The sequence below is a fragment of the Vicia villosa genome, linkage group LG3, assembly GCF_029867415.1.
Source record: "Vicia villosa cultivar HV-30 ecotype Madison, WI linkage group LG3, Vvil1.0, whole genome shotgun sequence".
NCBI lineage: Eukaryota > Viridiplantae > Streptophyta > Magnoliopsida > Fabales > Fabaceae > Vicia > Vicia villosa.
In genome coordinates, this window is record NC_081182.1 from 87,826,300 (window position 1) to 87,898,388 (window position 72,089).

A 72,089-nucleotide genomic window follows, 5' to 3' on the forward strand; every position below is an offset into this window, starting at 1 on the left:
TTATATGATCTATCATTGGATTCTATATGTTTTTTTATCTTTTCCTTTTCCTTTTATGTTTCTCTCCTTTTTTGATAATGCTAAACAGGGGAGAAGTATACTCTCAAGAGGGTAGAGTGTACTCTCTTCATTAATAAGGGGGAGTCAACCAGTCCAACTATTTTATCTATATCTTCAGTTATACCACCTATTTGAGAGATACATTTTCATCATTAAAAACGGGGAGAATATGGTTCTTTGTGATGTGTAGGTACTATCGTCAAATAACTTTTAGGATGACAATTGTTAAATATTGGTGACAATTATCAAATGACTTTGATCACGACAACTCTTTCAAAGTTTTTTAACGATGGCATCTGAACCAGAAATAGGTAACACAAACCACATTAGCCAAATGGTTCCTGTGCAAAAGCTCAAGTTGTTGTATAAGGTTGTTTGGATTGATCCTATGAAAAGCTCAAGATTGTTTTAGTGGAAATCTCAGGGGAAAACTCTTAGGGATTGAAGTAAGACAGGTGGTTTAGGTTGAACCAAAACAAATCTCTAGTGTGATATTTATATCCATTATCTCTTTCATTTTTATGTTATTTAATTTAGTTTGTCGCTCCTTCTCGACTTTCTTCTATCTTCTAAAAAAAACATTTTTAAAATCAAAGTCTTCATAAATCATTTTTTTAATTCAAATATCAAAACAACCCCAACTCTTATGTTTGAACTCACTTGGTCAACAAGATTCAGGGTATATTTCTTAAATGATTTCAACATGGTAGATCGATCGACCCTTCTGCGTAAGATAAAGTTGAATTTCTCATTCATTTCTTTATGGATTGAGTTTCTTTATGGTAAGGCAGTAGGGTTGTACCTCTACGGATGTATACAATATGTTAATAACTATAGTGAAAAAAAGGTGACCCATTAGGCAGCTCCTTTTTGCTTTTATGTTACACCCTCTTATTCATAAGATTTGATATAATTGCAAGATTCTTCGTCATGTATAATATATTTATGATGAGGCTATTGTAGGAGATTTGAAGGTGGTGAATAAACTCTTTGACGTCATTCAGGAGACAATTGCAGGATTCTGCCTTGAATTAAATACTTGTAAGATTGAGATTTTTTTGGCCTTTATGTGATGGAAGTATGTGGAACCTTGTTTTAAAGGTAATAGACCTTTAACCAAGACATATTCTTTTGATGATGACAACTGTAAGGATAACTATACGGATAACTATGAGAACAACTGATGACACTGAGGGCAAGTCAAACATAGTTCTTAAGCAGTTAAAAATGCAACCTCAAGTGATACAGTTTAATGAATTTGACTATTCAAGAAAGGAAAACCAAGTGTATTTATCTAAAGCCTCAAGTGATCTCAAGCAATGTCAACAAAGAAGGTAAAATCTGAAAAAATGGCTTGTAGAAAAGGAGTCAATCTCCTAGCTTAATAACTGAGTGAACTTATGTAAAAGCGAAAGGGTTTTTCCATAAAAGCATATGGCTATAAGCACACACAAACACTAAAATCTTTCTCAAACATATTTTATAAAGATAAAACATTTTCAAAAATGCCTTGGAGTCGTGCTAGATGACTTAGGAGTTATGGAAATGGCTAGATGGAAAATTTTTGCTTATCTAATCGAATTGGACTTTGGTCTAATCGATTAGATCAATTCAAGTTTATGTCCCAAGTCATTCAGACAATGCCTTAATGATGTGAAACGACCATATATCTTAAAATTCCATTTTGGGAACTTATAATCAATTGTTTTTTGAAATCTAATTGATTAGCACTTTTTTCTAATCGATTAGCTAACAATAAAAATCATTTAATGCAAATTCTGTTTTGGGCACACCTCTTGCCTATAAATAAAGGCTCATTTTCTCATTTCAAACCATCTAAAATTGTATTTTAACACTACATTCTCTCACTCACTCTCTCTCCCTCTCTAAGTTTTTATTTTAACTTTCTCTCAATAGATGTTATAGCCAAATGCTTTTGTGAGGAAAGTCTCTTTGTGAGTGAGGTTATTTGTGTAGTTCTGAAAATGGTATAATTGTAAAAGTTCACCAAGGATATCGTTTATGCGTACTTTGGTTGAATACTCTCCAATTATGGATTATTTGTGGTTAGAGTTAAACTAGATACAAGCTTTGGTTGGGGATTGTGTGATTAGTCCTAGGTTGAAGATTAGCCATTATTAAATTCTTCCTAGGTTCTTGGTTATCCTGGTTAAAACCAAGATAGGTTGAATATTAAGAATGTTATCAAAATCTTCCTAGGTTCAGAGATCAGCCCGGTTAAAATTTCAAAGGTTGTTTGGTTATCATGTTAAACCAGAGGAATTGAGCTTAGATATTTTGGAACTTGAAGACTCACCGCTCTAAGGTCCGTGTTCAAGGAAAGGAGACTAAACGATTCCGTCCATAGTTGGGAAGGAAGATTGGCCACTTCACTCTCCATATTATATTGAAGAAAAGAGACAAATGCCCATATCTATCATCTTCTAACTTTTTGTTGAAGTTCAACCATCATTTCCTTGTATAAGGGGGTTCGTGAGATTTTCCTACTAAAAGCTCTCAAGTATTATTGGAAACTCTTAAGACCAAGTCTTGGGGAGATGTATAGGTCCTTTGATTTGACCGAACCCCATTAATTCTTTGTGTTCTTCTTCTTCCCTTAACTATTTATTTTCTGCTATTTATTTTCCGCAGCTTATTCTTTTAAAATGTTTTAAAACTCTGATTCAACTTGCAGAAAGTTTTCAAAATCAAGTTTTTCCAAACTACACAACTCACCCCCTCTTGTGTGTGAAGTCTTAAGTCCAATAAATCAAACTTTGTGGGGGGGGGGGAAGGGGTTATCCCCTTCAAACTTTGAAAGACTCGCATTAAGGATGGAATTTCTTGGAGGGTTGAAAGTGGAGTAATAGGTTTTATCGAGGAATTTTCTAAGAAGAGAGTTGATAGGTATGTTGAGTTGATGTATCGTGTCCCACAATTAAAAGAGCCATATAGTGAGCTTCTTTTACTTCGATGTTGCATGGGTGTTACCCATTTTTTTTACCTAAGAATGAGCAAATCGATTCACATGATGGAGGAAACTATTTACTTTTATAAGGGGTTGCGAATGGTGGTTAATGACCTTGTGGTTGGTGGAGGTCCTTTCTTTAGGGACCTTCAATCTATGGCGGCTTCTTTACCTACAAGATCATATATTGAGAGACAATAAGATATATAATATTATTTAATTTTGATAGAGCTTTATGTGGTCTTAGTGGTACGATTTCATATTTTTACTTTAGAAGTTTTACTAGAAAAGTCATCATCTCCCCTAAAACCCAACATGTTTTGCCGAGTTCCCTATTTAGTAAAAGTGTTCAAGACATGGAAGTAAAGTTTGACATGACCACAAGACATAAACAAGTTTTTAGTTGTTTGCAAGCAGCACATGCTTATGACTTTCTCCTTGTTATTTTCATTGATCGGCTAGGTTAACATATGTCATCCATTAAGTATCGTACTACTATTAGATATAGCCTTAGGGTTCACTTATTTTCCATGGATGAAGTTTGCCCCATTTGTCGTATGGCGTGCTTAGATACTTTTGGAAAACACACAACTTACAGTATGAAGCTTTCAGGCTTCAAATACTGACATGAATTTGATTTATTATCGGTGGGCGAGAGTATCTGTGAAGAAAGAGGTGTCTGTGAATTTTTTGACCGACCCACAAGAGAAAAAATTTATACTCAGACTCGCAAATGTTCTAGTGTACAGATGATTAAGAGAAAAAAATGCATCTATTAACTTGACTAGAGTTTCCCCACTTGTGAGGCATATGAGTAAATGTTTTACTATGCGACAAACATCTTTCAAAGTTTCTTCAAGTAAAGTAGTCTAACATGAAAAATTGTATTTTGACAATCAACATTCTTTTATACTATATTTGACACTTTTGACTTCCTAACATTAAAGAGTGAATATTTTTTTAAAAAATTCAGAAACTCATGTATATGGACATTATACTTAAAAGAAGTTTGGTTTTATAATCGAAAAAGGAAAAGTTACACTTCTTATTGCCTAGTAGCCGTCAATTCCTATATAATTCTTATTAATTCCTATATTATTCTAGTGATAAAAGTAAATAAATTTTAGGGCTAAATACCTTTTACCCTGCAATATGAGCGTGTTTTGATTTGCCTCCCTTTAAATTTTTTTCGCAACCCTCACCAAATAAAAATTTCATCAAATTTGACCTTGGATCAAGATTTCAACAGAATATGTATAAGTGGCAAGCGAGGTGACATTTTTTTTTTAATTTCCACGTGGAAATTCGCTTTTTTTTTTTAATTTTTTTTCAAGCGAGGTGACACTTTAGGTTTCAAAAATAATTAATTTTTTTTATATATACTTTTTAAGTTGTTTTTTTAAATTTTTCCATGAATTAAGATCCACATGCAGGAACATGTAAACATTAGATTTTATAAAAATGTAATAAGAAAAGAAAAAACGTTTAATGTAATTATTTAATTATATATACATAGTTACAGTAATATAATTATACAGTATATGTTATACATAATTATAATTAGTTACATAGTTACAATATAATTAGTTATAATATAATTATACATTATATATTATACATAATTATAATTAGTTATATAATTACATATTTTTTATATGATTAAAAAAATAACGTTAATATATAATTTAATAAAAATAATTTAATAACATTAATATATTAATTATGTTTTAAATAAATTTGTTAAATAAAATTAATGTTAAATAGAAAAATTTATGAACTATAAATATTATTTCATATTCAAATAAATTTATAAAATAAATAATTTAGAAAATAACAGTAAATAAATAAATATTTTAAATAATAGCAGTAAACAAATAAATAATTTATGAAATTATGCATATATAAAAATAGCAGTAAACAAATAAAATATTATAAAATAGTTTATGAAATATAGAATGCAATATATAATTTAATATATAATTTATACTCTTTGTTCAAAAACTAAAGAAACAAAATTTGTTTAGTCTAATGGTAGCGCCTCTTCTCTTTAATGTAAAGGACATGAGTTTAAGTCTCATTATGTGCAAAATTTTAGAATAATTAAATTATTAATTTTTCAAATATTAAAATAATACTCACTCTGTTCCTTTTTAAGTGTCATTTTAGCATAAAGCTCATCAACCAAGATAGTAGATTGTTAGAGTTATTTTTTCTATTATACCCTTATTTATTTTTCTCTTTCCAAATAAATTCAATCATACACTCTCTTTTTTCCATAATTAATTAAAAAAAATGAGGTAGAGTTATTGAGAAAATAAGGGTATAATTGACAAATTATAACATTAAATCATAAAACGACACTTAAATAGGAACAACAAAAATTCTTCTAAAATCACACTTAAAAAGGAACGGAGGAAGTAATTAATAGCATGTTAATGTGACATTTAAAATCACCCATAAATAAATTAAAAAATTTTAAAAAAATCAATCGGACTAAAAAAAAATTAAAATCTAAAATATCATTTTAAAGGTCAAATTTGGGTCCAATGTTTTTTTTTAATAATAGGCAAAGGGCCGATACACAAAACAACAAAATAACGGGAAAAACGCCTTAAAAAGGCGATGATAAAGGCACATTATACCAATCGTAATAACTACTGCAATAATACATACTTTGTTTCAAAAAGGTTAAATTTGGGTCCAATGCCTCTTTTAAAACACCACGATAATACATGACACTCTTCACTTGTTCTAGAGAGAAGGAGGTCTCTCTCTCTCTCTCTCTCTCTCTCTCTCTCTCTAAGAACTCAAAGTGTGTGTTTCCACTCTTTCCCCTAGGGTTTGTGGTGGCTGCTTTCTCCAGATCCTTCTGGCTATCTTCTTCACTTCGTATGACTATTCACAGTTTTCTATCCTCGGTGTTTGAAGGCTACGGCGGTGAGTTTCGGTTGCTGACACCATGACGACTCTCTCCCAACTCTTTCTTCCTCCAACCTCCACCAAGTTTGTCCTCTTCTACACCATCAACCACCAAAAGTTTGCAATTTCAGAATCAGCCCCGTCACGCCGTGGTCCAAGGTGTTTCGTTCATGGAAAGCGGCCTCCACCAAAGCCTCCACCACCGGTAGTATTGGATCTCCTGATTTCATGTGTGTTTTTTCCTGTTTTGTGTTCTATTATTATGTTTTTGTTGTTGTGGTTGTTATTGTCCCTTGTTTGGTTTGTACCAGTGTGGTTTTTGTTCTTAGATTTAGGTTGCAGTAAGTTAGTGTTCAAGGTGTTTGTGGTTTTGCCTCAAAGAAGCTTGGATGTAGGAGTTTTGCTTTTGGGGAAGATTTTGTTTAGGAATGGTGCAAACCAACCTCATCCTTTCGGTCAACATTTGATTCCACCACAAATCATGAGTTTTTTCAAGATTGGAAGCCCGTATAATCGATTTGCACGTGATAAAGCTAAAGATATGATCCTTAATTGGATAGATTCAAAGATTGTGGCTCCACAACTCATTTGGCGGAAGAACTTTGCTTGGTTGCTTGGATCTGGATTTTGGATTGGTACCTCTCCCTTAATTTCTAATCTCTTAAAGGTGTTTGAAAGTCCATAGCTTATTTGGTTTAATTATTAGTATTAGTGTTATCTTGTGGTTGGGGAATGTCCTAACACAATTTCTTTATCTATGGTTGTATTATCCTTTCTTTATCTATTGAATGAGATCTTTCCTATAAAAAAAGAAACACCACGATAATACATACTTTGTTTCCAAAAAGACTAAGTTCAAACTCTCTCCAAATATAATTGTAAATTAAATAATTATTAGTGTTAATTATTTATTAATATATAATTTTTCCTTCATACTTTTAAGGGTTAATAATTCTTGTGGTCCCTGTAATATTGAAAGAGTCTGGTTTTAGTCCCTGTAATATTATAAGTTTAGATTACATCCTTGTAATATAATATTATTTACTTTTAATCCCTCATTAAACATTTTCTCATTTAAATTAGCTGATTTGGCATGATGATGTGGCATTACCTATTGTTTTAATAACAAGTGGAAAATTATATTTAATTTTTTTTATTTGTGACCAATCTTTCTTTAACGATATACAATATATCTTTTTTTTTTATTTGTTGAGAATATCAAAATCCCTAAATTGAAGAGCTAGTTCCGCGACGGCTGAGTACCATTTGCTGGTAAAATCGTGGTTTTTTCATCACTATTTCTTCTTTCACTTCGTTTTCTACTCCCTTCAATCTCATTTTCGTTATTGTTTATACCAGATTTCGTCTTTATTAGGTTTCTCCTTTGGATATGGATTTGTTTCTCTTTCAATTTATCAAACTCCTTTTGATCTTAAATTTTGCTAAATTTCATGTATGATTTGTTTTGTATATGCAGAAAAATGAGGCTTGTGGTTTGTTTATTTGGGAAGAGAAATTACTCATTGTTAATGAAAGAAAATCAACTCACGATGATTGCAACATGTGAAGTGAAGAAGCCTATTTTGAAGAAATTTGGGACTATATTTGGAAAAGAATATATGGGTCAAAGAAGATTAACAAAATAAAGAAGTTGACAAGTGAAAATAATTTGGGAATGATTTTGGAAAAAAAGAAATGGGTCAGAGATTGAAGAAATTTGGGATTATTTTTAGTGTAGTTTACAAGCCAATGTAACTTGTTTCAATCCAATGTAACTTGTTACTTATTCAATGAATATTATGAATTCTTTTCAATCCAATTTAAGTTGTTGACACTGCTTATGCTTATTCCTTCATTCCTAAATCACATTGTATATGCAGTGATACAATGATTAATACTGTAACTGATGTATAAAAATGAAGGCAACAATGTGTAAAAATTCTGCAATGTGAGTGTAAAAATTCTGCAACTAATGTGTAAAAATTCTGCATTGTATGCATAAAAATTATGCAATGTGAGTGTAAAAATTCTGCATTGTATGCATAAAAATTATGCAATGTGAGTGTAAAAATTCTGCAATAGTGTAAAAATTCTGCATTGTATGCATAAAAATTCTGCAATGTGAGTGTAAAAATTCTGCAATAGTGTAAAAATTCTGCAATGTGAGTGTAAAAATTCTGCAATAGTGTAAAAATTCTGCAATGTGAGTGTAAAAATTCTGCAACTAATGCATAAAAATTCTGCATTGTATGCATAAAAATTCTGCAATGTGAGTGTAAAAATTCTGCAATAATGTAAAAATTCTGCAACTAATGTGTAAAAATTCAGCAACTAATGTATGTGAAAATGATTTATATTGGATTTGTTATGCACTGTTACTAGAAAATACTTGTTTTCATTACAATTCTAATTTTTAAGACTTGTTGTCATAGACTAATAAGACTTATACCAAAACATTTATATATTGATACTAATTTATAACATAACTTTTCAAGAAGTATATGTTGGTCTTATTATTTTTCCATTACAATTCCAAATATAATTACTACAGTTCCAAAAAAATGTGTCCTTTCCATAATATATTCAATTCTAAAATATAGAGCAAATATCCATGTCTAAAATACATAACAACAATTCTAGTTCTTATTCCAATTCTAAAACAATTTCAAAACAAATGAGCATTAATTCCAACAATTCCAAAACATAAAGTAATCTCTAATCTCTAAATTTCAGCAACTATATGAGCAGCAGTCGATTCTGTTTCTGTTATAATTTCTCCTCTACTTTCAGCAGCTAAGTGGGCAGCCATAAATTCATTTTCAGCTGCAATTTCTTCTTAAATATCAGTAACAACTTCTTCTTCAATTACAGCAGTAACGTGAGCAACTACAGGTTCAGTTTCAGCAACAGTTTCACCTTCCATGTCAGATTTTTGTTGTTTATTTGTTAGCTTTCTCTGTATAAACAAAATGTATAATATTTATTAGTTTTCAATAAATCCATATATTGAACATTGAAATACATAGCAAACAATTTTACCTTTCGTATCAAAGCATCTTGGTTATTTTTGGCACTTTTACACTTTCTTGAATTGTGACCAAATTTATCACAGTTGGTGCACCTATAAGCAACACCGGGCCTCCTCATCCTTGCACCACCCTCATCATGTTCTCTAAATCTTAGTTTCTTAGGCCTACCGGGACCTTTCTTATAGGATGGTGGTAGCATTTCGTCAGCCTCAACATTAGGCCACATATCCATACCATTTATAGGGCTTACACTAAAGCTATAACAAAGCTTATAAGCCTCCCTCTTATAGTAGTTATCTACATAAGATTCTGGTGATTTTTTCTCGTAACTCATTGCAGCCACAACATGCCTACAAGGAATTCCAACTAGGTCCCAAAAACAACAAGTACATGTCTTTTTGGCAAGATCAACAATGAATTGATGTCCATTGTAAGCGTGGTTGATTTGCCAACATTGCTCTCCACTCCAAGTTGGAACCCATTGACCACTTAAAAGAACTTCATGGTCCAACCTCTTCCTAGGGATAGGCATCACATTGTGTTGCCACTTATCAAGCTTAGAGACACTAATTGCCATCCTGTTCATTAAATAGTTTCTAATCCACTCACACATTGTTAGAATTGGCTTATCCCTAGCAACTAGTATTGTGCTATTAAATGACTCACTTATATTATTCATCAAGACATCACATTTTGGATAAAAGCTAAATGCATGCTTACACCATCCTCTAGTAGGCACACCCATCAACCACTCCCAAGCTTTTTGGTCCAGCTGCTTCAATTCACTCATTTTCTTTTCCCAAGCTTTATAATATGTTGCCTTTGCTGCCCCCATCATAAGGTCTCTAATTAAGGTTCCTCCACCAAACTTCTTCTTAAAGTTTGCATATAGGTGTCTAAGACATACCCTATGCTCAATTCTGTCAAACATCTCCTCAACCACGGGAATTAGTCCCTGTATACATTAAATAATTGGCTTAGAATATCATTACATTTATACAAACAATAAACAAAAAATGATATGAGTTTTTACCTTTTGTTGATCTGAAATGAAAACATATCTTCTATCTTGGCCAATGTCTTCAAGTAGTAATTGGAGAAATCATCTCCACGAATCTTTTGTTTCTGTTTCAACAACTCCAAAAGCTAATGGAAAGTATTGATCATTAGGGTCCCTTCCTACTGCAACTAAAAGTTGTCCCCCATACTTTGTCTTAAGGTGACAACCATCCACCCCTATAAAAGGCCTACATGCCATTGAGAACCCTTTTTTACATCCATCAAAACAAAAGTAAAATTTTCCAAACCGAGGTTGGAGGGTAGGGCTTGGTCTCTCCACATTTATCTTACAGGTATTCCCAACACTAACTCTCCTGAGCTCAGCAGCATAGCTCCATAACATAGCATATTGTCTAGCTGCATCTCCTTCAATTATCTGCTCTGCAATTTCTTTTGCCTTCCAAGCTTTTCCTTTAGTAATGCCAACAGAGTGGTTCCTTCTCATGTCAGTACTCATGATTTCAGACACTCTCACCTTTTCAACTGAATGAAGTTTCTCAACCACAGCCTTAGCCACCCACTGCGAATTTGCAGATTTGTTATTTAACACCCTAGCACATGTATGCGTACCCACCCAAGTCTTCAATTGATAAGTGTGCCTGTCACCAACTTTACTCACATGGGCTAAAAAACCACATTTGCTCCTACACTCCACCCTAACCCTAACTTTATCATTTTTCACAAACTTGATTTCTCTACCATTCAAAACTGACCACTCTCTAATTGCATTTTTAAATTCAACTAATGCATTAAATTCCATGCCTAATTTAAATTCATAATCTTTAGTCAACTGCTCTTTCCTAAACTTCTCATATTTAGGCCCTGTCTCCTTATCAGAGTCATCTGGGTCTGAACTTCCCAACTCATCACTAACATAATCGTCATCATTAACTTTTTCAAAATCAGCTTTTCTTTTATAACCACCAACAACTTTTGTAGGAGCTAACGCACTTGATTTAGTTCCAAATTTTTTCCGATTAATTATGGTTCTTGAAGAACCTTCCAAAGCTTTTTCCACTTCCACAAACCCCTCATCAAGTGCCTTTGTTCTCTCTTCTTCACTATCTTCAAAAATAATTCCATTAACCTCTTCATCACTATTGTAACAACTTTCTTCATCACCAACTTCTTTTTGTACATTAATACATTGAGGTATTGTCCATCAACTTTATTATCAAGAGAATGAATACCAATTTCCATGGCATGTGAATCCTCCAACATTAGCTTAAAATATTCATCAACTCTGTCAATTTTTCTCCATAACCTAAAATTTACTTCATTATAGCCCCAATCCTTCACCAAACTAACAGCTTCACAAAAACTCCATTTATCATAGTCTTGATCAGATATAATTGTTTCAACTCCTCCTCTGTAAAACAAATGGCCGTCTCTTACAAACTCCCCGCCATGGTGAAATATCACATTGAAGAAGCTCATTTTCTAAAATAAAATAGGTTTGGTAAAGGTTTTTCGGTACAAAGATGAAAAAATACGAGATAAAGAGAGAAAAATAAGACTAACCTGATGATATAGATTCCAAACTGAAGAAAGATGAACTTGATGAAGAAAATCCCGAAACAAACTTGGCGACGTAACGATCACGGTGTACGTAATGGATGACAGTGAAAAACAAATTTAGTGCTTCCTCATTTGAATATCTAAATTGGTCGATGGTTCGATTTTGATGATGAAAGAAATTGGAGATGGTTAGATTAGGGCAAACACTAAGTTGCAAGTTTTTTATAATTGATGAATATGAAGAAACGTTAAGAAATAAGAAGAAATATGTGATTAATATATAAGTGGAGTCTGAAGGTTAATTTATCAAAATAAATAAAATAGTAATAATTAAATATAATGAAAATTTCTTTACCCACCTCCCTATGGGGGTCACCCCCAGCGAAAAACCCATTTTACCCCGCTTCGGAAATGCATTTCCGAAATATTTTTTTTTTCAAAATTTTTCCAGACTTCGGAAGTGCATTTCCGAAAAAATCCCAAAAATTGGAATTTTGACTAATTCGGAGATGCATCTCCGAAACAAAAAAAAAAAATCTTAAAAAATCCCAAAAATTAATTTTAAGATATTAATTAATTCACATATCACAAATTTGATATAATTTATGAGTAATAAATAATAATAATTATATATTTTGATATAATTTATGAGTTATGAATAATAGTTATTATATATTTCTATCCTAATTCAAATTTTAAAATTTAAAATAATTTTAATTATCAAAATTAAAATAATTTCACTTACAAAATAAGTTATAATTTTTTATTTATATATTTATAATAATTGTTAATCTTTATAAAAACTAACATATTTTTATTTTAAAACAAAACTCACGTTTTTATTTTCTTTAAAAAAAATCATATTCAATTAATTAAAGTAAATAATAAAATTGTTTCAATTTTAAATAGAATAAAAAATAATGCTCAAAATGTGCATAAATAATGAATAATAAGCACACAAATATGTAAAAATAAAAAATATATATAATATTTTTTAAAATGTTTAAAAATAATTACAAAATATTATCAATTTTATTGTTCACTTTATATAATATTTTTGGATTAATCATTAATCCTTGTTTGTTTTTATATTTACTATTTATATAGTTTTTATATTTTAACGCACTATTTAAAAATATAACAATTTTTATAGTGTATATAAAGTATATATAATATAAGTTTATTTAAATAAAAATAACAAAATTTGATTGAAGGTCAGATTTTTTTTTATTTCAATATAACGTTTATTATTTATTAATATTAAAAAATTTATAATTTAAAAATTAAAAATTAAAATAAGTTTGTAGAATATAATTTTTCTTAATTATCAAAATTGTCATTTGTTTAAAATTGAGATAAATCATTATTTAATAAAAAATAACATTTCCTACAAATAAATATTAAAAATCACGTATTTTTAAGAAAAATTAATATAAATTACGTGATTATTATTATTATTAATTATAATACATTATTTTTATTATTTATTTAGAAAAAAATGTGATTTTTTAATTAAAAAAACGTGTATTCATTATTTGAAACAAATTTCACAATTATTTAAATTACAATTATATTTTTTTTTCACAATAAAATTATTATGCTAATTATTATTTAGTTTTTGTATATTTTTTATAGACACTTTGTGAATTTGTATATATTATATTTAAAAATGAAACAACTTTATTATTTATATTAAGTGAATTCAATATGATTAAATTTAAATAAAATTAAAAAAAAATTCAAAAATATTTAGCATTATGATTTTTTTTATATGAAGTATAATTAGATAGTTATACAAAAATGTGAAAAATCTATTTTATGTATGAGAATAGGGAATTATGATTTATTAGAGAGGAAATTATTTATTACTAAAAATAGGAGAAAATTATTTTAAGTAAGAATCTTGAGAAAATTATTGATTCACTTTCATTTTATACCTATTAATTGTATTGATTCACCATGATTTTAATTTTTTAATAATTATTCAATTATTTCGGAAGTGTATATCCGAAACATTCCAAGACCAATTTGGTCTTGGCATATTTCGGATATGGATCGCCGAAAACACCTCCCTCTCCCAAGGGGGTGAGTTCGGAGATGAACTTCCGAAACACCACATTTTCTGAAAATGTAACTTTATTTCGGAGATGCATCTCCGAAATCAATATTTTATATTAAAAAAAATACGTTTTCGGACGTTTATTTCCGAAAACACATTTTTTTCAAAAAAAGTACCTTTTCGAAAATAAACTTCCGAAACAAGGGGTAGTGTTGTAAATTCACCAGGGGTGAGCAAGAAGGTTAGGAGGTGGGTGAAGAAATTCTCAATATAATTTTCCACTTGTTATTAAAACAATAAGTAATACCACATCATCATGCCAAATCAGCAAATTTAAATGAGAAAATGTTTAATGAGGGATTAAAAGTAAATAATATTATATTACAAGGATGTAATCTAAACTTATAATATTACAGGGACTAAAACCAGACTCTTTCAATATTACAGGGACCACAAGAATTATTAACCCTACTTTTAAAAAAAATAATTTACACTTAAAATTATTCTACAGAAGTTAGAGATTAATCTAACGGTTTAATCTTACTTTGTTAGTTAAGGTGTGTTATTTTTATGCATTTTATCCTCATTAAGTAAAAGTATATCCAGTGAACGAAGAACTTTCCACTCATTTATCTTTAAGGTATCAAATCCAACAACAAAATTCAAAAGGAATAATAGAAATTCTCAACCAAAAAAAAAAGAAAAAGAAATGAAGAACTTCCCACTATCTATCGTTTTCACAGTTTCCCAGTCCTATAAATACCAGGAACTCCAATACATTTCAATACCACATCTTGAATCATTTTCAAATACATAATTCAGGTAATATAAGCCATGTCAAAGACAGTTTGTGTGACGGGAGCCAGCGGAGCTATCGGATCATGGGTGGTCCGCCTCCTCCTCGAACGCGGCCACACCGTCCACGCCACCATCCAAGATCTCGGTTAGCCACTATATATATATATATATATATATATATATATATATATATATATATATATATATATATATATATATATATATATATATATATATATATATATATATATATATATATATATATATATACTGCACAATTAACGTATAAACATTACAAAAATAAACAAAAATAATTAAAATTCACAATCACAATTTTTGTACTAATTAGCTTAAATTGTTGCTGGAAAACAATATTGTTATTTAAATTTACAGAGGATGAGAACGAGACGAAACATTTGGAAGCCATGGAAGGAGCAGAGAGTCGTCTCCGATTCTTCGAAATGGATCTTCTAAACAGCGACTCTATCGCCGCTGCCGTGAAAGGTTGTGCCGGAGTTATTCATCTTGCATGTCCAAACATTATTGGTGAAGTCAAAGATCCGGAGGTTCAAAATAAATTCAAGATTTTAATTAATATAGTTCAATTTAATTTATATGCTCTATATTAATTAATGTTAGTATTTGTATTGTTGCTAAAAATGCAGAAGCAGATATTGGAACCGGCAATTCAGGGAACGGTGAACGTGTTGAAGGTGGCAAAGGAAGCAGGGGTGGAGCGTGTGGTGGCGACGTCGTCGATCTCCGCCATCATACCGAGTCCTAATTGGCCGGCAGATAAGGTTAAGGATGAGAACTGTTGGACTGATCTTGACTATTGTAAGGAAAAGAAGGTGAGTTTTGCTATTTAAAATTTTTTCACTAATTATTTATTATAAACAACTAATTTTAGTAATCTAATTATAATTAGGGTCTTTCTAACAAGTGCCCTCAGAATAATGATTAAGTATTTAAAAAAATAATTATAAAAATTTAACACTTTAATTTTCGAAACATTAAATACGTATATTATCGAAATAAATTTATTATTTTTAAAGTTTTAATTATTATTCCGAAGACACTGATTAATATTTCTCATATAATTATTTATTATGTATATAAATATTTATGCGTGCCTATGATTTGGATGAGTGACCTCCACAAAATACCTACCGAACCACATAAACTTTTTTTTAGTGAGGTTAGAATTTTCATACTGGATAATATATAGTCTCAAAAATATATATTAGTTAGACTAATTCTCACTCTATAAACTAAATTTATTTATAGGTTTAGTTAAGTCTAAACTACATTTTACATTTTCATAATGTACTAAAAGTCTCATTTAAGAAGTGATGAAATATAATTTATCATCAAATTTTTGCTACCAGACTCTCTATAATTACCCATTTATAAATGTGAGTGAGTGTTTTAAAAATCTAAGATCAAACAATATAGAAAGGTGATTATCACCTACAAAACGATTTTGCAGATTAAGTTAGGGCTTAAAATTCATTTTCTTCGCAATATTAAGAGTAACCCAAAACCGCTAAGGATATAATGGATAAAGCAGGTTACTTATGTTTAAGGTTGGACATTCGATTGATTTGGATCAGTTTCAAACTCAAAATTTAAATCCGATGCAAATCGTTGTTGTTGTTATATTTATAAGGTCGAATTTTAACCAATTAAATCTTGATTTATCGATATAATTAGTTAAATCGATTTGACAAATAAATTGATTTATCAAAATTTTAGAATAATTTAAAAGAAAATTATTTTCTCTTAATGAAAAAAATTATTATTGCTCGATAATATTTCAAATATATCATTATCTTACTTTAAAAAAATAATATTCAAAATATCATATACATCTTGTCATATAATAATAAAAATAAATATTAATTAATTTCTATCGATTTCGATTTTCAACGGTTTAAAAATAATTATCTAAATATAATTGAAATAATCATATACTATTCAAATTAAACAACCGAATCAACCCGACAAACAATCGAATCCAAATCTATTTATATAAAAAAGACAATAAATCAATCGATTTGAATGGCAGGGTTTAAATCTGGTATCCCTACGTGTGTGAATAATGCTACAATGGAGAATCTTTGAGCTAAAACAAAAACAATAAAGTAATGGACAAATTTGGAAATATGATTTTTTATTTTATGATTTCTACGAACAGTTTAAAAGTAGTATCATTAGCTCTACAAACCACGTGTCTTCTATTTGGACGTATAAACGAAAAAATGAAAGGGACTTTAACTCTACGTGGTGCGGTGCGTGACTAATAAATTATCCAAAAATATTTGCATGAACACAAACTTAACGAGTGATTTTACAAACTACCAATTACAAATTTTTATTAATTAAAAAACAAAAATATTTTGTTTCTCTCTCTTACTCAATCACAATCACCCCATAAATCTAATTAAAAAAGAAATTAAATTTTAAATAAATTAAAAAATTTCTCTTTTCTTATTGGTTGTTCCTAACACTAATGATTTATATTCGTATCCATGCAAGTTTTTCTCATAAATTACTATTTTCAGATATTGATAGCTTAATAGTTAATAATACCATCCGAGTCAAAATATTTTGTTTTTGTTTTTCGCCAATAATAAGTCCCTATCAATATAGTAAATTTGATTTTGTGGTTCGGAATTGGATCCTCTCCTTCCATTATTTCTCTCCAATTATCTCTTTTACAAAGTTGTCTCTATCTCTCGCTAACATTTTTTCTCTCTTCTTTTTTATATATTATATTTTATTAATGTTTATTATTATTACACTTGTTTGATGGAAGGAGAGAGATGAATGGAAGGAGATGATCCAATGTGTCGTGGTTCAGAGCATTTATTCACTTATTTATATTATTTTTTGCATTTTAAATAATTAACTAATTAAATAAGTACTTTAATTATTTTATTTTATTATTAAATTAATATAAATAAATATTACTTTAAAATTATTCATGATTAAAATAGGAGACTTGCAACACTTTCAGAAGTGCAATCTATTATAGATAATTTAAACGGACTCACAATACCATGTTACCCATAATAAATCTATTCATATTTTATTTTAATCATGTAGTTTATTTGATCAATATTATAAAGGAAAATTTAATTTATAAATTTATTCATATAATTATTGTATTTGGTTATTTATATATATATATATATATATATATATATATATATATATATATATATATATATATATATATATATATATATATATATATATATATATATATATATATATATATATATATATATATAATTTAACCAAAATTTTTAAATTAGTTTTTAGAAAATAAAAAAAATTTCAGCCATTCAGTGATAAATTAATTGATAAGATGTGTTTGGTTGATATTGTTTTGTTTTTTTGATGGGACAACATAACTTAAGCTATTATTACATTGTGGACCAGTTATACTACCCCATAGCAAAGACATTAGCAGAAAAAGCTGGTTGGGATTTTGCTAAGGAGACAGGTTTCGATGTGGTAATGATTAATCCTGGGACAGCTTTGGGCCCTTTGATTCCACCAAGAATTAATTCAAGCATGGCTGTTCTTGCTGGTGTTCTCAAAGGTAAATTAATCACAAATAGTATTTTTAATCAGGATCCGTTAACACCAGATGTCTTCGAAGTTATGTAACTAAAATGTGTTATCGGATGTTATTGTTATTAAAGGTGACAAAGAAACATATGAGGACTTCTTCATGGGAATGGCCCATTTTAAAGACATAGCATTGGCACATATTTTGGCATTTGAACAAAAGAAAGCCTCTGGAAGACATTTGTGTGTGGAAGCTATTCGTCATTATGGTGATTTTGTGGCATTGGTTGCAGAGTTATACCCTGAATATAATGTAGCAACGTGAGTTTATGTCACACTGTTACGTTTTTGTTTTTGTAGATGAAATTGATTTGATTATTGAGTTTATTGTATATATGGTTAATTATAGGTTGCCAAAGGATACAAACCCTGGATTGTTGAGAGCAAAGAATGCATCAAAGAAGTTGATTGATTTAGGTCTAGAGTTCACTCCAGCTGAACAAATTATCAAGGATGCTGTTGAGTCTTTGAAGAGTAGGGGTTTTGTATAACTTCTCCAATGTTGTACAAACCTATGGTGACTGAATAAGTTGTGGCATGTCATGGTGCTTTTCTTATTGATCATGTGATTCCTTTTTCTGCTTTTAAGTTTATGTTGTGTGCTTTTAACTATCATGTTTAATAAGTGTACACATGTATCTAGTCAATATAGTTATCAAAATTGACTAGAATTGTTGTATGTGAATTCTTGAGGCTTTGTAAGATTTGAAGATTTAATTTCCAATTAATAATTGAAAATGCATTGTGTCTATTTTGTTGCATCTTAATTACAACTTGTGTATCATTGTTGTACATCATTTGTGGGAGAGGAAATAGATTCAATCCATTTAGACATGTAGTCGACAACAACAAGTATAAATTTCTTCCCATTTGAATATGAGAAATGACCCATAAAATCAAATCCCCAGACATCCAAAACCTCCACTTCTAGGATGTTCTTCAGAGGCATTTCACCTCTCCTCAAAATGTTATTAGTTTGCTGGCATTGATCACACTCTGTGGTAAAAATATGGGTATCTTTAAAAATGGCGGGCCAATAAAGTTTAGCCTAAAAAATCTTAGCAACAGTCTTTGATATGCTCATATGTCCTCCATAGGGTGAAGAGTGACAATGGATGATAACACTCTTAATTTCCTCATTCTGAATGCATCGACAGAAAATATTGTCGACACCTCTTTTAAACAAGAGAGGGTCGTCCCAGTAGTACTGCTTGAGCTAATGGAAGAACTTTTTCTTGTGTTGATAGGTCAGGCCGGGAGGCAAAACTCTAGCTACAAGTAGTTGATATAATCATAATACCTTGGATTTGTAGATTTAGCTATACATGGTGCATCCTCGAATTCCTTTTTTATGTCGGAGCTGCCCTCCTCAAGGTAATCAGCGAGATGAGCGTAACGGGGTGCCTCGACTCTTACATATGCTGCCAGCCTATCATAAGGGAAATAATCGTTAATGGGAAATTCTCCAACCTACCATCATTGATCATCGACAAGTGATCAACCACTACATTCTTAGTTCCTTTCTTATCTCAGATTTCCATGTCGAACTCTTGGATTAGTAGAATCCACCGAACCAGCGTTGGCTTTGCATAATTCTTACTCAGCAAGTACCTGATGGTTGCGTTGTTTTGGTATACAATAATTTTCAATCCCACTAGGTAGGAGCAAAATTTATCGATTGCAAACACGATGGCCAAAAGCTCTTTTTCAGTCGTAGCATAGTTTATCTGAGCTTCGTCAAGGGTCCTACTAGTGTAATAGATAACGCGTAGTTTCTTATCTTTACAATGTCCTAAAACAGCGCATACTGCGTACTCACTAGTGTGCACATGATCTTAAATGGTTAGCTCCAATATGGAGGCTGCATTACTGGAGCGGAGATCAATGCACATTTCTACAGTTGGAAGGACTCATGGGATTGTTCATCAAAAGACCGGTCAAAGGCTTAGTAATTTTAGAGAAGTCTTTTATGAATTGCCGGGAGAAACCAACATTTAATTTTATAATTATAACACGAAAGTATTTTCTTGTGCAAAATAATTAAATTAAAGGCGTCACCCGCTTTCGCGTGTACGACACCTGACTTCGTCTTTGTAGTCTATTCAACCGCTTTCGTGTGTGCACATTACAACTTCAAAATCCTATTTTGAAAATTAACTAATTTTGACTTAAAAAATTTTTTTAGTTGAAATTTAATTTAAAGGTTTTGTCCGCTTTCGCGTGCCCAAAACCGTATTTTAACTTACAAACGTCTGCTTTCACGTGTCCGACTATAAGTTAAAATAACCTTTTGAAAATTGATAATTTCTAAATTAATTAAAAAAAGTGCTTTCAGGGTATTTTAAAATCAGATCCTGAATTTTCTTTAAGCAAATACATTTTTTCCTCTTTCGAGGGGAAATTCGTATCATGTTATTTCAGATTTTGTTGTAAATTTTTATCGTTAAAACTAGAAAATTCAGACTAAAAAAATAATTCATATTACATTTATTAATTATACAACTTAATAGAGTACCGCCAGTACAACGATTCTTGCATTCTGGACTCAACTAATTTAGGCTTACATGTTAAAAACGGTAAAATTAAAGCATGGATTATACATATTCATGTTAAAAATAATAAACATTATAATAATCATGCAACAATATAATAAGGTAAAGGTGAGAGAATATGGAGTTTGAAATTAATAAAACTTTAACATAATAATAAACTGCTCCAAAGGGAGACTTTAATCTAGTACAAAAACTTGAAAATAAAATCTGAAAAATAATGCTGGTAGGATTAACATAACAGCAACAACAAAGTACAAGACATATTTTTGCTCCAAACTTAATTCTAATTTTGCAATATTATTCGGTGTGAGAAAATAATTGCTTTTACAAAGTGATTCTCTAGCTAGTTCAAAGCTTGGATACCAAATTTGGATAAAAAAAGGTCTATTTATAAGCAACAATTCATAATGGAAGTTACAAAATCGTGTATAAGGTAGTGGAGCAAAATTAGGAAAGTGGGGAAAATTGATTCCTGATTTAGGGTGAAAAACTGAACTGATGTGCCATGACGGGCCTCACGCTGGTGACGTTCTGTCCGTCATGCTGATGATGTCCGACTTCAAATTTATAGGCTAACCGTCGTCTGGCTCAGGAAGCTCTTATTTATTATGTTGACTTTTGGTGACGGGTTGACCTTCATGGGCTGGTGACGACCGTCATGACAGCAGATGTGATCGCCATGACAACAAAAACCTTGCAATTTCTTCTCGTTTTTGTCGTATTTCATTGTTTTGTCGTGCAAGAACCTCCAACCACTAAGTTTCTGAAATAAACACATAATACTACAAAATGACATAAAAATAATATCAAAATGCATGTGAATCAAGTCGAAATATAATATGAGTTTGTGAGTTATCAATCACATGTATTTCTTGGTTGACCATCATATAAACCCATTATCAAATTCATTCATCCTCTCTTCTTCACTACTATCAAAATGTATACCATTGACAAATTCATCACAAGATTCAATGGTATACATATTTTGTCCACTGAATACATATTTTCCCCACCCTCATACCTTAACTTAGTGTCTTTTACAAAACAACCATTGGTGTAGAATACTACCTTAAATAAACTCATTTCCTATACATCATACATATGGTAAAATTAGGTCAAGTTGAGTCAAATACAGTTAAAATATTAGACACATACTACATATTGTATAACATTAAAATCTAAATATATTCTAACATGGGAAATATAAAAACTCTTCATTTATAATATAAGACAACAAATTACAACATAATGTGATGGAAAGATATACCTTAAATCAATATCCAGATAAGCTACTTTCAATACACTTAGTTTAAGGCCACATCAAAAAGCAATGTTTTATTCTTCTTACTCAAATACAATCTTCGATTTCATGACACAAACCTACAAACACGGCTACATTGAAGAAACAATGTGACATAGTGTTAGATGTAATTTCAACGTTCAAGAAGGTATGATATGTCAAATAAAACCTAAGAGAATATTTGAGGTAGACAAGCTAAATTCGATGAAAGATTGGATGATTTCGACTGGAACTTTGGCAAAGAGGTTGTCATACTGGAGAAATCATGATATACTAGAACTTAGAAGATTTTTGAAATAATTCAGAAGTGAGTTCGACAAAGATAATACGAAATAAGGCTAATAACCGTATTTTGGCCTTATTCGTTCTTTAAAATAACGTGTGAAAACCTATGAAAGGCGAAGCACATGCAAGAGAGAATGTGTCATCCTCTGGAGAAGAGATTTTTCATTACTTTTATTGTCGAAATAGAATAAATAAGAGTCTTAACTTTAAGATTCAGAGTGTTCAATATTGTACCAAACTCAAAATCACTCAAAGTATCTAAATGTTGTTGAGAAAGAGTTTTCTAAGAATATGTACGTATAAAGCACCATCTTTTTATAAAATGTCAATTTACTTACATTAACATCATTTTCATTCCATTTAAATTCCAGTCGAAGTTACTTTTATTTCTTGTACTTTTCATAAATTTTCTATGCACTACTTTTAAATTTACTATTAGCATCGAAGAACTTACCATTGAGTAAACTTAAAACAAAACTATACACATATGTCCTAGGATTAGTGTAGTCGATCTTGTAAGTAACCAGCATATCCATTTTGGAAGACTAGCGGTGGTTTAGCAAAATTCAAGGTAAAAAAATTGGCACGCCCAGTGGGACCCTTGTGTCTAGTTTTTGTTTGTTTTTGAAAATTTATGCATTAGTTCTATATACAATTTTTTTTCTTAAACATTGTTGCATGAGATTGAGAAGTGGTAGAGTAGCCAGAAATAACGATCCAATACCAAAAAGGAAATAAGTTAGAAGGATGCTTAATTCACCAAGCAACAATGGAGAACATCCGTCTCATTTGACATAAGAGAATACGGCCGCAACGACTGTGACCAAAGTAATTCCCTCTAAAATGAGTACGACGGCCATGCCATCGAATACTCAAATTGGACCAATATTATCCCCCGTACGAACACAGGGTCACCAAGTGACCCCATGACTTGTAGGTACTTGTAATTTTAGGCCTTATATGCTTAAATTTATAATGCCAATGAATGGTCGCAAACAACCATACGACATGCCAACTTTTGTGATGGCAAGTTTGCATAATAGTGCATCAACATTTGCTGATCCAGTGACAACTATGTTTTCACCACTACATGGGTCGGGATCGGCCGTTAACAATTTGGTTCATGAACGGTTCGACTAAGATCATCGGGTCTGTAGATAGTTTTGAAGTATTTTTGGAATGGTTGGATTTCTTTGATGTGAGTAGCTCTACCTTTCTTGAATCTTTCCTGTATGGAAGCAAAAACATTGGTTAGATGTTGAGTGAAAGCAGGTACATCAAACATTTCTTTGGTGTAGTAGTTCCTCCACCAAGTGTTGAATTCTTGTGTGGGATAGAATGATGATCGAAAAGAGATAGGAGTGAGTTTTGCAACTTTGGCATATTGACAATAGCTTGGCCCTGCTTTCGACAATTGAATCATGTCGTCGATACCCATTACTTTCCATAATGGAGCTTTCTTCTTCTCGACCTTGGCAAGCCAAGTGAGGTAAGGCTATGGGTCTTTCGACAAGGGGCAAGAGAAAAACACTCTAAGAATTTTGCTCATATAGTCTAGATTAATGGGTTTTTCTGTCTTTAAGGCTTCAGTCGAAGACTTTTCCTAATCATCATCTACAGTTTGCACTTGGGAAAACTCTTTGAGTTTTTCACCATCAGCGTTAGGGCCAGGCAAAGGGCCCATATATGCATGAGTTTTATAATACCCAGAATGCTTTCGGGATTATTGAATGACCCCACAAACCAACTCGAGCATGCTTTAACCTCACTGACACGCTTTCAGAGAAACTTCTCAGAAGGTCACTCATCCTAATATTATCCCAAGTCAAGCACGCTTAAATGTGGAATTCTTATGGAACGAGCTATCAAAAAGAAGATGCATCTTGTTGATATAAGTAGTACCTATCAATCCTTATAAGACATCTTTCAACCATGCAGTCTCTTCCCTGCACAACATCAGGATCCCTCTCATTCTGATGTGGTGACCACCCTTTCTCTCTTTGGCCTCGGGTGTTACATAATAGCTCAATTGGTAGAGGTTATGGCTTGAACATGTACTTGATCCCTAGGGTACAGGGTTCGATTCCCACGAAAGGTAAAAACTCTACTAGAGAAGATCGTGAGGTGGCAGTGCCGAGATTGCCTTGCGAGGGGGTCGGGCTGTTACAAGTTTCACCAACAATAGTAAGAGGAATCAGTACATGGGATTGATAGATTTTGAGTTTTTCTTCGAAAAGAAGAGGTTCAAGAACGTATTCCTGATTCCCTAGCAGCAACAGACTCACAATCTGGATTACAGGTAATGAAGTATCCTCTTTTTGTTTGCCAGCTTTGTTGCTTAATAACAATGGCATTGAGAGAGAGAGAGAGAGTGAGAGAGAGACGCTTTAGAGTGGAGAGAGAGGTAATAAGTTAGGGTTATATGTTAAAATAAAGTTAAACTATTTTCCATTTCTCAATTTACAAAAAGTGATAAATAAATATAACTAACATTTTTGTAAAATCATGTTATCAAAGAAATCCAACGTGTCCACTAATTACTCCGCCAAAGTTACAACAAAAATGGCAGTTGTACCGTCATGTCAATTTCCGCTAGAAGAAGTAAAGGGCATGAATCAAAATTATGAACGAAAATTTTTAAGGAACTATTATTTGAAAGAACTTTTTAGAAAGACTAAAATTGAATTATAAAATATTTATAAGGACGAAAATTAAATTTAAAAAAACTTATTATATTTTATTTAAATAAGTTGTGAGGTCAAAAATATTTATACGTTAAACTTTGATTTAGAGATGTGATATACTAATTCTAAAGAGATAAATTATAAATTATGAGATTGTCTACAATGGTAGGACTTCAGTCATGCATCTCTATCCTATTTTTCATGGCAAAGAAATTTAAAACGATATAAGAATGAGATAAAACAAGGCGACGATGATATCTAGAGGAGAATGTCTGTTGCCTCCTTAACATGTGTGAGATAAGAAAACTCTACCGAAAACTTCTTTGAACTTTCTCGATAAATCTACATCATAAAAGAATTGATTAACGTTCCTATAGAGTAAGTTGTGTTGAAAACCTCTGAAATTTACACATCTTAATAATAATTAAATATGATAAAATTGGTTGGATATATCTATCTTAATAATAATCAAGTATGATGAAATTGGTTGGATATATCTTATCTAACTTCAAGAGATATGAGTAAAGAAGATGTCACGCATAAAAAATATTATGAGCATTTGCTCCACTATTCTGGCTAATGTTAAAGACATTATCTTATCTCCTACCTTGTTCTATTACTAAATTGTATGTGAGCTTGTTTTAAACCGTGATAGTATGGGTTTGGCCCGCCCTTAACTTCAACAAAAATGAGATGACGATAATGACGAGAGAATGGCCGAGTCCGACATTATATTCTTTGAAAATGGAAGTTTCATTATTCGATTCACTCCTACACGACATATAAAATTACACATTAATTCCAGTACAGTTAGGAAACTTGACTGATGAACGTGAACTTCACGCATAAACAAAAGGACCAGTAATGGAATCAACGTGCAGGAAGAACACCTGTGAGATGGTCCAGTCTAAGCCTAATCATTACAATTTACAACCGAGTTGAAAGGTAGGTCAGTGCGCATTAAAGTCATCGTATTTATATCATGACAAAGAGAATAACAAAACAGCACTTCAACATCATAGCATGATCACGATGCGAATGACCTCTTCACATATCTTCATCACACTCTTCATCATCCTCTTCCATTTCCACCACTCCTCTTCATTCTCACTCTCAGTAGAAAACCCCGAAAACATTCTACTCTCACCCAAAGGCATATTCACCGCAGGCTTCTACCCTGTTGGTGAAAATGCTTATTCATTCGCTATTTGGTTCACACAAAAACATACAAATCTCAGCAATGCTACCGTTGTTTGGATGGCAAATCGTGACCAACCAGTTAACGGAAAACGCTCCACACTCTCCCTTCTCAAAACCGGCAACCTTGTCTTAACCGACGCAGGACATTCCATTGTTTGGTCCACAAACACTAACTCATCCAAGTCCAAACCACTTGAACTGTTTTTGTACGACACGGGAAATCTCGTTCTCAGAGAGCTTAACAAAAATGGTGTCATTTTGTGGCAAAGCTTTGATTTCCCAACAGATACTCTCCTTCCTGATCAAAGTTTCACTAGGTACATGAAACTTGTTTCTTCCAAAAGCGACGATAAATATTCCTCTGGCTTCTACAAGCTTTTCTTCGATAACGATAATGTTCTCCGTTTGCTTTACGATAGCCCAATACTTTCAAGTATTTATTGGCCATATCCTTGGCTTGTGAGTTGGGAGGCTGGTAGATCCACATACAACAATAGCAGGGTTGCAAAACTAGATGTTTTGGGGAAATTCAGTTCTTCTGATCATTTTACTTTGATGACAAGTGATTATGGGACAGTGCTCCAACGAAGATTAACGCTTGATTTTGATGGTAATGTTCGTGCTTATAGCCGAAAACATGGACACGAAAAGTGGTCGATTTCAGGGCAATTCCACCAACAACCTTTCAAAATACATGGAATTTGTGGGCCAAATAGCTTTGGCATAAACACTCCAGGTAATGGTAGAAAGTGTTTGTGTCTTCCTCGTTTTAGTAGGATCGACGATGAAGATTGGTCTCAAGGGTGCAAACCAAGCTTCCAACTTTCATGCAACAACAAAACAAAGTCCCAGACTTGGTTCCAACACTTACCCCATGTTGAGTTTTATGGATACGATTATGACTTCCAAGCAAATTACACCAACAAACAATGTATGCATTTCTGCTTGAGAACGTGTCACTGCGTAGCTTTCCAGTACCGGATGGTGAGCGGTATGTATAATTGCTATCTCAAGGCACAGTTACAAAATGGGTATAGTTCACCAGATTTTCGAGGATCATTATACTTGCGAGTGCCAAAGAGAAAACATGTTTTTTTCCATGAGAATGTTATACAAAACGGTAGCTTGGTTTGTTCGAGAAATGATGAAGTAAAACAACTAACAAGATCATATGTCAAAGGCAATGAAAATGGATCAGTGAAGTTTATGCTTTGGTTTGCTACTGGCTTGGGAGTAATTGAGGTATTGTGCTTCTTTATGGTAGGGTGTTTCTTATTTAAGAATAGGAAACACTCTAGTGTTGATAATCATGGGTATGTTCTTGCAGCAGAAATAGGGCTTAGGAAATTTAGTTATTCGGAATTGAAACAAGCTACAAAAGGTTTTAGCGAAGAGATTGGAAAGGGTGCTGGAGGAACTGTGTATAAGGGTGTTTTATCCGATAATCGAGCTGTTGCGATAAAGTGTTTACATGAAGCAAATCAAGGAGACAGTGAGTTTCTTGCTGAAGTTAGTATTATTGGAAGGCTTAACCACATGAATTTAATTGGGATGTTGGGCTATTGCGTCGACGGAAAGCATAGGATGTTGGTTTATGAGTACATGAAAAATGGCTCTTTAGCTGAAAATCTCTCATCAAATGCACTTAATTCGGATAAGAGGTATAACATTGCTCTGGGAACTGCAAAGGCGCTTGCTTATTTACATGAAGAATGTTTGGAGTGGATTTTGCATTGTGATATAAAGCCACAAAACATTCTTATTGACTCTGATTACCAACCCAAAGTAGCAGATTTTGGGTTGTCTAAGCTATTACAGAGAAACAATGTTGATAACTCAAGTATTTCAAGGATGAGGGGAACAAGAGGTTACATGGCACCGGAATGGGTTTTCAACTTGCCAATCACATCTAAGGTGGATGTATATAGCTATGGAGTTGTGGTGTTGGAGATGATTACTGGAAAGAGTCCAACTACATGTATCCAAATCCTAGAAGATGGAATAGTGTCACATAACAAGAGGTTAGTAACATGGGTTAGAGAGAAAAGAAGGACAGTTTCAGAAGTTAGATGTTGGGTTGAACAAATAGTTGACCCTTCATTGGGATCAAATTATGACATTGTTAACTTGGAGACTTTGGCAACGGTGGCTTTGGATTGTGTTGAGGAAGAGAAACATGTGAGACCTACCATGAGTCAAGTTGTTGAAAGGCTCCAAAGTCATGAGCATGATTCTTGATTGTTTCTACAAAGAAAATCCATCTCACATGGTTGTCAGTTCGTCTATTGAAGTTTATGAAGTCAAAATTTAGTAGATGATAGTTAACATCCTTGTAACGACTAAATAAAGTTTATGCTTGTATCTTGTTTTCAATTGGAGTTAGTTATATTGACAAGTGACCTTAGGATTAGTTTGTTATTTAAGATAACGTTAGTCTCCTTTTCTTTTACTTTTACTTTTATTTGAATCTATATAAAGATGGTATTTTCTTTAGAATCAATCTCTTATTACATACATGTTACTGTTATTGGTAATGTTTTATAGATAACTGTCAAGTTTTGACACATCTTGTCTCTAAGTGATCAAGACATTCTAGTAGAAAGCAAAATTTTAGGCATTATGTCCTACATTGTGTGAGATATCTTGTCGCGTTATGGGTTGCTTCGTGTACAAGCTATTTGTATTAATTCTTGCGCAATTGGAAATTTGTTTCCTTTTATCTCCAATTAGTGACTTGATAGTTTACATCCAATCGTTTTTAGTAAGATTGATTTTCATATATTTTCAAGAGATTCCGATTTATTCAAGATTTGTTCTATCAAGACTTGCAATCGACATTATTGAATATTGATCTCATGCGCTTTTGTCAGTTCAGCCGCTTTCAAATCCAAACCCAACTGGGCTTTCTAAGCTAGACTTTTCTTTCAATTTTAGGAGGCATTCCCCTTTGTGAAGACTCGAACCTTGCACTACTGGGTTTATAGTTTGACGTGTTTGATTGTTATTGAGTCTTTTGTTTTGTTTTGTTTTGTTTTGCGTGATACTTTATTCCTAAGTCATAATTCTTCGTTAGGTGAATAGAGTATTTTAGTTGTATTATTGTTCTATCATTCATAGAACTGTGTAATTATCCAAATAATGGAGAGTGTTTGAGTGAAAGTGAAATGAGTCTTAGATTCAATAGGAGCCTAAATCGAAATTCAGATGTAGTATTAGAAAAAAAATATTGAACTATTAGAGTTCAAATCAAACGAAATTGTAATTTTGACTATTAAGAAATTGTTGAAATTTAGCAAGTAATTTACATTTTTTAGTTAACCAATATCCCTAGAGGCCAAAGTTCCAGAGAGGACCTTCTGTATAAACTATAAAGCACGAAAAAACCAAGGAATAATAGAATGATGGTTTTGGAGATGATTACAACTCCCAATACAAAAGGCTTTCTAGTTAACTATACTGAGGAAGTAAAAAACTGGATGACTCCCTCTGTCAGCCAAATACATATTGGTCTCAGACTAATTTTATAAAATGTGAATAACTGCTCCATGCTTAAATGTTTTAACATAAAAAGGCACACGAAAGAATTAGCAGTTGCCTCATAGGCGAAAGATCTTTATCAAAAAGTTCTTACGACAGGGTTTCTATTGTCCCACTATGATTCAAGACAACACTTGGTATATTAAGAAGTGTAAAAATGACAATGATATGCCAACATCTATTATGCTTTAACCTAGATGCTACAGTTTCCTTAACCCCTATATGTGGTAATTTGGATATCATGGGGCCTTTTACCATAACTTATGGGAAAGTTAAATTGGTAATACTATGAGTAGATTACTTAACAAAGTGGGTGTATGTCGAACCCTTATTCACAATCATAGTATAAAGGGTGCATAAATTTTACAAGAAAAATACTATTTGCAGGTTTGGACTACCTCAACTAAACACATAGTATCTATCATTGGCACCCAATTCACAAGCTCATCATTTTCAAATTGTGTGACAAGTTAGGCATCTAAAATAAGTTCTTTTTTGGTAGAGCAATCCTAGAAAATGGACAAATAAAGAGGCTAAAAAAATGATCATGAGAGGCCTCAGGAATAAACTTGAAAAAAGTAAAAGGATGGTGTGCTAAAAAGCCGTACTAAGTGTTGTTGTCATACCATACAGCTCCAGAATCATCCATAGGTGAAACACCTTTCAAGTTAGTCTATAACTCATATGCAATGATCCCATTGAAATTGATCCTCTGAGCTGGTGACACACAAAGGAAGGTTACATGCTCACCTTAAGGAACAACTTTGATTTGGTATACAAAGTGAGAGACATGGAGCACATCAGCGAGTACGCCACTAAATCTCATACACCTAATAAATTTTGCAAGGCGTAGTACTCCCTGAGGCATGGAATCAGTAATCCCTCATTTCTACTTTTGTTAATTTAATTTTCTAAAAGTAATAAGCATGAAGCTCTTTTCTCCCCTCTGGGAGTTATTAATGAGAGGAACATTATTATATTTAATCATGTTAAGAAAAGTAGTGGAACGATTTTCTTTTGCAAACGCAAGAGTCTATAACAAGATATCCATTAACTATGCATTGGTTTAATACTTTTTATGCAGAAATTAACTCAGAAAGATCATCTACACGTCAAACAATTCTGTAAAGGGGCCTATCTATGTCAAATTCACCTGACAAAGAGTCTCACTATTGTGAAATCATCTCTAAAAAGAGTTAGAACTGAAATTTTCACAGCCTCATCAAGCTTCAAGCAATCAATGGAAATATCCTACTCTTCACACAATTTCTTGGTGAAGGCCAAATCTCTTTAAGGGTGGTAATCTATTTGGTTTTCTCCTTCAAGGAATCAACCTCTTACTCCAAGTATCCAACTCCTCGCTTTTCTCCTTATCTAGAGCACCTTGAGTGAAAATTTCTCTTTACATATTGGACTAGGATAATTTACTGGCTCCGAAAAGGGTAACGCAGGTGAGGGCCCAAAGCTAGATAGTAGGTCGCCCGAAGTATTTCTAAAAGTCGCTCGTTTGAACTTGGGCCTCCCAAACTAGTTTCATGACCCGTTCTCTTAAAGTAAGTGTATGGTGATGTTTCTAAGCAGTAACTTCCCCTTCCCTCCATACTCGCAAACAAAATCTTATAATATATGTGTAATGGTAGTTAGTTTTAACATATGCTTATCCTTATATTTTACTATTCTCAACTTAACAACTCTCTGCAAAGCTTGATTAATTCATGATGGTTACTCAGCCTGCAAATCTAAATCATATATATGGTGATTCCTTCCATCTTTATTTATTTATTTATGTTTTGAATGTATTCTTCATTTTTCGATTTCTATTCCTAGTCGGAAAGATTCTTACATGCCATATTAGTAACTATTTTGTTTATTCAAAATCATTCAAAGAAAATACAACGTGTATAAGCCTTTATATAGATTGCAATAAAACTTAAAGTAAAATCAAGTTTATCTTAGACAACAAGCTAATCCTAAGGCCACTCTATCTATATAGGGGAAACAATCAAGAATCATGTTCATGACTTTGGAGCCTTTCAACAACTTGACTCATGGTAGGTCTCACATCTTTCTCTTCCTCAACACAATTCAAAGCCACCGTTGCCAAAGTCTCCAATTTAACAAAGTCATAATTTGATCCCAATGAAGGGTCAACTATTTGCTCAACCCAACATCTAACTTCTGAAACTGTCTTTCTTTTCTCTCTCACCCATGTTACTAACCTCTCGTTAGGTGACTCCATTCCATTTTCTGAGATTTGGATAGATGTAGTTGTATTCTTTCCGGTGATCATCTCCAACACCACAACTCCATAGCTATAAACATCCACCTTAGATGTGATAGGCAAGTTGAAAACCCATTCAGGTGCCATGTAACCTCTTGTTCCTCTCATCCTTGAAATACTTGAGTTATCAACATTGTTTCTTTGTAATAGCTTAGATAACCCAAAATCTGCTACTTTGGGCTGGTAATCAGAGTCAATGAGTATGTTTTGTGGCTTTATATCACAATGCAAAATCCACTCTAAACATTCTTCATGCAAATAAGCAAGAGCCTTTGCAGTGCCTAGAGCAATGTTAAACCTCTTGCCCCAATCAAGTGCATTTGATGAGAGATTTTCAGCTAAAGAGCCATTTTTCATGTACTCATAAACCAACAACCTATGCTTTCCTTCTGCACAATAACCCCACATTTCAATCAAGTTTATGTGGTTAAGCCTTCCAATGATGCTAACTTCAGCAAGAAACTCACTATCTCCTTGATTCGTTTCATGTAAACACTTTATCGCAACAACTCGATTATCCGATAAAACACCCTTATAAACAGTTCCTCCAGCACCCTTTCCAATCTCTTCTCTAAAACCTTTTGTAGCTTGTTTTAATTCCGAATAACTATATTTCCTAAGCCCTATTTCTGCTGCAAAAACATACCCATGATTATTTACACTAGAGTGTTTTCTATTCTTAAATAAGAAGCACCCTACCATAAAGAAGCACAGTACCTCAATAACTCCCAAGCCAGTAGCAAACCAAAGCATAAACTTCAGTGATCCATTTTCATTGCCTTTGACATATGATCTTCTTAGTTGTTTTACTCCATTATGTCTTGAACAAACCAAACTACCATTTTTTATAACATTCTCATGGGAAAAAACATGTTTTCTCTTTGGCACTCGCAAGTACAATGATCCTCCAAAATGTGGTGAACTATACCCATTTTGTAACTGTGTCTTGGGATAGCAATAATACATACCCTGGTCCCTCACCATACGGTACCGGAAGGCTATGCATTGAGACATTCTCAAGCATAAATGCTTACATTGTTTGTAGCTATAATTTGCTTGGTTGTGATAGTCGTATCCATAAAACTGAACATGGGGTAAGCGTTGGAAGCGAGTCTCTGACCTTGTTTTGTTGTTGCATGAAAGTTGGAAGTTTGGTTTGCACCCTTGCGACCAATCTTCATCATCTATCCTACTAAAACCAGGAAGACACAAACACTTTCTACCAATTTCTGGACTGTTAATGCAAAAGCTATTAGGTCCACAAATTCCATGTATTTTGAAAGGTTGTTGGTGGAATTGCCCAGAAATGGACCAGTTCTCGTCTCCATGTTTTCGGCTATAAGCACGAACATTACCATCAAAATCAAGAGTCAATCTTCGTTGAAGCACTGTCCCATAATCACTTGTCATCAAAGTAAAATCATCGGAAGAACTGAATTTCCCCAAAACATCTAATTTTGCAACCCTACTATTGTTGTATGAGGATCTACCAGCCTCCCAACTCACAAGCCAAGGATATGGCCAATAAATACTTGAAAATATTGGGCCGTCGTAAAGCAAACGGAGAAGATTATCGTTATCGAAAAAAAGCTTGTAGAAGCCAGAGGAATATTTGTTGTTGCTTTTGGAGGAAACAAGGTTCATATACCTAGTGAAATTTTGATCGGGAAGGAGAGTATCTGTTGGGAAATCAAAGCTTTGCCACAAAATGAAATCATTTTTGCTACGCTCTCTGAGAATGAGATTTCCGGTGTCGGACAAAAACAACTCACGTAGTTTGGATGAGTTAGTGTTAGTGGACCAAACATTGGAATATCCTGCGTCGGTTAAGACGAGGTTGCCGGTTTTAAGAAGTGAAAGTGTTGAGCGTTTCCCGTTAACTGGTTGATCACGATTTGCCATCCAAACAACGGTGGCCTTGTCGAGGTTTTTATGTTTTTGAGTGAACCATATGGCGAAGGAATAAGCATTTTCTCCAACAGGGTAGAAGCCTGCTGTGAATGTGCCTGTGGGTGAAACTATAGTGTCTTGTTGGGGTTTTTCGACCGAGAGGGAGAATGATGATGAGTGTTGAAAATGGAAGAGAACGATGAGAAAAGTGATCAAAATTTGTGAAGAGGCCATTCGCATCATGCTACGCCGTTGATGTATTCTTTTGTCATCACCTCACAAGTGTCTCTTTTTTATTCGTAAAGTTCACGTTCATTGGTCAACTTTCCTAATCGTATTGGATACGATGTTGAATTTTATATGTCGTGTAGTAGTGAATCGTTTAATGAAACTTCGACTTTCCAAGTATCATGTTTTCATTTATGACTTTTGCTTAACATCTCCTGTACATAATTCTCTTCTATTCTAGAAAAGAAAACTCCTCACTTTATTTGTTACGAAAAGAGGTGTCAAAATGGGTTACCCGGTCCTAAACGGGCCGGTCTATGGGTGTCTCGGATTTTTCAGAGCCGGACCCAAAAAACTCATATATTTATCTCCTATATTTGTTGTCTCAAATAGTAATTACTTTGCTAATGTCTCTAATTCTCATTGGTCTACGTATAGGTTTGTAAACGCAACAATTTGAATTTTGTATACAATCCATGGAAGACCCTTCAATTTTGGCACAGATGCAAATGCTTGCTTCAATTTTGCCTTCATGTACCATAAAAATCTTTCTGAATTTCAGCCTATAAACTAGTAGGATACCCGTGCGTTCGCACGGGTACTGGTTTGGACTGAACCGAATATATCAGAAAGAATTTGTATTTAATTTAAAATCAAGAAGTATTTAATATAAAATAAAAAACATATATGCTTTAAATTGGAAAAGCAAAAATAAAAAATTATCGTTCAAAGACATTGATATAATTACATAAAAAATATGAAAGTGTCAAAAATAATTAATATCCAAAATTTATCATTAGTTGAATATCAATAGAAAAATAAATATCCTACATACAAAACATAAATTAGACAAATAAATATCCAAAATTTATCATTGGTTGAATATCAATAACTTCGTGCTCCCGTTAATATTCAATATTTTGAATATTAACAAGACCCGCACGGATTCTAGTGTGGGTTGGATCGGGTTTATCAGATACATATAGTATCAAGTAAAAAAATCCAAATCTATTTTCGTATAAAATAGAAATAAATATAGATGTTGCATTGGTTAAAAATAAATAAATTTTTATAGAAAATGGTATATAAAATAGAAATAAATATAGATGTTGCATTGGTTAAAAATAAATAAATTTTTATAGAAAATGGTATAATATAAATCAAAAATAAATGTTATCAATATTGTATAGATTCCACTTACTAAACATTTATAAAAAATGTAGAATCAGTTTATATCAGTACTGTACTGGTGTGTTACCCATGCGTCCGCACGAGCTTTGGTGTGGGCCGCAGATATGGCACCAACTTGTCATGAGAATTAAAAAAAATTAAAATATTATTGGAAAAAAGAAAAAATATAGACGGCAAAAAAATTGTATACGTTTTTAAAAATTTCTATTGTTCAGAAAAACTATTTAACACATAATTTGTAAAAAACCAATTGCGAAAAATAGAAAAAATTACTTTTTTTTAGGATTGAAAGAGTTGTAATGATAAAAAGTTTTGTAAAGTTTAATAAATGAGACAAATAAATATTCAAAATTAAAATTAGTTGAAAATATAATTTTACACGGTATTATTGTATTACCCGTGCGTTCACACGGATTTTGGTCTGGTTACCCGTGCGTTCACACGGTACTGGTGTGTTATCTGTGCGTTCATGCGTTCACACGGTACTGGTGTGTTACCTGTGTGTTCATGCGTTCACACGGGACTAGTGTGTTACCTGTACGTTCATACAACACTGATGTGTTACTCATGCATTCACACGGGTACTGGAGTGATACACGCACTTTTGTCAAATTAATTTATTTTATCAAAAGAGTTGATTATTTTTAAAAGAAAGAAATATTTATAAAAAAATAAATAAAATTGTTTTATCAAAAATATTTTTCATGTATTATCTTAAAATATTTTGTATCATAGAGTAAAATCAATTTAATTTTTAAAAAAAAAACTACTCATTTTTGTCGCATATGGATTCGTACATTACTTTTATTTTCTTTAATTACACAAAAAATATAATAACCTGTGAATTTACATGGTACATGTATGTTAGTCGTGCGCTCGCATAAATATTTATGTATCCGTGTATTCGCACGGTACAGGTATTGATGTACCCGAGTATTGGTGTACCGTGCATAATGTAGACCACTTAAATGACATCTTTAAATAATAATAATAGATGATACGTGTTATATATAAATAATACATAAAGTATATAATTAGTATATAAATATTGATGTAACATTACTATAGAGATATAATCTCAATTGAAACAAATACATATAGGATAAATTAAGAAATACAATTACAGTTTGATCATAAATTAGTCTCGACATATATAAATTAACAGTTTATATATATATTTATATATATATATATATGTATATATATATATATATATATATATATATATATATATATATATATATATATATATATATATATATATATATATATATATATATATATACTACAAAAAAAACTCATCTCCAGCGACATAATTAGCGACGTGGATAACACGTGGCTCAAAAATTCTACTTGCGACGTGAGTCTAACGTCGCCACTTATATTTTAATAATAAATTACTTTACAGCCTTAAAGTGGTTGGGAGTCAGACATGGGGTAGTGTGAAAAACATTTGCGACGTGGTATACACCTCGCCACATTAATTACATAAATTAATTCATCACACCCCATAACGTTCAAATGGGGGAATATTCAAAATTTTGAAAAATTTTGTGGTGACGTTATTATCACGTCGCTACATTTAAATGGGGGGAAAATTCAAAAGCACCGTTCTGTTGATGTGACACAGTGGCAGCTTTGCAGGCGTGTATGTGACCGTTGCCTTGTTTCGACGTGGATGTTGTAGCGGGGAAAATCTGATATCGAAGCCATGGGATTGACTCGAATCAATATTCCGTTTTGAAATCGCCACCGCGCTTTATTTTTTCAAAGGAAAAGGGAAAAGAACGTAAAACCCAAAGTTTTGTTTTTAAAAACAAGAAAGAGAACTCAGGTTCGGGTGTTGATTATATGAGGGGAAGGTTTTAAGCACCCCTCATATCTGTGGTACTCCACAGGAACCTTTTTGAAAATCTGTGTTGTGTGTGTGCTAAAAAAACGGTTTGTTTTATTTTTAAAATAAGCCCGGCAAAGCGTTAAGCTTTGGGCCTACATACCTCCTCGGTGCAATGGAGAAGTCAGAGCTAATGTAGTTCCGCTTTTGGGAAAAAACGTTTTAAAAACGAATAAACACTTTGGTGTCGTTAGAGATAAATACTCAGCCATTGATCTTGAGCATGAGAACAAACAAGTTCTTTGCATCGCAAATGAAAGAAGGGCTCCAACTCGGATAAAATCAACGAGTATGCCACTAGCTCTCTCACGCGGAAAAGATCTCGTTATTATCAATCAATTTCAAAATCGTGGGGTATAACCACTCGTTTCGACAGTTAACGGTGTCTAAACTTTTGAAGAAAAGCCACTAAGGGCGAAAGATATTTTTGAGAAAAGGTTTTTGAAAAGGTTTGCAAACATAAGAATATTTTGGAAAAAGGGAGAAGATTTTGAAAATTTAAGAATGGGAGGAGATGAAGAGGCTAACCTAATGCATAAAGTAAAAGCTAAGGAAAGAAACGGTCTAACCAAATAAGAAGCCAACACTTGACATTAAGAGCCAAGGTAGTTTTCCCATCCTTTGGATTTATCAATACCAACACATTAACACTTGGGGATCCACATGAACTTATTGTCTTAGCACCACTTTGCATTAAACACATTAAGGTTCTGACGAAAATCGGGCAGAGTAACGGCTGTTTTCGGGTAAAATCCTTATATCAATGCCTTGGAATTAACCATCAAGGGCTTTCAAGGAAATACCTGCACACATAAACATAAAACAGAACAATGCCAGACAGACAGAACAATCACAGGATAGCAATAGAATGAGTCCAGAGGTACTAGGTCCATAAGTCCGAATCTCCAAAGCGCTAGGGATAGTAACCGATAGTCCAAAGAGAGCCTTATGTGTTTTTTAGATTTTGGTTATTTATTAGTGTTTTAGCGAAAGAGTAAAGTATGGTCCAAGTGGACAAAAGAAAAATAACGGAAACATAAACATATGTCCAAGTGGACAAAGAGAAAATAGCGGAATTATAAACGTCCAAATGGACAAAGAGAAAATGGCGGAAAGTAAATATGATGAAATGATAAAGTAAAGCAATAAGGCGAGAAATATAAAGAGCGGTAATATAAAGAGCGGTATAGTAAAGGTGCGGAAATTAAAGTTAGTTGTTAAATGTTAAAGATAACCATCTTGAAACTTGTCAAGTATGTTATCAAAGTTAGTAGGAAGATCTATGGTGAGTGAATGATGTACTCGGATTTAAAGTCAATGGGGCTTATCAGAAGCTTGATAAAATCATAGCGACTACACGATAAAAACCTCCACAAGTCTTAAATCAACCGCATACAATTCTCTTCCATGTTTGATCTTTTTAATTCGGGACACGAAATATTGCGCTATGTTAAGCAGATCGCCAAGTGATTTATGTAGAAATCACCCTACAACGAGGCCGGTCAAAACTTTATGTGCTAATGCATGCGAGAAGAACGATATGTAGATCGCCTTCCGAAAGCAATACCGCACGAAAAGAAAATAGGTAACGATCTAGTCTTTACTAAGAATCCATAAGAATTCTCAAAGTATTAAGACTTTCATCGATCAAAAGAAAAAAAGGAGAAGAAGAAGATAAAATGCATAAAGATAATCAACTCACACTATCATTAATATCATTCATCTAATATTATGGATTTGGTTCTTTCAAACCTATCAACATCCTAGATCCAATGATATTAATGAAATGGAGGAAGAAGAATAAAATTCACAAAAGATAATCACAAGAATGAAAACAAATTGATCTAGTCTTCATCAAGAATCCATAGAATTCTCAAGATGTTAAGACTTTCATTGATCAAAGAAAACAAGATGAAAAAGATAAGAATAGAAACAAATTGATCTAGTCTTTATCAAGAATCCATAGAATTCTCAAGATATTAAGACTTTCATCGATCAAAAGAAAGATAAGATGAAAATAAGAATGAAAACACAAAAGATAATCAACTCACACTATCATTAATATCATTCATCTAATATTATGGATTAGGTCATTTCAAACCTATCAACATCCTAGATCCAATGATATTAATGAAGTGGAGGAAGTAGGAAACCAAAACAAGCATAAAAGAAGCAAAAAACCTCATTCTGCCAGCAGGAAATCGATTTCATGCAGAGGGAAATCGATTTCCATAAGGCAGTTTTCAAAAAAAACAAGTTACGTACAGCATGAAATCGATTTGAGCCTTAAGGAAATCGATTTGACCAGTGCAAATTTCAGCAAAAACAACATTTAAAGGCATAAAACTTGACTTAAGCAAACATACAAACACCTTATGATCACATATCAATTGGAGCACGAATTTTCCATCAAATCACCATCAAATAGCACCAATATAGCATCAAAGATGCATCACACACAAGCAACAAAGATCTACATCATGATATACAAAAAGGATGAAGAAAATTACCAAATCTTGAACAAAACTTAGATCTACTTCAAGAATCACCAACACAAATCTTGATCTCTCAACAATTGAAGAAAAAAGAGTGAAATAGATGGTGGTTTAGCTCAAAGTTTGTGAGGTTCAAGATGTGACTCACAAACTTTATGAAAGAACAAAGAGCTTTGGTGAATTTGGTAGGGATGAGGAGAGAAATTGCAAGGGGTTTTTTGGCTCTCAAAAGCTTGAGAAATGAGAGAGTAGTGGGCTCTATTTATAGGATGAGAGCAAGAGTAGTGGTAGTTTGGTCTTTTTGCATTTGGAAATTAGCTTGTGTTTAATTGGTGATTAAAGTGGCAATTAAATGGTAAAAAGTGGTAAAATGGGGTTTAAGTGGGTTTAATGAAGGGATTAATTTTGATGAGGTGGAAAATTGGTAAAATGATCAAAAATAATCAAAGAAAAAAGGTGCCAAAATGATGTCAAGCTTCCCTCCTTATATTTTTGAATTTTGCCTTAAGGAAATCGATTTCCCCAGGAGTGAAATCGATTTCACTCTGTTCCAGAAGAGAATTTGGCGCAAAATACACTAGGGAAATCGATTTACCCAGGAGGGAAATCGATTTCATGCTGTCCAGAATGTGATTTTGTTGAAGATTGCTGCAGGGAAATCGATTTACCCAGTAGGGAAATCGATTTCATCAGTCCAAAACATGAAAAATGCCTTGTTTATTGCATGTCTTGGCTTGGTACCTACAAAACAAGAGCCTACAAAGAAATAAAGCAATGTTTTTGGTATTTGGGTTAGTATAAAACAAATAAAAAGCTAGAAATGCTCGATGGTTCCCCTCAAAGGAAAAATGATACCTCAAGGTTGTGATCTTGATTGATGATTGAAATGCAAATGATGTATGATCTTAGGGTCAAAAATTGGGGTATGACAGATGCCCCTATTTAAGTTTCTTCTTTCCGGAGATGTGAGGGTTAAAATCCTCAGCTCGACGTAATTGAAGAGACTTAAATATAAAATACACAATTTTTGAACCTAAGGTATAATGCGATGCTAATGGATGCATCAAGTATGCTTATGAAAATAGAGGGGGAATATAATGCCACTGGGGGGAACAAAAGGAATGAGCGATAGACTCGAATGAAAGGAGTGGCTAGGGAAACAAGATACTACTGGTTATCCGTCAGGGTGACAAGAAATATCCAGCAATACTTAGAAAGGGAGGGATAAAACCCAAGTTAGAAGTGTAGTAAGAACGTCTAAGAGTGGCATTAGACGATGAAAATCAACAGAGATATTCAAAAGTGGCATTGAATAAACTCTGGAACACAAACATATTGGGTAGAAACGTCTAAAAGTGGCATTAGACGACACCAACCATCAGAGACATTCAAGAGTGGCATTGAATGAATCTGAAAAAGGGCCCAAACTCTGAGGAAACAGCGGAGACATCCAATAGTTGTTTTGGATGGAAGGAGACCAACAAGATTCAATAGTGGCTTTGAATGCAAAAGGAGACCTACAAACCCGAAGATACGACAGAGACGTTCAACAGTAGCTTTGAACAAAAGGAATCCAAACTCTGGAAAACATCGGGAACAATCCAATAGTAGCTTTAGACAAAAATGGAAACCAAAGAGATTCAATAGTGGCTTTGAATGCAAAATGGAAACCTGAACCCGGAAATACATCAGAGGCGTTCAACAGTAGCTTTGAACAAAATGGAAACCAATTCGGAAAATTTGAGCAACCATTCAGGAGTGGCAATGGATGGAAGACAAACTCAATAAACATCCAATAGTGGCATTGGACAAAAAGAATGTTATTCCAGCTCAAAGACATGAACGTCATTCAATAGTAGCTTTGAAGGAGGTGAGAAACATTTTAATGGGGATTGTGACATCCAATAGTGGCTTTGGATAAAAAGTGAGAAATAACATGTCCAAGAGTAGCATTGGACAGAGAGAAAAGTTTACACATCCAAGAGTAGCATTGGACAGAGAGAAAAGTTTACACATCCAAGAGTAGCATTGGACAGAGAGAAAAGTTTACACATCCAAGAGTAGCATTGGACAGAGAGAAAAGTTTACACATCCAAGAGTAGCATTGGACGGAAATAGAAACAGGCAGACGAACATCTACTTTGGTATGTGCCAAGTAAGTTGGACTTAGATCTCAAGGTAAAATGTTGATAACAACAGGACCTCGGAGAATGTAAATGAGTATGAAATTTGTTTCAATGCATGATGTTGAATTTTTCTATGCATGATATATGATCAATGCAATGCAATTGTTTGTGACAACTGAGGGAGACTCTTTTGTGAGGCACGATAGGAACTCTGATTCCTCAACACGGGAACTCTGCCAATTCTGCTTACGAAGAAGATGCTTGGACATACTTCTATTACACTGGTAACTGTATCAAATCGATGATCCTTTGAGAAGGGCTGATAAAACTGCTTGGGGATTGCTGAAGAAGATTGCCCCTGATTCACTAATTGTTGCAAGTTAACTGATCATGGCTTCAATTCTTGAAATGCATGTTGGGATGGCTTGCCCCAGTACAAGTATTGAAATGATATTCTGATCAACAAATCTTGAATGAACAACAGGATCTTGAAATAACATGCCCCTGATAGGATCACTGATCAAGTTTCTCGACTGTTTGAACTTCCTGAAAAATGAGTGCTTACTTGCAAACAAAATGTTCATTCAAGAATGGTAATTTTAATGCAATGCTCAAAGAATATTTTTGAAATCAAAATCATTTTTTGAAAGATGTTATTGATGTAAAGAAAATGGAATCAACTAGTCAAAACATAAAGGTTCAGACATTCAAAGTGAAAGATAAAACAAAGATATGATATCAAAGCAAATGATTGGCAAATCTCATGGGAGTCAGCTTACGCAACCTTGTTGTAGTATGCTTTCAAACAAACCTTGCCTCAATTAGGTCTTTTAAAGGTTGTAACGTGGCCAGGTTCACGGTTTAAGAAACAAAGGATATAAGGCTCAAAATTTGATTGTTCCCACCCCCTTCGTGATGATCTCCAGTCCTACAACTCAGTTAATTCAACTTATGCATTCAGGTTTCAAGAGACTTCTGGAATTGCACCTTTGATAATGATGATAGTTCACAAGCAAAGAGAACTTTTGAGATTGCAGTCACTTCTTCCTTTTTGTTGTCACAACATTTTGTTGCTTGAGGAATTTATTGACTTCTCTTTTTTCATCTTTTTCTTTTGATATCCCTAACTTTTGCCTGAACTGTTTATTTTTGATCTTACAGTCAGCGGGATGCCCTTATTTTTGCCTAAGTCATTTTTGGTCTTGACTTAGCAGGCTTTTCTTTGATTCTATTTTTTGATACTTTTTTTTTTTTTTTTGAAAGATAGCAACCGCCTTGCTTAATGATTGATGAACCATCATTGGCTTTTGATTGACATCTCCAACATTTCTTTGATGTGTGCGGAGGAACGCTTGCGATTGAAGCACTTGTTGAAAGGTGTACTGAATGATTCTCTTAAAATAGAATGCACAGCCAAATTAACTGAGAACTACCCTGCCCCAGGTTAAAAATGCGGGTTTTTCATACAGAAAGAAACTCCAACTTCGAAGGCTCAGAGGGGTTGACAAGGGATTAACTTCCTTATTTCTCCAGTGTTTGGGAATTGAAACAATGCCTGTACATCATCAGCAGAGTTTTATTCGAAAGCATACAGTTCAACAACTTGGGTATTTCGTTGTCATCATCCTCCCTCCAATCTTTGCATAAAACACAAGTTTGATAGAGAAAGCAAATGGAAGAAAAAGTTTTGTAAAATAAGGTATAAATATAAACACAGTGGATGTTAATGAATTCAAAATATGCAATGCTCATTTCATTAAAATCACCATTCAGAAACAAACAAAGTCTAAAAGTAAACAGTACAATAAAGGAAAAACAAACAGTACAGAAACAAAGCCTAGTGACTAATCAGCAACAAAGATGAGCTATCTTGTCTGAAACACTTGGCTTTAGGAATATCTGGCTTTGATCTGTCTTCAGCCACTCTGTTCTGGCAAAGGATTAGTGACAACATTGGGACCCATATCCCGGAAAGATAGCATCTTTGCTCTAACCAACTCTTGCACTAAGGCCTTCAAAGCATAGCAGCCTTCTAAATCATGGCCAGCACCACCCTGATGAAATTCACAATGAAGATCAGGCCGAAATCCTCTTGAGGGGGGGTTTCGAGGAGGAGGCATGGCTCTTGTTGTAATCAACCCTTTCTGGACCAAAGCAGGATACAGTTCTGTATAAGTCATGGGAATAGGATCATAAGTTGTCCTACCACGATTCTGATTCTGATTAGCAACCTGAGATTGAGGAACTTGAACTTGCACAGGAGCGACAGCGGCTACATAAGGTTGATCCCCATTTTGAGGTTTACGACGAGATCCCCTTCTATCATCAGACACAGCATTGGTCTCATTCTCTTTCTTCTTGTGGAAGTTTCCATAAGGTTTCTTCGATCCACCAGAGGATTCAGCAACATTAGCAACTTTCCCATTCTTGATTCCCTCTTCAAGTCTCTGGCCAATAGTAACCAAGTCTGTGAAGTTTGAGGACACACTTCCAATCATTTTCTCCCAGTAGAAAGGGGAGAGAGTATCCATGAACATTCCAGTCAATTCTTTCTCAGCCAATGGTGGTTCAACTTGGGAAGCCAATTCTCTCCAACGTTGAGCATATTCTTTGAAAGACTCTTTTTCCTTCTGAGCCATGTTTTGCAGTTGTCGGCGATCAGGCGCCATGTCCAGATTGTACTTATACTGCTTCATGAAAGCATCAGTCAGATCTTGGAAACAATGAATGTGATTACTCTCAAGTCCCATATACCATTTCAGTGAAGCTCCACTCAAACTATCCTGAAAGCAATGGATAAGCAATTTATCATTCTGGGTATAAGCAGCCATTTTGCGATAGTACATGGTCAAATGGCTTCTTGGGCAAGTGTTCCCCTTATACTTCTCAAACTCAGGAGTCTTGAATTTTGCAGGCATGACAAAGTTGGAAACCAAACACATATTCTAAGCAGCAACCCCAAAGTAATCATTTCCTTCCATGGCTCTCAGGCGTTTTTCTAAGGTATGATACTGCTCTTTGACATCTTCAATGTCTCCAGCATCTCCTTGACTTCCATTCTGGGAACGGGCAGCTTGATATTCAAACAGAGGATTCACATAAGTAGGCTGAGCAACAGTGTGCACAATAGGCTGAGATTCAGTGAAGACAGGAGCATGAAAAACTTGGTTTGAAGCTTGACCAATCACAAGTTGTGAAGATTGACCAATACCAGGAGTCTTCTCATATGGAGGAGTGTAACCATGTGGCAAACCAAACTCTGGCCATGTAGAAGGTGGTTGTTGAGTAGGTTGAGGGTCAACATCAGCACTTGAGACTTCAACAATGACAGTTTTCTGAGGCGGTTCTCCTCTAGCAATCAAAACTTGCAGCATTTCAGTTAGCTTGGTCATGCCTGACTTCAACTCATCAATTTCCATTCTGACCTCTGCATTGTGTTGCTCTTGGTATTCCATTCTCAATCTGACGTTGGCTCTAGTTCCGTACTTGTGTGGAGGAATCAGCTTGACGGTAGACAAACTCTGAAGATGGAGACAGACAAGGATAAGTTTTCTGGACAACCTGGATGTATGTATGCAAATGATGCAATTGTTGTTTTTTTGTTTTTTTTTTTTGTTTTTTTTTTTTTTTTTTTTTTTAATTTATTTGATTCTCAAGGAATTCAAGTTATTAATTTGTAAACATCAAAACATGAAGGAAGTAAATCCTATATTGGATCAAAGCTTTGATCAAGTTATCATCAAGATCAATCATCCATTTTGGTGGATTAGAGTTTTCACCCCATCAACACCCAAGATCCATTGAGTTTGATGAAACTTATGATGTTTACAAAGAAAGACCTATGAGTTCCTTGGAAATCAAATGAATGCATGGATGCATGGTTTATGCATCAATCACAATCAAGATCACACATGGTCGCACAAACAGAGTTCAAAGGTTCGACGTCACGAGCATGGAGTCAAGGTTAAGAACCACCCACAAAGGTATGTACTAGGGAATTTTGTACCTGCCAAACGGGTTCTACAAAGGTTCCCAGAGTTTTCAATCTTCTATCGGATATTACCGGCACGCACAATTGCTCATGGGCGCCAATAATATGCCTAAAAAGACCTCGTCTGAGCGTAGTATCGCATGACAACAAGCTCAAATTGGTACTTGATCTTGTTTCTGCACTACATCCTAAAAAGGCTTAGATTGGTTAAAAGGGGTTCTAGGTCATTCAGCTTCTACGGACACTCACTATTGAAAGTAATAGCGTTATCACGATGATTCGTAACAACATCTACTACCTTCCATGAGGCCTCCACTGATTGGGGTTCCACCATATGACGCTCATGCTAAGGATTGCTCCTGACATGCGACTATTGGTCTTACCACCTCCTATCTCAAGTTACTCACCAAAGTTCGGGTTAGAACTTTATCTCATCACAGAGGAACCATCGAGCACCAAAAAGAAAAAAAAGAAAACAAACAAACAAAGCACACAATAATATATACAAATAAAAACACACAGATAAACAAAAATAGGCTTAACACACTTAAAACTGGATCCCCAGTGAAGTCGCCATTTTTTCTGTAGCGGGGAAAATCTGATATCGAAGCCATGGGATTGACTCGAATCAATATTCCGTTTTGAAATCGCCACCGCGCTTTATTTTTTCAAAGGAAAAGGGAAAAGAACGTAAAACCCAAAGTTTTGTTTTTTAAAAACAAGAAAGAGAACTCAGGTTCGGGTGTTGATTATATGAGGGGAAGGTTTTAAGCACCCCTCATATCTGTGGTACTCCACAGGAACCTTTTTGAAAATCTGTGTTGTGTGTGTGCTAAAAAAACGGTTTGTTTTATTTTTAAAATAAGCCCGGCAAAGCGTTAAGCTTTGGGCCTACATACCTCCTCGGTGCAATGGAGAAGTCAGAGCTAATGTAGTTCCGCTTTTGGGAAAAAACGTTTTAAAAACGAATAAACACTTTGGTGTCGTTAGAGAGAAATACTCAGCCATTGATCTTGAGCATGAGAACAAACAAGTTCTTTGCATCGCAAATGAAAGAAGGGCTCCAACTCGGATAAAATCAACGAGTATGCCACTAGCTCTCTCACGCGGAAAAGATCTCGTTATTATCAATCAATTTCAAAATCGTGGGGTATAACCACTCGTTTCGACAGTTAACGGTGTCTAAACTTTTGAAGAAAAGCCACTAAGGGCGAAAGATATTTTTGAGAAAAGGTTTTTGAAAAGGTTTGCAAACATAAGAATATTTTGGAAAAAGGGAGAAGATTTTGAAAATTTAAGAATGGGAGGAGATGAAGAGGCTAACCTAATGCATAAAGTAAAAGCTAAGGAAAGAAACGGTCTAACCAAATAAGAAGCCAACACTTGACATTAAGAGCCAAGGTAGTTTTCCCATCCTTTGGATTTATCAATACCAACACATTAACACTTGGGGATCCACATGAACTTATTGTCTTAGCACCACTTTGCATTAAACACATTAAGGTTCTGACGAAAATCGGGCAGAGTAACGGCTGTTTTCGGGTAAAATCCTTATATCAATGCCTTGGAATTAACCATCAAGGGCTTTCAAGGAAATACCTGCACACATAAACATAAAACAGAACAATGCCAGACAGACAGAACAATCACAGGATAGCAATAGAATGAGTCCAGAGGTACTAGGTCCATAAGTCCGAATCTCCAAAGCGCTAGGGATAGTAACCGATAGTCCAAAGAGAGCCTTATGTGTTTTTTAGATTTTGGTTATTTATTAGTGTTTTAGCGAAAGAGTAAAGTATGGTCCAAGTGGACAAAAGAAAAATAACGGAAACATAAACATATGTCCAAGTGGACAAAGAGAAAATAGCGGAATTATAAACGTCCAAATGGACAAAGAGAAAATGGCGGAAAGTAAATATGATGAAATGATAAAGTAAAGCAATAAGGCGAGAAATATAAAGAGCGGTAATATAAAGAGCGGTATAGTAAAGGTGCGGAAATTAAAGTTAGTTGTTAAATGTTAAAGATAACCATCTTGAAACTTGTCAAGTATGTTATCAAAGTTAGTAGGAAGATCTATGGTGAGTGAATGATGTACTCGGATTTAAAGTCAATGGGGCTTATCAGAAGCTTGATAAAATCATAGCGACTACACGATAAAAACCTCCACAAGTCTTAAATCAACCGCATACAATTCTCTTCCATGTTTGATCTTTTTAATTCGGGACACGAAATATTGCGCTATGTTAAGCAGATCGCCAAGTGATTTATGTAGAAATCACCCTACAACGAGGCCGGTCAAAACTTTATGTGCTAATGCATGCGAGAAGAACGATATGTAGATCGCCTTCCGAAAGCAATACCGCACGAAAAGAAAATAGGTAACGATCTAGTCTTTACTAAGAATCCATAAGAATTCTCAAAGTATTAAGACTTTCATCGATCAAAAGAAAAAAAGGAGAAGAAGAAGATAAAATGCATAAAGATAATCAACTCACACTATCATTAATATCATTCATCTAATATTATGGATTTGGTTCTTTCAAACCTATCAACATCCTAGATCCAATGATATTAATGAAATGGAGGAAGAAGAATAAAATTCACAAAAGATAATCACAAGAATGAAAACAAATTGATCTAGTCTTCATCAAGAATCCATAGAATTCTCAAGATGTTAAGACTTTCATTGATCAAAGAAAACAAGATGAAAAAGATAAGAATAGAAACAAATTGATCTAGTCTTTATCAAGAATCCATAGAATTCTCAAGATATTAAGACTTTCATCGATCAAAAGAAAGATAAGATGAAAATAAGAATGAAAACACAAAAGATAATCAACTCACACTATCATTAATATCATTCATCTAATATTATGGATTAGGTCATTTCAAACCTATCAACATCCTAGATCCAATGATATTAATGAAGTGGAGGAAGTAGGAAACCAAAACAAGCATAAAAGAAGCAAAAAACCTCATTCTGCCAGCAGGAAATCGATTTCATGCAGAGGGAAATCGATTTCCATAAGGCAGTTTTCAAAAAAAACAAGTTACGTACAGCATGAAATCGATTTGAGCCTTAAGGAAATCGATTTGACCAGTGCAAATTTCAGCAAAAACAACATTTAAAGGCATAAAACTTGACTTAAGCAAACATACAAACACCTTATGATCACATATCAATTGGAGCACGAATTTTCCATCAAATCACCATCAAATAGCACCAATATAGCATCAAAGATGCATCACACACAAGCAACAAAGATCTACATCATGATATACAAAAAGGATGAAGAAAATTACCAAATCTTGAACAAAACTTAGATCTACTTCAAGAATCACCAACACAAATCTTGATCTCTCAACAATTGAAGAAAAAAGAGTGAAATAGATGGTGGTTTAGCTCAAAGTTTGTGAGGTTCAAGATGTGACTCACAAACTTTATGAAAGAACAAAGAGCTTTGGTGAATTTGGTAGGGATGAGGAGAGAAATTGCAAGGGGTTTTTTGGCTCTCAAAAGCTTGAGAAATGAGAGAGTAGTGGGCTCTATTTATAGGATGAGAGCAAGAGTAGTGGTAGTTTGGTCTTTTTGCATTTGGAAATTAGCTTGTGTTTAATTGGTGATTAAAGTGGCAATTAAATGGTAAAAAGTGGTAAAATGGGGTTTAAGTGGGTTTAATGAAGGGATTAATTTTGATGAGGTGGAAAATTGGTAAAATGATCAAAAATAATCAAAGAAAAAAGGTGCCAAAATGATGTCAAGCTTCCCTCCTTATATTTTTGAATTTTGCCTTAAGGAAATCGATTTCCCCAGGAGTGAAATCGATTTCACTCTGTTCCAGAAGAGAATTTGGCGCAAAATACACTAGGGAAATCGATTTACCCAGGAGGGAAATCGATTTCATGCTGTCCAGAATGTGATTTTGTTGAAGATTGCTGCAGGGAAATCGATTTACCCAGTAGGGAAATCGATTTCATCAGTCCAAAACATGAAAAATGCCTTGTTTATTGCATGTCTTGGCTTGGTACCTACAAAACAAGAGCCTACAAAGAAATAAAGCAATGTTTTTGGTATTTGGGTTAGTATAAAACAAATAAAAAGCTAGAAATGCTCGATGGTTCCCCTCAAAGGAAAAATGATACCTCAAGGTTGTGATCTTGATTGATGATTGAAATGCAAATGATGTATGATCTTAGGGTCAAAAATTGGGGTATGACAGATGTCACGTGGCAAATAGAGATGTGCATTCCACGTCGCTACATTATGTATTAATCCAGCCATTTCGCTTCCCCCCACCACCATTCACGACTCTGCAAGCTCATTCCCTTCCTCCCCTTTCTCTGCAAACCCAAACCCTTTCTCTCCCAAAATCATCTCTAAAGGATAGAAAAACACTTAGAAAGGGGGGGTTTGAATAAGTGTAGTCTTAAAAAATTGAACGATAAAAATAAATTGCACAGTTATTTTTATCCTGGTTCGTTGTTAACTAAACTACTCCAGTCCACCCCCACGGAGTGATTTACCTCACCTGAGGATTTAATCCACTAATCGCAACAGATTACAATGGTTTTCCACTTAGTCCGCGACTAAGTCTTCCAGAGTATCCTGATCACTCCAGGAACAAATGCTTAGACACAAGCTAAGACTTTCTTAGAGTATCCTGACCACCACGTGATCACTCTAATTACAACTGCTTAGACACAAGCTAAGACTTCCTAGAGTATCCTGATCAACACTTGATCACTCTAGTTACTTACAAATTAATGTAATCAATTCTAAGAGTATTACAAATGCTTCTGAAAAGCTATAATCACAACAGTGATATTTCTCTTAACGTTTAAGCTTAATCTCACTAATATATTACAACAGCAATGTAGTGAGCTTTGATGAAGATGAAGTTTCTGAGCTTTGATTTGAACAGCGTTTCAGCAAGTTTTTCAGAATAATTTCGTTCAGAATTGGTAACCTTGCTTCTCATCAGAACTTCATATTTATAGGCGTTTGAGAAGATGACCGTTGAACGCATTTAATGCTTTGCGTGTTCCGTACAGCTTTGCATTTAATGTTTCACGCTTTTGTCAACTACCTCGAGCCTTGTTCACGCTGTGTCTACTGACGTTGCCTTTAATAGCTTCCAACGTTCCTTTTGTCAGTCAGCGTAGCCTGCCACCTGTACTTTCTTCTGATCTGATGTTTGAATAAAATATTTGAATATCATCAGAGTCAAACAGCTTGGTGCATAGCATCTTCTTGTCTTCTGACCTTGAAGTGCTTCTGAGCGTGATACCATGAGAACTTCAGTGCTTCTGCTTCTGATCTCAAGTTCTTCTGATGCTTTCATAGACCCATGTTCTGATTCTGCCTTGACCATCTTCTGATGTCTTGCCAGACCATGTTCTGATGTTGCATGCTGAACCTTCTGAGACAAAGCTTCTGAGCGCTGATTTGTGCATACTCTTTATATATTTCCTGAAAGGGAAATTGCAATGTATTAGAGTACCACATTATCTCACACAAAATTCATATCCTTGTTATCATCAAAACTAAGAATATTGATCAGAACAAATCTTGTTCTAACAATCTCCCCCTTTTTGATGATGACAAAAACATATATAAATGATATGAATTTGCGATTAGAAAGAGCAGACGGCTAAAGACAAATTACACAGCTATAGCATAAGCATGTGAATATGTCTCCCCCTGAGATTAACAATCTCCCCCTGAGATGAATAATCTCCCCCTGAAATAAATACTCGAAGAACTTTAATAATAAAAGACTTCCCTGATTATTTCGGTAGAGACGATCACATAAGCTTCTGTCTTTTGAAAATTCATAGCTTCTGACTTCTGCTTCCATTGGACAGCTTCAGAACTTGAATTTCTTTAGATCCCTAGAACACTCACAGCTTCTGATTCCTGCTTCCATTTAGGACAGCTTCAGAACTTGAATTTCTTTGATCTTCAGAACATTCACAGCTTCTGATTCCTGCTTCCATTTAGGACAGCTTCAGAACTTGAATTTCTTCGATCTTCAGAACATTCACAGCTTCTGATTCATGCTTCCATTTAGGACAGCTTCAGAACTTGAGTTTTCTGGATCTTTAGAACTTTCACAGCTTCTGATTTCTGCTTCCCTCGGATAGCTTCAGAGCTTTGAATTTCTTCTTACATCACTTCATGCTAGATTGTATCAGAACATTGTTGAATGTACCAGAGCATCATCAGAGCATCTCTACATCCTGAAATGTTACAGAACAAAACTAAACGACAAAAGTCAGCATGAATGAGTTAGAACATAAAATGTGTATCAGAACACAAAATATGTATCAGAGCCATATAAGCCATATAGAATATATCAGATCCAATAGACAATGTATCAGAGCAAATAGACAATGATTTGGATCATATTCTATTATCAGAATTTTTGATCATTCTTCATTCTTGCTTCTGATTCTGAAACTTCCTAGCACTCAGCTTGCTTCAAGAATCCAAGAGCTGTTTCTGATCATCCTTCCTTCTTGCTTCTGATTCTGAAGCTTCATAGCACTCAGCTTGCTTCAAGAATCCAAGAGCTTGATTCATTTTGTTGCTTCCTTATATTGATCTTGAATCTTCGATTCCTGCAACAACACAACTTAAAAACATAGAACTTTGTAAGTTCTGTTAGTAAAGCAACTGATTAAATCAAATCATTTATCACATATTTCTCCCCCTTTTTGCCACATCATCAAAAACATAAAAGATTCAGATAAAAACAAAAAGAGACACACGAAGGAAAAAGATGATTTCATTGAAGTTCAAACAACAGGTACAGAAGTACACGAAGAGAAGGAAGACAAGATGCACAAAAACAGATGCAGCAAAAAGCAAAAGACAACATAGACTCAATCTAAGACGGCCCTAGCCTTGACAGGATCTTGGCCAGCATCTCTTGAACTCCATTGTTGTACTCATTCTGCTTCTCTATGAAAGCTCTAAACTCATCCTGGTTCTTCTGAATATCTTCCAGAGTTCTTGCAAGACGAGAAGATTCATCAGAAGAAGCTTCACTGCTTCTAACCACAGGAATAGCATTGTGATCTGTAGCTTCCATAGATAGATCATTTGCAGGGATTTCCTCAACAGGAACTGATTCAGCAACATGATCTTCTACATCTGCTTCTTGCATAGAAGCATCTCCATATTCTGCAGCAGGAATTTCCGAATCTCCATTCTCAAGTGCCTGAAGAATGGCAGCAAGATTCCTGGGAGCAGAAGGACCTTCAACTTCTGGTGGGTCAACAACTTCTGGAATGACCAAGCTTGGGTCTTTCTCAGAAGGGTTTTCCCTCAGAAAGTCAAAGAGGGTCTTGAAATCCCCAAGTAGAACAGGATATTGAGGTATCCAGACCACAATTTCCCTGCAAGGGTTAGCTTCCATTGCAGCAGCAAGCCTTGCTTGTTCCAATTCATCCAAAAAGGGCTTCTCCTCAGCAGCAACACAATTTCTGAGAGGATGGTAGTATATACCATTATCACCCTCCAGAAGATAACCAGGGTAACCAGGAGCAGCAGCCACTAGTCTTTTCTGTACTCCCATTGCTTCTACTTGAAAATCCTTGCGAAATCTTCTCCAGAGATTTCTTGTAGAAACATCATCCAGACCATTTAGAAATGCATCCTTCAGAAGGTCTAGACTGCTAATCACCTCATGTCTGAAAAGTTCCAGGTGAATATAGGGTTCAGGTTCAGGCGGATTGAAGGTGAATTTGTAGTCAGGGTAGAGAAGACAGTAGGGTTTGGATTTTCTGGTAGGTAAGGGATGGGATATAGAAGGTGGAGGTGCAGTGGATGAGGAGGAAGGAATATCTGAGAGAATGATTGATGAGGATGGAATATTAGAAAGGATAGGTTGAGAAGAGGATGGAGTATTTGTAAAGGGAATTGGTGAGAAAGATTTATCAGAAGGAGTTGGAGGAAGAATACTTAGAGGTGTGGGGTTTAGAATGGGAGAGGAGGAAGATGATGGAGAAGGATTTGGTAAAGTGAAGTTTACTTTTGGTTCAGATGGAGGTGATTGGAAAGATGGTTTAGGGACAGAAGGAGGTGGAGTAAAAACCTGCCTGGAGGTTTGTACAGAAGAAGAAGATCTGGTTCTGCGAAAGGAATCTCTGATCCTTTTATCTCTTCGTTCTTCAGAGTCCACCTTGTCAGGATCATAGGTGACTCTCAACTTCTTGGCTTTCTTAGCCTCATCTTCTTGGGCTTTTCTTTTTAGCCTAGCCTTTAGTTCCTTCTGATCCTTCTTCAGAAGATCAGCCTTGGATGGAAGTACTCTGCCACGGATCCAAGCAGGATCAATATCTGATTGCTTCCTAACACAATCTTCTAGGTAAAGCTTGACAACCTGATGCAGTTCTTTTTGAAACAAGGAGGCAAAACCTTCAACAGCAACTCTTCTTGACAGAATGTCAGGAAAGCTTGTGCACACAGAGGGTACGTTTTGAATGAGTTCCAGTCTGAACAAATCCACACCATTGAAAATGGGACCTTGAACTACTCCAAGAAAGTGGGACGCATTGAGTTTTCTGATGGAGTCCAGCACTTTGCTTTCAATCAGAATGTCTGAAATCATTCTTCCAAAAGGAATAGTCGTTCTTGAAATATGAGGGTACTTCGCCCTTTCGTCTTCTCTTGACTCAAAGATAGAAGTCTTCAGATTCTCAAACAAAATATGGGAGATGTTGATCTCAGTCTTTTTGCCAATGCAGAAAAGAGTATACTTGTGATCTGGACTGATGTAGGAGGAGGAGAGCATCCTCTTTCTATGGTGAAGGGAACCCAGAATAATCTCAGCCCATACTTTATAAAACGGCCTTAAAGTGCCTGTGTTATTAGAGTCAATTCCAAAAGTCTGAGAGATTTGTTGCTCAACTTTAGACCAATCAACTGATGCATGTCGAAAACCAGTCCAACCTTCTTCATCATTCAGATTGTACAGCTTCCTGATGAGTTTTTCAGTGATAACCACTTCATGCCCTAGCACGAATGAAATGATGGCGGTTGGGGTAACCGTTGCATGTACCCAGAAATCCTTCACAAGTTCAGGATAAATTGGACCAACCAATCTATCAAGATACTTAGACCATCCTTGCTCAAAGATTCTTGCATCACACTTAAAGCCATTTGCTTTTAGGTTGTTGATGTCCACAGCAGATTCACATAGAACTTCCAGTTCTTTCGTGGGTATTAAGCATGTTTTCAATGGAACATACTCATATTTGCTTAGAAGGATCTGTGTAGAGGTGAGCTTTTCTTTTGAGTTCGATGAACAAGAAGATGAGTTCATGATGATTGTGCTTTGAGATCAAATCAAAGACTAGGGTTTAAAAAAAATGCAACGAAGGGGATGCACAAGAGAGAGAGAAAGAGAGAAAAAGAGGGAATGAAGACGAAGCGGGTTATTTTAAAAGATTTGAAAATAAAGAAATCAATATGCATTTAATGAGAAATGACATTAGGAGAGAGAACATGGTAAATGAAATGATTTAACACAGTTACCTAGGTCGGCGTCTTTTCAACTGCACGCTTTGTACTAACCGCAGAGACACGTGTTTACCATCAGATAATAGATGACAGCTGTAAGATTTTCAATAGACTTTACGCCTTCTGATTCTGATCACTGCTTCTGATTGTCATTCTTAAGAAATGATCTGGTTCTGATAGGATCATCTTTCTTTCCAAGGATCACATCTTCTGAATGAGCTGAAGCAAGTCTAGGTGATCTTCTGATTGTTGGTTCTTCAGAAATCCTAAGATTCTCTAAAGATGCAGCAACTTGATCTTCTGATCCATTGCTTCTAAGACTGCCAGCTTTTGCAGCTTTGCTTCTTGGTTCTTCAACTTCTGATATATCAATATCAAAATCTGCAAAATTCTCAAACTGCTTTGGTTTTTCAAGACCAACTTATCATCAAACCTGATATTGATTGATTCTTCTACAATCAATGTTTCAGTATTGTATACTCTGTAGCCTTTAGAGCGTTCAGAATATCCAAGAAGGAAACACTTTTGTGCTTTAGAATCAAATTTACCAAGATGATCTTTAGTATTCAGAATAAAACATAAACATCCAAAAGGATGGAAATATGAAATGTTGGGCTTTCTGTTCTTCCACAATTCATAAGGAGTCTTATTTAGAATAGGTCTGATAGAGATTCTGTTCTGAATATAGCATGCAGTGTTTATTGCTTCTGCCCAGAAATGCTTAGCCATATTGGTTTCATTGATCATGGTTCTGGCCATTTCTTGTAGAGTCCTATTCTTTCGCTCTACAACTCCATTTTGCTGTGGAGTTCTAGGACAAGAGAAATCATGGGCAATACCATTTTCTTTGAAGAACTCCTCAAAGAGTCTGTTCTCAAATTCACCACCATGATCACTTCTGACCTTTATGATTTTACACTCTTTCTCATATTGGATCTGAGTGCAGAATTCAAAGAACACTGAATGAGACTCATCCTTGTGTTTCAAGAACTTTACCCATGTCCAGCGGCTATAATCATCAATGATGACTAATCCATATTTCTTCCCTCTGACAGATGCTGTTTTGACTGGGCCAAACAGATCAATGTGCAAGAGTTCTAACGGCCTTGAGGTAGAAACAACATTCTTAGATTTGAATGCAGGTCTGGAGAACTTGCCCTTCTGACATGCTTCACAAAGAGCATCTGATTTGTATTTCAGATTTGGGAGTCCTCTGACTAGATTTAGTTTGTTAATCTGAGAAATCTTTCTCAAACTAGCATGACCTAATCTTCTGTGCCAGACCCATTGCTCTTCAAAAACAGACATAAGACAAGTCACCTTCTGCTTCTCAAGATCAGAAAGATCAATCTTATAAATGTTGTTCTTCCTCTTGCCTGTAAATAGGATTGAGCCATCCTTCTGACTTACAGCCTTGCAAGACTTTTGATTGAAGATTATATCATAACCATTGTCACTTAATTGACTTATGGACAATAAGTTATGCGTTAATCCTTCTACAAGAAGTACATTAGTTATGGAAGGAGAGTTACCAAGACTTATGGTTCCAGAGCCAATGATTTTGCCCTTCTGATCTCCTCCAAACTTGACTTCTCCACCTGGTTTAAGCACCAGGTCTTGGAATGTAGACCTTCTTCCCGTCATGTGTCGCGAGCACCCAGAGTCCAGGTACCATGACATTTTGCTTTTTGTCCTCTTTTCCGCCAAGGATATCTGCAATAGGAATAATCTTTTCCTTAGGTACCCACAATTTCTTGGGTCCTTTCTTGTTAGTTCTCCTCAAGTTCTGATTGAACTTGGGTTTAGCAAAATATTTAACAGGAGGAACAGTATGATACTTCTTATTCTGAGTTCCATGATATTTCTTAGGTTGTGTCACATGCTTCTTGGTGTGTGTTATGTGAAAACTTTGTGCATGTGATGTGTGCTTAATATCATGGGAGTGGCCAAATTTAAATTGGTTATACAGAGGCTTGTATGATATTTTCATATCATCCACAAATTTAAGCTTGTATGGGATTTCACCCTCATAACCAATGCCAATTCTCTTGTTTCTAGACACAACATATATCATAGAAGCTAGCTGACTTCTGCCAATACTTCTAGATAAGAACTTCCTGAAACTTAAATCATACTCTTTCAGAATATGATTCAGACTGGGAGTGGATTTTTCTGAATCAGAAGGAGATCCAACATTATTGGATAATTTTAAAACTTTTTCTTTTAATTCAGAATTTTCCAACTCAAGCTTCTTAGTTTCAAATTCAAATTGCTTTTTCAGCTTTTTGTATTTGATACTAAGATGAGCTTTTAATTCAAGAAGCTCTGTTAGACTGGAAACTAACTCTTCTCTAGATAGTTCAGAAAATACCTCTTCAGAATCTGATTCTGATGTAGATTCTGATCCATCATCTTCTGTCGCCATCAGCGCAAAGTTTGCCTGCTCTCCTTTAGAGTCTGATCCTGATTCTGATTCAGAATCATCCCATGTTGCCATAAGAACTTTATTCTTATGAAACTTCTTCTTGGGATTCTCCTTCTGAAGTTTCAGACACTCATTCTTGTAATGTCCAGGCTCATTGCACTCATAGCAGACAGCCTTCTTCTTGTCAGATCTTCTGTCACCAAAAGATTCTCCACGTTCAAACCTCTTTGAACTTCTGAAGCCTCTGAACTTCCTTTGCTTGCTCTTCCAGAGTTGGTTCACTCTTCTGGAGATCATGGACAGTTCATCTTCTTCTTCAGATTCTGATTCTTCAGGATCTTCTTCTCTAGCCTGAAAAGCGTTAGTGCATTTTTTAACATTAGATTTTAATGCAATAGACTTACCTTTCTTCTGAGGCTCGTTAGCGTCAAGTTCAATCTCATGACTCCTCAGGGCACTGATAAGCTCTTCCAAAGAAACTTCATTCAGATTCTTCGCAATCTTGAATGCAGTCACCATTGGGCCCCATCTTCTGGGTAAGCTTCTGATAATCTTCTTTACATGATCAGCCTTGGTGTAGCCTTTATCCAGAACTCTCAATCCAGCAGTCAGAGTTTGAAATCTTGAAAACATCTTCTCAATGTCTTCATCATCCTCCATCTTGAAGGCTTCATACTTCTGGATTAGAGCAAGAGCTTTAGTCTCCTTGACTTGAGCATTTCCTTCATGAGTCATCTTCAAGGACTCATATATGTCATGGGTCGTTTCCCTGTTAGATATCTTCTCATACTCAGCATGAGAGATAGCATTCAGCAAAACAGTCCTGCACTTGTGATGATTCTTGAAATCTTTCTTTTGATCATCATTCATTTCACTTCTCGTGAGCCTTACACCAGTAGCTTTAACAGGATGTTTGTAACCATCCAGTAGAAGATCCCATAGATCAGCATCTAGACCAAGAAAGTAACTTTCCAGTTTATCTTTCCAGTATTCAAAGTTTTCACCATCAAATACTGGTGGTCTAGTATAACCATTGTTGCCATTGTATTGCTCAGCAGAGCCAGATGTAGATGGAGTTAGATTTGCTTGAGATTCACCAGCCATCTTTTACTGAAGCGTTTTTCTCTTCTTGAATCTTTTCTAAACACGGTTAAGTGCTTGCACCTTAGAACCGGCGCTCTGATACCAATTAAAGGATAGAAAAACACTTAGAAAGGGGGGGTTTGAATAAGTGTAGTCTTAAAAACTTGAACGATAAAAATAAATTGCACAGTTATTTTTATCCTGGTTCGTTGTTAACTAAACTACTCCAGTCCACCCCCACGGAGTTATTTACCTCACCTGAGGATTTAATCCACTAATCGCAACAGATTACAATGGTTTTCCACTTAGTCCGCGACTAAGTCTTCCAGAGTATCCTGATCACAACCTGATCACTCCAGGAACAAATGCTTAGACACAAGCTAAGACTTTCTTAGAGTATCCTGACCACCACGTGATCACTCTAATTACAACTGCTTAGACACAAGCTAAGACTTCCTAGAGTATCCTGATCAACACTTGATCACTCTAGTTACTTACAAATTAATGTAATCAATTCTAAGAGTATTACAAATGCTTCTGAAAAGCTATAATCACAACAGTGATATTTCTCTTAACGTTTAAGCTTAATCTCACTAATATATTACAACAGCAATGTAGTGAGCTTTGATGAAGATGAAGTTTCTGAGCTTTGATTTGAACAGCGTTTCAGCAAGTTTTTCAGAATAATTTCGTTCAGAATTGGTAACCTTGCTTCTCATCAGAACTTCATATTTATAGGCGTTTGAGAAGATGACCGTTGAACGCATTTAATGCTTTGCGTGTTCCGTACAGCTTTGCATTTAATGTTTCACGCTTTTGTCAACTACCTCGAGCCTTGTTCACGCTGTGTCTACTGACGTTGCCTTTAATAGCTTCCAACGTTCCTTTTGTCAGTCAGCGTAGCCTGCCACCTGTACTTTCTTCTGATCTGATGTTTGAATAAAATATTTGAATATCATCAGAGTCAAACAGCTTGGTGCATAGCATCTTCTTGTCTTCTGACCTTGAAGTGCTTCTGAGCGTGATACCATGAGAACTTCAGTGCTTCTGCTTCTGATCTCAAGTTCTTCTGATGCTTTCATAGACCCATGTTCTGATTCTGCCTTGACCATCTTCTGATGTCTTGCCAGACCATGTTCTGATGTTGCATGCTGAACCTTCTGAGACAAAGCTTCTGAGCTCTGATTTGTGCATACTCTTTATATATTTCCTGAAAGGGAAATTGCAATGTATTAGAGTACCACATTATCTCACACAAAATTCATATCCTTGTTATCATCAAAACTAAGAATATTGATCAGAACAAATCTTGTTCTAACAATCTCCTCCTAAAATCCAACCCTTCTCTCCCAAATTACTTCAATCCCAATTCAATCCCAAAGGTAGTTATGATTATTTTGATATTTTGTTTATTTTCTTATAATTTTGTTATATATTTTGTTGTTAATTTTTGATTTTTTTTTTTGTATAGGTTTAGTAGATTGAAGAAGGTGGAGTAGATTGAAGAAGGAGGAGTAGATTGAAGAAGAGGTAAGTAAATAAAATTGATTTTTAATGTGATTTATAATGATTTTTGGTATAGATTTATAGTATAAAATAAAATTTATTTGTATAGGTTTTTGTTTTTAATAGAATTTTGTTTATATTTTGTTTTCTGTTTTCAATAGGTTTTTGTTTATTTTGTATAGATTAATAGATTTATTATAGTAAATAAAATTTTTAAACAGAATATATTAAAACTAAAAACGAAATATTAAAACTATAGATTTATTATAGATTTAAAAAGAATATAGGTTTTTAAATAGAATATAGATTTATTATAGATTTAAACAGAATATAGGTTTTTAAATAGATTTATAATATTTTTAAACAGAATATAGATTTAAATAGATTTATTATATATTAAAATTATTATATATTAAAACTATAGGTTTTTATTATAGATATAAATAGAATATAGTAAATAAAATAAAAACGAAAATTAAATATATTTTTTATTAATATTTTTAAAACTATTAGAAAAAAATTGATATATTAAAACTATTATTAAAATTATTATATATTATTATTATTAAAACGAATTTTTTGTTTAATATTTTACAATATATAAAATAGATTATTATAAATATTAATATAATTTTAAAAAGAATATAATAGTTATATATATTATAAAATTTTCATTTTTAAGAATATAATATAGATATATATTATAAAGTTCTCACTCTAAAAAATAGATTATTATAACTTAAACAAATTTTATATATTCAAAACTAATATAATAGTTATATATTATAAAGTTTTCATTTTTAATTTTTATTATATATATTATTTATTATAATGAGTAATATTATACTATATTTAAAAACATATTTTATATAAATATATTTTTTTAAAACAAATTGTAGATGATGCTGTAGGTGCTTGTATATATGTTATAAAACCATAATATGTATGTGTTTGTATATTTCCAAATATAATAGTAATATTTCTTATTTCTTATTTTTTATTTTTATTACTATATATGTAACAAAAACATAATAGTAGTATTTTTATTAAAGAATATTTTCAATATGTGTAGCTTAAAATGTGTAGTTAATAAAATAGTAACTTTATGGTTAACATAGGTTCAATATAACATGTGTAGTTAAAAATATTAGTAGTATTGTTATTAAATAATATTTTTAAGAATAGTAAATATTAACTAGTATACGTCTAAGAATAATATTAAGTTGATTAGTATTCTAACTCAAAATGACAATGATTATATAAATGTGTTAATGAATATCTAATAAATATCTAATTATGTGTTAATGAATATCTATTAAATATCTAATTATGTGTTAATGAATAATCTATTTAGTGTTAATGAATATATATTGATCTTAATGAATTTATTATCTTTGTTGGTGAATAATAAAATAGGTAACATGCCACCTAAGAGTAAAGATAGTGGTAGGAAGTCCCAACGTCCGAGGATAGTAGTATGTGACGCGCCTCACACAGCCGCGTGTCCCCGCCCTCAGAGTCATGTTGATCCTATGTCTCTAGCCAGTACTCAGGCTTTTACCCCATTACTCTCCTCCCACACATTCCCGCCTGGGGTACCTGCATCTTTCCAGTACTCAGCGGTACCTCCATCCTTCCAGCATCCTGGTGTGCCATCGTCCTTCCAGCAGGCAGGAGGACCTAGCTTTCCATTCACACATACTGGTGTGCCCCCGCCCAGCTTTCCATTCTCCCATACTGGCATGCCTTCATCCTTCCAGCAGACTGGAGGATCTGGTTTTTCATATCCCATCCAGATGACTTCATCCTTCCAGCAGACGGGAGGGTCCAGCAGTACACGTCTGACACAGGCTGGACGATCTCCTAGTCCACGCCCCACACAGGCTGGACAATCTCCCCGTCCACGTCCCACACAGGCTGGACGATCTCCTAGTCCACGCCCTACACAGGTTGGAGGCTCACGCACCCCACATCCCACACATGTACCAGCACGTGAGGTTGATGAGGTAGTTGATGAGATAGATGGAGCTGATCTTCGTGGGAGGGATGATCCCGATGAGATTCATGTCATTGACGGCAGATTTTGGATTCAGCCCGAAGGAAGCAAGTAAGTTTCCTATTTAAAAACTTTTATAGTATGTATACATTTTCATTTTTTTTATAAATTTATATCTAACATTTTCATTTTTTGTTTCAGTTTTACGCCGAGTCGGACTGCTGCTAGGGTTGTTAACTATATAATTCAGCAGATGTATAAATCAGCTTTTAAGAGCTATGGGGACGTCAAAAATAAAGATGAATGGTTTAGAATGTTTAAGGTATTGTTATTTATATAGGTTATGCATTTAATTTATTGTTTTAGTTATAGTTATTTAAATAAAATTCTCATTATAATTACTTAACATTTTATTTTAATGTCATACAACATTATTGCAGGAGAAATGTGTGTGGGATCCTTTGAGTGAAAAAAGTGTTCAGAAAGTTTTCAATACCAGATGCTCTAAAAGAATGTCTGATATGCTGCGGCGAGTAAGGGAGAATTATGAGCTTCATGGCATCCGTCCTAACTAGATAGGCGAGGAGGTTTTTCATGAGCTTGTTACATATTGGAGGAGTCCAGAATTCCGGGCTAAATCAGAAACTTTTAAGAAGATGAGGGCATCTGAAAAGGGCGGTTGTGTCAACACAGTTGGAAGTATTAGCACCGCCGAGCATGCCCGACGATTGGTAAAAATTTTAAAATTTTTAAGTTACATCTTTATTCATAATATATTTTACTAATTATTTTTAATTATATTATTTAGGCTAAGGAGTTGGGGAGAAAACCATTGATGCCTGAGCTGATTTCGAGGACCCGGACAAGGAGATCGGGAGGTTTTGTCGACGAGCGCACGAAGTTGTATCTTGTAAGTGAAATTTACGTTGTTTATTTTTTTTAAATTAATACAAAATTTGTGACGTGAATTTCATGTGGCAATTGATAAATTGCCACGTTAAAATCATGTGGCAAATCATAAGCTGTGGCGTGAAAATCACGTGGCAACTTTTTAATATATTTTAATTTATAGTATATACATATTTAATTAGTATAATTAAATATGCATTTAAATATTTAACTTAAATTTTTTTATTGAATATGTGTGCAGGAAGATTATGATAGCCGACTTGCCATTTTTCTGGAAAATAATCCTCAATACATGCCAGCAGAGGGGGAGCCGCTTAACGCGGATGTTGATCACTATATTTGGTGTAAGGTTATTAAAGAAAAAGGACCTAATGGTTGCTCTTTTGGTGCTGGAAATTTGGCGGCCAGCTATAGACGTGGTGACCGCAATCTGTTTCAAAGAGTTCAGGATGGAGAGGGTGGATCGCGTCAACCAAATCTGACACAGGAACAAACTGAATTAGTAAGGCAATTGGCGAGACGCGAAAGTGAGGCCCAGATCGAGATGATGCGGAAGAAGCAGTCTGATATGGAGGAGCAGCATGCGCGGCAGATGGAGGACATTATGAAGAAGCAAGCTGAGATGGAGGAGCAGATGAGACGGTTTATGCAAGGAGGTGGAAATTACAGTAATGCTCCTCCTCAAGAGCCGGAGGATGACGGGGTGGCTGATGATTTTAATCCGGATAATTATTTTCCGGATGATGCCTCTTAAAAACATTTTGTATTTTATTTGTTTTAAATTTATTTTTATGTAAAATATTCTACATTTTAATTCATTAAAATATTAGTTTTAAATTTTTAGTTTTATTTAATTGAATTTATTATATAATGTTTATTATATGAATTTATTTTATACAAATTTATTATATAAATTAGTTTTTATAGATTTTATTATATAAATTTTATTTTATAGATTTTATTAAATAAATTTTATTATATAAATTTTATTATATATAAATTTTATTATATATATTTTATTATATATATTTTATTATATATTAATTAATTATATAAAATATATAAAACAAAACAAATCTAGCGTGAATAAATTTTTTTTAAAAAAAAAGTATTTAATGTAGCGATGTGGGAAACACGTCGCTACATTGGTCAACAAACACACTTTCCCACATCTGCCACACCTGCTGTGTGTGCAGGGAGCTGTTTTCTATGTAATCCTGTTGCGACGTGGGAGTCACGTCGCTACTTTCTGACGTGGTCTCCACGTCGCTACAATGTTGCCACGCGTGCTCCTCCGACATATATGCTCATGTCGCTACTTTTTGGTTGCCACATGATTTTGCACGTTGCGACGTGTATTCCACGTCGCTGCAGAGAACATTTTTTGTAGTGATATATATATATATATATATATATATATATATATATATATATATATATATATATATATATATATATATATATATATAGGTTATACTAATATAATTTGCAATTTTCATGTGCAATAGTGATATAGTAGATTATATTATAATTGTGATGAGTTGTATGCCTACCACAATGAAAACGAACCGTAAATTGTTAAACTGTTGGAAAATTTGATGGGAGAGAATCTTTGTAGGTACAATCCATACATAAGAACTATATATTCTATTTTTTTTATTGGATGGAACTATATATTCAATATAACTCCAAAAGAGTAAATAATAACAAAAATAATTGTATAAAATAGAAACAAAATATAATGCATAAGTACTCAAAGATAAATATAAGAAAAAATTTGAAACACCAATTTAGCTTCCTGTAAGACGTTGTAGATCACATACAGTTTTATTGTTGCTTGTCCACGGATTATATGATATACTAAGCTGATATTTAAAACAACAAAAAATTAGGAATGGTGAGCACAACACCAATTTCAGTATAAGAAACAACCTGATAATTGAAAATGGAACTAAACTTATTTGCTATAAGACAGTGATTCCACAAGCCATAATAACAAAACAGCCAAATATTTTCATATATATATATGTTTAATCATTTCTAGAAAATCGCTGCAACAACATTTCTAGAAAATCAACAAACAAATCCAAGGTGTTATAGCCCGGAAATCTCATCTTATAAGAAATACCTATGAATGACAGCAATAGTATTTTCCAAATGTTGCAGTATTTTCCCGCCAACATGCATTGAGTTTATGAATTCTTTTAATTAGTTTAGGGGCATTGCGGATTACGTTGTTGGTCTCATGATTTTTATTCTTCCATCTGAATCGAATCGAACTTCAGTAACCTTTTTGGCATTTCCTGCTAGGAAAAAAGTTGTTCAAGAGACATATCCTTAAAATATTTACGTCATAAACATTTCCTTAAAATATTGAAACGCAATGATGTTGTTCAAGAGAATATTTTAGAATGCTGATGATAGATAAATGTTAGGAAACCCTAGATCTAAGACAACATAGAAAGACAATAAAACAAAACAACTTTTCTTCTTGATTCATTAATGGAGGCTGCATACAATATATATTAGGGTTTTCTACTTCTAAAAGGGCCATGGGCCAAACAGTACCATAACTTAAATAATAATGTAATAAAAGACTACTAGTTGCACCTCCCTAATTTAATATAAAGTCTTTTAGTAAACTAGATGGCTTCTTAATTCTGATGGGTCTTGTTGTCTTCATATCATTACTCTGCGGCCCATAAAGAACCTTGTCCACAAGGTTCAAAGGTGATGGGCTTTTCGATGTACCCATTTGTTGTGGATTGGGGCATGAAAAGGGGGGCCCAGTAGCGTTTGAACAAGACTTAGGGCTGAGAATCTTGAATGGCCTCGGATGCTGTAAAGGTGGGGTAGACGAAATCCCTTGAGCAGTGTGAGGATAAGGCGTAATCGCAAGGGACGGCTGAGATTTCTTCTGTGGAGATAAGTTTGACCCTTGGGCAGTGTGTGAGTCTTGGGGACCGTGCGAGAGTGGTTTACAGCTGTTGGGAAGTACAACACGTGAATGGGCAGCATTGTTCTGGAGAGTACCGTTGGATACCCCAGGGTTATATTGGTCAAAACCCTTTGAAGCACTCACTAAAACAGAAGGCGTGTGGGGTTCTACTTCATTTGCACTTTCATTTGCACTTTCATTTATCTCAACTCTTCTGTTCTCTGTGCTTTGTTCATTTGTACTTTCATTTTTCTCAACTCTTTTGTTCTCTGCGTTTTGTTTCTCAAAATCTGCCTCCAAGCTTTGTGTCCTCTTTCCGTTACACTTTTGGTCCACCCTTGTTCTTGTAGCGGTCGATGGCGTAGCCGAAGGTAATTTCTGTAAACTTTGTTCTGTTGTGGCTTTGTTTTCTTGTTGTGCCATCCTAACTTGAAATGTGTTTGTGTTTTGAAGGTTCGTCACCGACGGTAAACCTACCAGATCCGCTCTTGGAAGTAGATGAAAATCTTGCGCTGGGTCCTCACCGTGATACTTTCGCAGCAACGACACATGGACAACGGGGTGAATGCGCGACGTCGATGGTAGATCGAGAAGGTAATCCACTGAACCGACTCGTTTGATGATTTTATATGGGCCAAAATATCTCTTTGCTAATTTTTGGGACTGACGTTGAACCACTGTTGTTTGTCGATAGGGTTTGAGCTTTAACAGGACCAGATCTCCTTCATTAAAGGTAAAAGGTCGTCTTTTGGTATTAGCTTGCTTTTCCATGATGATTCTGCTGCGTTTGAGGTGCACTTTCAGTTCTGTTAACACTTTTTGTTGTTCTTGCAAGGTGATGTCTACGGATCCCTCAGATGTTGAACCCGTCACGTAGTCCAGGAGCTTTGGAGGGTCTCGTCCGTACAACGCTTTAAAGGGTGACATGTGAATGGCGGAGTGTTCAGACGTATTGTACCAATATTCGGCTAAATGCAAGAACTGGTGCCACTTTCTGGGTTGATCTCCAGCAAAACACCACAGGTATGTTTCTAAGGATCGATTCACTACTTCTGTTTGTCCGTCTGTCTCTGGGTGATAAGACGTGCTGTATTTCAGGTGTGTGCCTTGGAGTTTGAAGAAGTGTTTCCAGAATTTGCTCAGAAATAATGGATCTCGGTCAGAAACAATGGATCTTGGGATTCCATGGAGGCGAAATATCTCCACTGTGAACCGCGCTGCCAGGTCGCGAGCTGTGAAGTGTGTAGGGAGAGGAAGAAAATGAACAAACTTACTTAGGCGATCGCAAAGAACCCACACAACAGTATGACCGCTAGAGTTTGGTAAGTTCGTTATAAAATCCATTGTAATGTCTTCCCATACTTTGTCTGGAAGTGGTAGAGGTTGTAGCAAACCTTTTTTTTCTGTGTTTCGTACTTATTCTGTTGACAGTTAGCACAATGTTTAACCATGTTTTTCACTGCGAGGTATACCCCGGGCCAGCAGAAAGAAGCACGCAACCGAGCTAGTGTGGCCTTAACTCCGGAGTGACCCCCTTCTGGTGTTTGATGGAATTCCTTCAAGATCTGTTGACGAAGATTCTGCAAATCTGGTATGTAAACTATATTCCTGAAGTAAATTAATCCCTGTGATATTGAATAATCTTCACTATTCTGAGAAGCCATCTCCATTAATTGTTGACCAATCCCATCTGTTGTATAAAATGCCTTCAGGGTACGGAACAAATCTGGTACAGGTGATGATAGAGCTAACAAGATTGCTTCATCTTTTTCAAATTTTCGACTCAAAGCATCTGCAACCAAATTTGATTTCCCAGGTTTGTAAGAAATTTCAAAATCAAACCCTTGTAACTTAGCTGTCCAGCGTTGTTGTTCAGGTGTCTGAATGCGTTGTAGGAGTAAATCCCGTAAACTCTTTTGATCTGTATATATATGAAACTTCTGACCGATTAAGTATTGTCGCCATTTTTTTACAGCTTCTGTGATGGCAAACATTTCGCGAACATAGACTGATGCTGCTTGCATTCGAGGACAAAGCTTCTTACTGAAGAAGGCAATGGGATGACCAGCTTGCGACAACACGGCACCTATGGCGATTCCTGAAGCGTCTGTATCAATGTTGAATGTCTTTGTAAAATCTGGCAGCGCTAGCACTGACATGTTTGTCATTTTGTTTTTGAGCATTGTAAAAGCGCTGTCAGCCTCTGTACTCCATGAAAATTTAGTGGAACGAAGTAAATCGGTGAGGGGAGCGGCGAGAGAGGCGTAATTTTGAACAAACTTACGATAAAAACCGGTGAGGCCTAAAAATCCGCGGAGAGTCGAGAGAGAACGTGGCTGTGGCCATTCCAAAATTGCTTTTACCTTTTCTGGATCGGGTGCAACACCACTCGCTGAAATTATGTGCCCTAAATAATCAATCTTAGGAGCTGCAAAAACACACTTAGATAACTTAACAAAGAAAGAGTGTTGCTTTAAAAGTTCAAATACCACCTGCAAATGTTTAATGTGGTCACTAAAATTGGAACTGTAAATCAAAATGTCATCAAAAAAAACTAGAACAAAGCGTCTGAGAAAAGGTCTTAGTAAATCATTCATTGCCGACTGAAACGTCGAAGGACCATTAGTTAAACCAAAAGGCATAACTAGGAATTCATAGTGTCCGTCAAAAGTGCGAAAAGCTGTTTTATATGTGTCTTTCGATGCAACCCTGATCTGATGGTAACCTGAACACAGATCTATCTTGGAGAAAATTGTAGCTGAGCCTAGATCATCTAATAATTCATCAATAGTTGGGATAGGGAATTTGTCTTTGATAGTTACTGCATTGAGTGCGCGATAGTCCACACAAAACCTCCATGTACCATCTTTCTTTTTGACAAGTAGGACGGGTGAGGAAAAGGGACTTGTGCTAGGAATAATTGTTCCATCCTTAAGCATCTGTTGAATTAGGTTGGCCATGGCATCTTTTTTTGAGTGAGGGTAACGGTAAGGCTTAACATTGATTGGGGACGTGTTTGGATAGAGGTTAATATGGTGGTCTTGTGGTCTAGGTGGGGGTAGGCCGGTAGGTTGTTGGAAGATGGATTGAAAATTGGTTAAGAGTTTGGTAATTTGTTTTGGTAAGCTGACAGAAGATTTGTCAAGAGGCAGTGAGGAAACTGTTGTGTTAAGTGATTTGTCCGTTGGTTCTAAAAGGAGTAAATGAAAAGAGGCAATAGAATCTGTATGTATCAGTTGGCGCAATTGGTGAAAAGTTGTGTGTATGGGCTTAGAGGTAGGATCGCCGGTTAAAGTGATGGGTCTGTTTTGATGCTGGAAAGTGAGGGAAGGGATAGAAAAATCTGCTTGAATAGGTCCAAGAGTCCTTAGCCAAGCCATGCCCAACACAATATCTGTCCCTTCTATTGGTAGCAAGTAAAATGGGAGTGTAAATGGTTTGTTTTGGAGAGAGATTTCCACCCGGTTACATATTCCTTCGCATTGTAAATGAGAACCGTTTCCCACCATAACTGAAAATTGATTGATAGGGGTCGTTGGGAGATTTAGGTGGTGGGCAATCCTAGGCTGCATAATATTGTGTGTACTCCCGGTGTCTATGAGAACCATAACTGGAAGTCCTGCAACTGATCCTTTGAATTTAAGTGTTTGTGGGGAAAACTGACCCGTTACTGCTTGGGGGGAGAGTTGAAAGTAAGTGTCATTCAAATCAGTGTCATTAGTACTACTAATGATCTCTTTGAATTCTGCCTGCTCATCACCCAAATCTTCATCAGCTATTAGGATAAAAAATCTACCTGTAGAACATTTGTGACCAGTATAGAACTTTTCGTCACAATTGAAACAGAGTCCTTGTGCTCTTCTCTCTTGTAACTGGGCCTGAGTTAATTTACGGATTGGTGTTTTGGGTTGCTGTGTGGGAAGGTTTTTTTGAATATATGGGCTGTTTTGTGTGGGTACGGGCTGGGCCTTGGGATTTGGGAGGGTTGAATGGGGTGGGGTTTGTTTGGGATAATTTGTTGAGAAAATTTTGGGAAATTTGGGCTTTGAGTCTTTAAGTTTGGATTCTATTAATTTAGCAAGGCCAATGGCTTGGGATATAGAAGTGGGCTTGTGGATGGCCAATTCGTTTTGAATCTCTAGTTGTAAACCTGATATGAAACAATTTAAAATTGCTTCAGCTGGCAGTCCAATCACCTTGTTGCCCAGCTGCTCAAACTTAGTTTGATACTCCATAACAGACCCTAATTGCTTTAACTTGAATAATTCTGCCTGGTGGTTCTCAAAAGTAGATGGGCCGAACCTTAGTTCTAACTCTCTTGTAAAAGACCCCCAAGTAGTTAACAAGCGGTTTTGATGCATCCACTTAAACCAACTTAAGGCATCCCCTTTCATATAAAAAGAAATTAGAGATAAACGATTCTCCGGTGGCATATTATAAAAGCTAAAAAACTGATCCGCTTGAAAAAGCCATTCCAATGGGTTAGATCCATCAAATAAGGAAAGTTCTAGTTTAGGGGATCGGGTGGGGGTAAGGTTGGAATCTGGTGGTGTTGTGGGTAGAAATCTGGCTGTGGAAAAGGGATGGGAATGGGCTGGGGTGGTATGAAAACAGTTTGGGGGTGTATATATTGGGGGTATGTTGTAAACGGGCTTGAGGGTGCTGATGTCACCAGCTGCGGTGCTGACGTCATCACGACGGCAGGTGGTGGGGTAGAAGTCAGGGTGGTAGGTGGTGGTCTAAGAGGTGTGTGTGTTGGTGTGAGAGTCTGTGTGAATGGGGGAGACCCAAATGAAATAGTAGGGGAATTTTGTGCAGTACCTGAAACAGAACCAGATTGAGTAGCAGCAGCAGTCCCATTAAGCTGTTTTTCCCTTTGCAGACCTGCCTTTTGAATGGCAGCCATGATAGCTTCATACTTGGAATTTTCATCCTCTTTTTCAGCATTAAAAAGTGAATGAAGTTCCCCTATTTGCTGGGCAATAGATTCTGACATTTGGGCAAACCTCGCATCTAATTGCTCTTGAGTTTCAGCCATAGCATTGTTAAGATGTAATTTAGAAATTTGAATAGCTTCCTCCACAATCTCTTTGGAAGAAGGGTTTGGGGGTTTAGGTGGAGCCATGGAAAAGGAGGGGAAGTATTGATGAAAGCACCAATGATAGATAAATGTTAGGAAACCCTAGATCTAAGACAACATAGAAAGACAATAAAACAAAACAACTTTTCTTCTTGATTCATTAATGGAGGCTGCATACAATATATATTAGGGTTTTCTACTTCTAAAAGGGCCATGGGCCAAACAGTACCATAACTTAAATAATAATGTAATAAAAGACTACTAGTTGCACCTCCCTAATTTAATATAAAGTCTTTTAGTAAACTAGATGGCTTCTTAATTCTGATGGGCCTTGTTGTCTTCATATCAGCTGAACACCAGATGATTCATTACTAAGCAGTTGCAAGAAGAACATATGATTCAAATCCTAACTGTTATAGAAGCTAAAATATCAGAATTTAAACATAATGACAAATCAAGAAGCAAATATTTGATAACAATGACCCAAACAGATTACTCGCAACCATAAACATAATGAGGAGTGCTAGCAACACTCTCTTTTAAACACTCTCTCAAGCACTCACTTTCTTATCGGTTGAAACATGTGTGGGTCCCTTATTTTGAAAATAGGTCCCACATAAAGTAGTAGGACCCACACATGTTTCAACCAATAAGAAAGTGAGTGTTTGAGAGAGTGTTCAAAAGAGAGTGTTGCTAGCATTTCTCTAAACATGATATATCCAATAATTTGTCACCTTCCTATGATGACTGTTACTTGTTGCAACTAAAGGAAGTTCAGCAATATCAGTGCTGAAGATTCGAACCATGCCCACAGATACCACCTTCCTGCATCTGAAAAACAATTGACAGAGTGTGAATATTTAACATCCCTTATATAAAATTCATATTTTTATTGTTACGTGAATATTTAAAAATATTTA

The 72,089-nt window shown here is 34.6% G+C and overlaps 4 protein-coding genes and 1 long non-coding RNA gene across 5 annotated transcripts; 3 read left to right on the plus strand and 2 right to left on the minus strand.

The window, feature by feature from the left end:
• Nucleotides 1-8,783: 8,783 nt before the first annotated feature.
• Nucleotides 8,784-11,472, minus strand: LOC131658483 (uncharacterized). The gene is made up of 4 exons (XM_058927771.1): nucleotides 11,226-11,472; nucleotides 10,115-11,163; nucleotides 8,987-9,931; nucleotides 8,784-8,903 (listed from the first exon to the last, which is right to left on the minus strand). Exons 1-4 carry the CDS (start codon nucleotides 11,470-11,472, stop codon nucleotides 8,784-8,786), a joined length of 2,361 nt encoding a protein of 786 aa, XP_058783754.1.
• Nucleotides 11,473-14,388: 2,916 nt separating this feature from the next.
• Nucleotides 14,389-18,800, plus strand: LOC131662137 (cinnamoyl-CoA reductase 2-like). Its single transcript, XM_058931836.1, has 6 exons — nucleotides 14,389-14,555; nucleotides 14,804-14,976; nucleotides 15,076-15,261; nucleotides 17,858-18,020; nucleotides 18,124-18,310; nucleotides 18,399-18,800. Exons 1-6 carry the CDS (start codon nucleotides 14,447-14,449, stop codon nucleotides 18,538-18,540), a joined length of 960 nt encoding a protein of 319 aa, XP_058787819.1. The 5' UTR covers nucleotides 14,389-14,446; the 3' UTR covers nucleotides 18,541-18,800.
• Nucleotides 18,801-25,850: 7,050 nt separating this feature from the next.
• Nucleotides 25,851-28,480, plus strand: LOC131656285 (putative receptor protein kinase ZmPK1). Its single transcript, XM_058926029.1, has one exon. The coding sequence runs from the start codon at nucleotides 25,894-25,896 to the stop codon at nucleotides 28,306-28,308; it is 2,415 nt and encodes an 804-aa protein (XP_058782012.1). The 5' UTR covers nucleotides 25,851-25,893; the 3' UTR covers nucleotides 28,309-28,480.
• Nucleotides 28,481-30,488: 2,008 nt separating this feature from the next.
• On the minus strand, nucleotides 30,489-34,017 carry LOC131656286 (putative receptor protein kinase ZmPK1). Its single transcript, XM_058926030.1, has one exon. It carries the CDS (start codon nucleotides 34,010-34,012, stop codon nucleotides 31,610-31,612), a length of 2,403 nt encoding a protein of 800 aa, XP_058782013.1. The 5' UTR covers nucleotides 34,013-34,017; the 3' UTR covers nucleotides 30,489-31,609.
• Nucleotides 34,018-62,430: 28,413 nt separating this feature from the next.
• LOC131656289 (uncharacterized) lies at nucleotides 62,431-63,148 on the plus strand. The gene is made up of 3 exons (XR_009300049.1): nucleotides 62,431-62,564; nucleotides 62,683-62,973; nucleotides 63,051-63,148. It is a non-coding gene; the product is annotated as an uncharacterized LOC131656289 (long non-coding RNA).
• The last annotated feature ends 8,941 nt before the right edge of the window (nucleotides 63,149-72,089 follow it).

Bases quoted from the DNA above. Each gene is read 5' to 3' on its own strand.
- LOC131656286 (XM_058926030.1), bottom strand. From the start codon at position 34,012: ATGGCCTCTTCACAAATTTTGATCACTTTTCTCATCGTTCTCTTCCAT.
- LOC131656285 (XM_058926029.1), top strand. From the start codon at position 25,894: ATGATCACGATGCGAATGACCTCTTCACATATCTTCATCACACTCTTC.
- LOC131662137 (XM_058931836.1), top strand. From the start codon at position 14,447: ATGTCAAAGACAGTTTGTGTGACGGGAGCCAGCGGAGCTATCGGATCA. The intron at 15,262-17,857 runs GTGAGTTTTGCT...ATTGTGGACCAG, and splicing joins ACTATTGTAAGGAAAAGAAG to TTATACTACCCCATAGCAAA. The intron at 18,311-18,398 runs GTGAGTTTATGT...GGTTAATTATAG, and splicing joins CCTGAATATAATGTAGCAAC to GTTGCCAAAGGATACAAACC.
- LOC131658483 (XM_058927771.1), bottom strand. From the start codon at position 11,472: ATGAGCTTCTTCAATGTGATATTTCACCATGGCGGGGAGTTTGTAAGA. The intron at 11,164-11,225 runs GTATTCATTCTC...ATGTACAAAAAG, and splicing joins TTCACATGCCATGGAAATTG to AAGTTGGTGATGAAGAAAGT. The intron at 8,904-8,986 runs GTAAAATTGTTT...TTGTTTATACAG, and splicing joins AAGATGCTTTGATACGAAAG to AGAAAGCTAACAAATAAACA.